We start from the raw sequence: 60,948 nt of genomic DNA on the forward strand, positions 1-60,948 counted from the left end.
GACTCAGCAACGCAATGTCATCAGCAAATCGCAGATTATTTAGGTATTCTCTATTTATTCTTATTCCCAACTGTTCCCAATTCAGGCCTCGAAATACCTCCTGTAAACATGCGGTGAACAGCATTGGCGAGATCGTGTCTTTTTGCCTGACGCCCTTCCTTATTGGAATTTTATTTCTGACTTTATGGAGGACTATAGTAGCTGTGTAGTTGCTATATATATATATATATATATATATATATATATATATATATATATATATATATATATATATATATATATATATATATATATATATATATATATATATATATATATATATATATATATATATATATATATCTTCCAGTATTTTGACATAAGGCTCTTCTACCCCCTGATTACGCAATGCCTGTATGACTGCTGAGGTTTCCACTGAGTCGAATGCTTTCTCGTAATCAATGAAAGCGATATATTGAGGTTGGTTATATTCTGCGCATTTCTCTATCACCTGATTGATAGTGTGAATATGATCTATTGTGGAATATCCTTTACGAAAGCCTGCCTGATCATTTGGTTGATTAAAGTCTAACGTTGCCCTGACTCTATTAGCGATTACCTTAGTAAATACTTTGTAGGCAACGGATAGTAAGCTGATCGGCCTGTAATTCTTCAAGTCCTTGGCGTCTCCCTTCTTATGAATTAAGATAATGTTTGCATTCTTCCAAGGTTCTGGTACAGTCGAGGTCATAAGGCATTGCGTATACAGGATGGCTAGTTTTTCTAGCACGATGTCCCCTCCATCCTTCAACAGATCTGCTGTTACCTGATCCTCCCCAGCTGTTTTTCCCCTTTTCATTGCTTCTAAGGCTTTCTTTACTTCATCTTTCGTTAGGGGCTCGTAACGGGCTAAAATCTGCACCGCTTGATTTTAAAGATAATGAAGACCCGAAGGACCACCTTTAGCTTCTATTATTACGCAGTTTCCACTTCGCGACCTGCCAATATGTAAAGAAGCTTAACGTAAACAGTAATTTCTTTTAGAATTTTTTGTTGTTTTTCATATTCGTTATTACGGATCACTCGCATTATGGACACTTTAGCTCGTGAATTAACGAGGCACGACTCTCTCTCTCTCTCTGTCTTTATAATATATATATATATATATATATATATATATATATATATATATATATATATATATATATATATATATATATATATATCAAAAGTGATTTCTGGCAGCTGATATGGTCAATATAATATAAAATCACCAAAAATTGAAGAAACATAACAGGATTTAATTCACGACGTTTCGGCTGGATATATATATATATATATATATATATATATATATATATATATATATATATATATATATATATATATATATATATATAATCACCAAAAATTGAAGAGGCTGGTCCTCCAGCCGAAACGTCGTGAATTAAATCCTGTTATGTTTCTTCAATTTTTGGTGATTATATATATATATATATATATATATATATATATATATATATATATATATATATATATATATATATATATATATATATATCCAGCCGAAACGTCGTGAATTAAATCCTGTTATGTTTCTTCAATTTTTGGTGATTTTATATTATATTGACCATATCAGCTGCCAGAAATCACTTTTTTGGTATATATATATATATATATATATATATATATATATATATATATATATATATATATATATATATATATATATATATATATATATATATATATATATATATAATTCGAAGTTGAAAACGCTTCATTTACCCATAGATTTATTGCCATTTCAGCCGCTTCTGAGCTGAAAAATATGCTGCAGCGCAATCATGTGTCCTTCGCCAATAATAATAATAATAATTGGTTTTTGGGGATCGAAATGGCGCAGTATCTGTCTCATATATCATTGGACACCTGAACCACGCCATAAGGGAAGGGGAAAGGAGGGAGTGAAAGAAGAAAAGAGAAATGCGTGCGCTGAAGAGGAAGTTGTTTCGGTCAGCGCGCTCCGTGCTCCAGCCAGCAGCAGACACGAGCGGCCATTCCAGTGAAGTCGGCATTCTTTTCTCCTGGCAAGCCAGGTACAAGGAAGATGCAGCTTCAGCAAAAGCAGCTGCGGCCTCTTGACCAGCCTATGCAGCAGTCTCGTCAGCCGGCGGCCTATGTGAGCTAAACCTCCGTTTCAGGCCTGCTCTGATGCAGTTGCGGGCGTCCAACGGCCGCGTGTGTCTCAGCTAAAAAGTAAAGCTTTAGCACATGTTTTAATCGACGGTCCTTGTGAAAGAGCCTTTTCTGTCGCAATTAAATGATGGCGCAACCAACATGTCGCCTTTTAAGTCGACTTCAGGTATGAAAGTTAAGTTGCCCGCCTGTGTGCTCTAAAGGGCGTTCTAGTGGTGGTGTACGATAAAGTGATAAATTTTCGCGTGGCCGCAATGGCTGATTTTTGGTCGACAGCTATCACAAGTGTTTGTGAGCTATTATTGGAGGAGATTTAAAATGTTGAACCAGCGCTACAAACGAAGACTCAAAGAAAACGCGTACCACAGGACTGTCGCCTATGGTACTGCGCCCATTCTGTGGTATGCGTTTTCCTTGTGCCTCGTAACGCTGGTTCAACATTTTAAAGTAATGAAACCACTAGCGGAGGCCAGAATCCTCCTTCAGCGTATTAGAGGAGATAGGCTGCTGTTTGCAAGAGCATGGACAGGTGATCTGACGTAGCGTGCGCTAACAACTCATTTTCTTCACAGAGAACGCGCTTGTTTAATACATTTTTTCATGATCTTGTTCGCTCATAAAAATACAATTGGAAATATCTACGTTTCTTCTGCTGCGAAAATCTTTCTGTGCTGCAAACGCATACATGTCGTCGATAGATCAATCTATTTTGTGTGCTAGTGCATTAGTGCACGTGAATTAGGAATGCCTCCTCTATCTTACATCCGACGTTACCATGTGTCCGGCCAAAAATTGTCAAAATAATAATAATAATAATAATAATAATAATAATAATAATAATAATAATAATAATAATAATAATAATAATAATAATTGGTTTTGGGGGAAAGGAAATAGCGCAGTATCTGCCTCATATATCGTTGGACACCTGAACCGCGCCGTAAGGGAAGGGATAAAGGATGGAGTGAAAGAAGAAAGGAAGAAAGAGGTGCCGTAGTGGAGGGCTCCGGAATAATTTCGACCACCTGGGTATCTTTAACATGCACTGACATTGCACAGCACACGGGCGCCTTAGCGTTTTTCCTCCATAAAAACGCAGCCGCCGCGGTCGGGTTCGAAGCCGGGAACTCCGGATCAGTAGTCGAGCGCCCTAACCACTGAGCCACCGCGGCGGGTAAATTGTCAAAATCCTGGACGTAGCTTTGCCAAGTTTCGCTGTAACGAGAAACACATTCGTCCCATTGTCTTTGGATGATAATATCAGCTAGGTAGTACGGCATTCGCTGTGTTGTCAGAAAGGTGGGAGGCACGTGTTTCGCAGTGGTGACTCGAGACTGTCGTGCTGTGCTGTGGTTTCGTGAGTGGAGCCGCTGGGATCCGGATGTTCTGCACTACAAACATTAATACGTCTAAATGGGAGTAATAAAAAAGACAAAGCTGTCGTGTTGAGCACTCTCCGTCTATCTCAATGAACTTCTTATCGAAATTATCATTTGAAGTGTAGCTGCTGCGGCCATTGACGCGCCGTTTTAATTAGCACGTGCGGAGCCGTGGATCACATCATATTTATTTGGGCAAATCGCGGATGACAGCCAAATTTCGCTCAGGCTGTCTGGAAATGCTAAATGTTTTCTCTACCTTCTTCACGTCAGTCTGTATTCGTTGCCCTTCAAAGGCAGCCAAGTAACTGCCGATGTATATACCACACTTCTTAACCCCTGCTTATTGAAATTAAAACAGTTATCCTCGTGATCGATGCCAGATAAAGATGCTACGTGGGACGAGAGCCATGCGGGAACGACGTATTAGTTATTCGTAAGAAAGCAAATCGATCCAACTGCGGCAGGCCTGTGTGTTTCGGTGTGCCTTTATTTTTTTGTTTGGTTGTGCGGGGAGCCTTCCTACACAACGTATGCGTAAATATTTTGCTTTCGTTCTTGTTTACGTGCGATGAGAGCAAAACCCGTGTATTAAATGGGGGCGGCCATTCCGAATGAAGTTTTTGAACGCAACACGTGCTCAAGTACGAGCTCTTGAGAAACGCTGGATCGTTTGTTTAAAGAAACGTAAACAGACTAGCCCAGAAACAAACATTGCTGTTTGATTCGTTTCTGTGTATCTACTTCATCGTTTGGAGTTGTGTCGCTCTGTAACTCCGGTTATGAAATGTTACGCCAACTGGCGGACCTCATCGCAAAACGGCACATTGAATTTTTCGCTGCGCGTGTTAATTCGGACATGCCTTGCAGGTTCACGTCCCCGAGCGAAGAGAGTCCAGGCGCGGGGGAGGCGTCAGTCCCATAACAGTCTGCCTTCTGCCGCTGCTCATACCGGTCTTGATCGCCGCCGCTCTGGGCATCAGATACGTCACGCGAGGGCCGCGTGTGGTGCATGTCACAGACACCGATTCCACGTCTGCAGCTTCCGGAGAGGCGACCGAACCGATTACGGCCGACTCGACTGCGTCCGAATCGACGGCGGCATCCGACACGACGGATGCGACCGACACGACGGATGTGACCGACACAACGGCGGCGACCGACACAACGGATGCGACCGACACGACGGCGGCGACCGACACGACGGCGGCGGCCGACACGACGGATGCGACCGACACGACGGCGGCGACCGACACGACGGCGGCGACCGACACGACGGCGGCAACCGACACGACGGCGGCGACCGACACGACGGCAGCGACCGACACAACGGCGGCAGCCGACACGACGGATGCGACCGACACAACGGCGACGACCGACACGACGGATGCGACCGACACAACGGCGGCGACCGACACGACGGCGGCGACCGACACGACGGCGGCGACCGACACGACGGCGGCGACCGACACAACGGCGGTGACCGACACGACGGCGGCGACCGACACGACGGATGCGACCGACACAACGGCGGCGACCGACACGACGGCGGCGACCGACACGACGGCGGCGACCGACACAACGGCGGCGACCGACACGACGACGGCGACCGACACGACGGATGCGACCGACACAACGGCGGCGACCGACACGACGGCGGCGACCGACACGACGACGGCGACCGACACAACGGCGGCGACCGACACGACAATGGCGACCGACACGACGGCGGCGACCGACACAACGGCGGCGACCGACACGACGGCGGCGACCGACACGACGGCGGCGACCGACACAACGGCAGCGACCGACACAACGGCGGCGACCGACACGACGGCGGCGACCGACACAACGGCGGCGACTGACACGACGGCGGCGACCGACACGACGGCAGCGACCGACACAACGGCGGCGACCGACACGACGGATGCGACCGACACAACGGCGGCGACCGACACGACGGCGGCGACGGACACAACGGTTGCGACCGACACGACGACCGACGCACAGACACCTATGCCAACATCCTTTGTCACGCCAATCAAGCAGGTAGCCGGCTCAGAGACACACACTGGACCCCTGCCATCTGAGGTTCAGCCCACGCGCTACGCGGTCACACTGAACATCACAGGTGAGCACATCTACTGTAGTAAAGTGTAGGAAAGACAAAAAGCTGTAGTGTTAAGATTGAACAGAGAGGGGAAAACATAGAGCTAATTTCCGATTTACAAGTGTAAAAGTATTTTTTTATTTAAAAACCGACTGGAGGCTTGTCTAAGGGAAACTGCGGAGATTTTTTGACAACACAATCATAAGCTTTGAACCAAACCTGAAACTCCTGCGGCTCAGAAGACTGCTTTGCGTGACGTCTGTAATCACGCCGATCATTGTAGGGGAGTCGCATTTGTGCGCTGCCGCGCTGCGCCAAAAGCGAATCGGCGCCAGAGCAGTGCGTATACGAAGAATGGCCTCAAAACCACGGACCTCAAAACTTTGCGTACTCCGACAGTGCAGATGATGGCTGCATATACAGCTTTGGTGTAAATGGTTTGCCGTTTACGATAACCTGTCGCCAAGAGAAAGGAGGCCTGTGCAGGGCAATGTGGGCGAGTGCGGTCGTGGCTCTTCCTACTCTGTGAACCGTGAGAGCTGCCTGGACGGTATACAAACGAAAGATAAAGCGAGTGTTTTTGAGCAGGAGAGAAGCAGAGAAGCAGAGAAGCTACAGTGCAGACCTGTAGCCTATGCGGAAAATTGGCCTATAAATGTCAGTGGAGGACACATGACATGGTATGAGAAAGGTAAATGCCTGGTGTTGTTGTGTCAATAAGATTACAACGGTAACGGAGTGAGCCAGCCTCAATTACCTCCTGTAATACAGATTCATGAGACTAAGCACTTCCTTTAAAAATACGTTGTATTCGTAGCACTCCCGCGCGAAATGGTCCGAGCAAATACATGCCGTTGAGGTCAGGGACCAGTCGAGGCGCAGGACTGCCTAACGAGAAGGCGGTCCCGTCGTCTTTCCCAGGGTATTCGCATGCATTCCACTACCTTCAACACAACGCTAGTCACAACATTAACTTCACGATTCCCCAAAACCTGTTCGCTACCTGAAGCCGGACCTACGTCTATCTGTTAGTCTGCTCTTTGCCAGAGCCTGCCGAATGTGACATGATCGTGCACAGGGTTGGGTGTCAAAATTCTTTTCCAAGAAAACTAAATGGTTTTCAGCCATATCGCTTGGCACACACAATTCAGACTTTGAGACGAATTTGCACTGCAAACATAATCGACGTCTGTGAATGTCGAAAAATCGCCGGAGTTGCCCTAAGATTGCAATCCTGTGTCGAGTCGAACGTATGATATAGCTCGCGATCATCAGCATATTGCCGTTTTTTAATCAATATGCTGCGCTCAGCAATTCTCAGCTCCTCAAAAACATACATTAAATTGGACATTCCAGGACAAATCAGTGTAGCATGGTCACAATGAGTGAGTGTAGCCGTGGACACAAGTTTTGCGGGATGAATATTCGTGGTAAACAATTGGTAAACAATTGATTTCTGCGCAGTGAGACAAAGCAAGTCAATGAAAAGCAGAGATGCATGAGCAGACATGCGTGTTCCATCCACTGTAGCAAATACAAGCTTACTGGCTATAGCGAGGCAAAGAAGAAATTTTTTTCCGGGAATCCGCATCCCGCAAAAATTTGTCCATGACTGTACTGTCTTTGCGCTTGTACTTCTTAAAGGACTGATGGTCAAGTCGTTGCCAGGAAAATGTTTCAATTTTAATGTAAAAAGAAGACCCTCCCAGAAATCTAAGAACATTGAAGCATTGCCATGTATGTCGAAGACAGCGTGCTAAATGCCATTCCTTCTGCTATTGCACAGCGTTGATACCACTTTGGCGAGGATAAGGTGGCCGCAGCTGGCACAGGACAGGGTTAATTTGAGAGGCATAGGAGAGGCCTTTGTCCTGCAGTGGACGTAGTCAGGCTGATGACGATGAGTAAGTTTACAGAACTCAGAAATTGGAGTGAAACTCCAAGCGGTTCTAACACAGGTAGCAGTACCACTAGTTTTTTTATTACCAGTTAGAAGCTTGCAAACTTATTATCGGATCGCCCGCTATTTTTCACACACCCCAGGACCAAGCCTCGGCCCAGCACTTAAGGTGAGGGGACGAGTGGAGACATCGCTCACGCCGACGCGCGAATCGAATAAGCTCGTGCTAAAGGCCACGCCAGGCACCGTCAAGGATATCACCATGGCTCTCCTGGATGCAACAGTGCCGCCCGGCCAGACTCCACAGGGCTTTAAAATAACTAGCGTCAGCAGCAGCGCAGAGTTTCTCATCATCCTGCCCGAGGAAGTGCTAGTTGCTGGCAAGCAGTACACCTTGGTAACGGAGCACGACTACGATCCCCCAGCTCAAGATGGACCCATCAAGCTTGACTCGGCGTGAGTGCGGGCACTGTCTGCTTCGTTTATACCGCCCTGTAAATCCGCATTTCCTCGAAGTAGAAAATCAGTATCGTAAGGGTTAACGTTGACCAAGAGATATTATGTTGTCGGTTGCTGACGTTACGCAGGCCTCCAAGAATAGATTTATTTTATTGCGCATATTTGCCTTCCATCAGAAATTAAACACAAAGGTACAAAATCGTGTCCTTAATGAATTCCAGCGGGCTTGATACTGAGGCTTTTGGATTTAAGTCATCGGCGGCGCGACGGCTTGGGTGGTAGCCCTGGTAGCGCAGGTGATGAGTGCGTTCTGCCCGAAGCCGTGGGCAAGTCCGCAAAAAGTGGTCTAGCATTGTCTACCTGGTGGGAGCTGGGCAGAGAGGACATGGGGTTGAGGAGGGGGGGGGGGGGGGGAGGGGTCTGTGATATATAGCAATAAGGAAACGATGCACGCGAATGCAAAGAGAGTGGGCAGCTCGTTGCAGTGCCATACTCTTATGACATCAGTGGGTCCCAAACTCGTCGAGTGAAACGCTACAGAACATTTAGACTTTGGAGCATCGATGTTATACCGAAAAGGCTTAATCTGGTGAAATTTCAGACACGTTATACGTGAACACTTCTTTAGAAGTGTCGCCTGTTGAACAGTATCTGTTTTTCAGCTTTAGCTCGAGCTCGCAGCCATCTCCACCTCTTAGGATGGAACTATATTTAATGTCAGCAAAGATAAAACAGGGCTAACTGGTGCCACATTTCGTTACGTGAATGCGCTGAGCGCACACATACCGAGGACGAACTGAAAAAGACACAGACTGGACGTTCATGTTTTTATCGTTTTTATGAGTGCACGCCATTATACGAAGAGCAACCGTTCCTCACCGTCTTACTCGATTCGAAGTGGGACATGTCCGAAAGGAGATGTTCCCATCGATTAAAACTAGAATGTCCCACATGGACAAGAACGTGCACTATTTATAACGGTGCACTGAACTCTCTTTTTGGGCACCACACGCAGGCTCAGCCGCATGAGCCTCAAGGCCGGAGAGGCCCACGCTGTCTTTCCCTGCTTCGAAGAGGATGGCTGGACCGCACCGGTGCAGCTGACGCTGCGAGTGCCCAAGAGCCTCACCGCACTCTCCAACGCGCCTCTCGACGGACAGCCTGCCTCGTGAGCGCTCCTGTGTGGAAATTAACCGAGATAGTTGCCGTCAAAGTCTGTGCTCTAATTTCTCTCCACCTATGACAGCCCTTATTAGCTTATTGCTGGAATTTAGTTACTGAGATCGAGCACCCTTACGATGGCGCCAATGCGGTCTCGACCTTTTAGTGCAGGTGTAGAATAGGTCGTTATTCTTGCTGGAAATTTTTCACCACGTGCACCGCAATGTCGTGTTCTTTCTGGTGAAATTTGTTCGCTTATTTTCTCCTGGAGTGAAAAAAATTTACCGCATAATTTGCGCATACTGGCGGTACACCTCGGCGTCTTTCCTCAGTTAAATTCAGAATTCTGCTAAAGTAGTTCAGACTGTATAAAAACGTTTTTGCGATCATATCATCACTGCTTGTCACATATATACGACTGCCGAATCTACGTTTGGTCACAAACACTAGCCGCGTCAAACATGAAAGTTAGTCTTTTCCAGCATTTCAAAGGATGGAGGAAACACTGCTAAGAAACTTGTGTGGAGCCGATTTTTTTTCTCTCTAGGCTTTTGTTTAAAACACCGCATGCTAATTGAGGCTCTATAAATTGCGCAATCACTTATTTATAACTACAAAGCATTCATGGCTCTAAAGCTCTTCAAGAAAATGCACAGAGTTCTCGTCATCTTGAGACAGTTGGAAACAGTTTTTGTTGCGTTCGCTAGATACAGCCCAAATCTCCCCAGTCGCAAGACGAAGACTAGCACGTTATCTGACGCGAATGGAGCACGTATAGGTAAACGCGTCGTGATGTAAAAAGCATTTAGTTACGTCGACGATTGAAACACGACAAGTCCAAATTTGGCAGAACGCGTATCTGGGTAAGCTGGCCAATGCTGTGCATTCTGAGCGGCGAGTAAGGACTAGGAACGACACAAGATCAGACAGAGTGCTGGTGTCGTCCCTTGCCGCGTCCTTGTCTTTGACTTCCACCTCGTTGGGTTTTAATGCTTCACTCTTAATCCAGTAACTCTGTGGAGTTAACCGCCTCCATCGCGGTTTCTATTTGCAGAGCTAGAACGGTTTCCTTTCATGTCAAATATCGTATCCGTCCTCTCATGATGTTCAAAACAGTGCTTTGTCGTCCCTTGTGGCATCCACGTGTTTCCGCGCTGTTCAGAACGGATATTGACTTTAGCGCTGTGCAGAACGAATCACAACTTTCGCGCTGTTGAACACATCCCTGCACTACAATACTCCGCAACAATCAGCTGTATTCGTTACAGCCCATCACGATAAGACCGAGTACGTAGCAGCCATGAATTTTGACGGGACTCCCGTCACGACGCCAGGCCGTACTTTGTTTCGGCACTGAAGTCCTAGTATTTATGGCGTAACGTATTTCTTCTGTTTGTATTCAAGCACCTCGCCGTCACGACACCAGGCCGTACTTTGTTTCGGCACTGAAGTCCTAGTATTTATGGCGTAACGTATTTCTCCTGTTTGTATTTAAACACCTCGGGTTCTCACGTGTTTTACATTTTATTTTTGTAAAAAATCGATTCTCCTCTGAATTTTCAAACTTTTTGCACTAAAAGGTGCTTCTTCGTATGTGCAGTGAAACGGATGCTGATGTGCACACTTTTAAAGACACCTTGAAGATGTTCCTCCACCACCTGACGTGGGTCCTGTTTCCTGGTACATTGAAAGCGTACCCTATCATTCCCAATGTGAGTACATAAAACACCTTCGTACACATCTCAAGCAGCGCTGTCACCGAATATCAACTTCCAGAAATTTCACCCCATTGAGTTGCATATTCGAGATACTGAGTAAAAACAAGTACCGTGTTCGGCAATATTCGGTAACCATCGATACGAGCGAGACATGCGGTTAGCCTCTCTTTCGTGGTGCTTGCGCTGTGGTTTACTTTGGCGGCACGATTCGGCAGGTGGGGGAGGCAGGAGCTTATCAGGAGAGGAGAGGTCATAGAACTGTCTCATTATGGCCGCGCCTCTAAGTGGAGAGAGGCAGGAGCTTATCAGGAGAGGAGAGGTCATAGAACTGTCTCATTATGGCCGCGCCTCTAAGTGGAGAGAGGCAGGAGCTTATCAGGAGAGGAGAGGTCATAGAACTGTCTCATTATGGCTGCGCCTCTAAGTGGAGAGAGGCAGGAGCTTATCAGGAGAGGAGAGGTCATAGAACTGTCTCATTATGGCCGCGCCTCTAAGTGGAGAGAGGCAGGAGCTTATCAGGAGAGGAGAGGTCATAGAACTGTCTCATTATGGCCGCGCCTCTAAGTGGAGAGAGGCAGGAGCTTATCAGGAGAGGAGAGGTCATAGAACTGTCTCATTATGGCCGCGCCTCTAAGTGGAGAGAGGCAGGAGCTTATCAGGAGAGGAGAGGTCATAGAACTGTCTCATTATGGCCGCGCCTCTAAGTGGAGAGAGGCAGGAGCTTATCAGGAGAGGAGAGGTCATAGAACTGTCTCATTATGGCCGCGCCTCTAAGTGGAGAGAGGCAGGAGCTTATCAGGAGAGGAGAGGTCATAGAACTGTCTCATTATGGCTGCGCCTCTAAGTGGAGAGAGGCAGGAGCTTATCAGGAGAGGAGAGGTCATAGAACTGTCTCATTATGGCCGCGCCTCTAAGTGGAGAGAGGCAGGAGCTTATCAGGAGAGGAGAGGTCATAGAACTGTCTCATTATGGCCGCGCCTCTAAGTGGAGAGAGGCAGGAGCTTATCAGGAGAGGAGAGGTCATAGAACTGTCTCATTATGGCTGCGCCTCTAAGTGGAGAGAGGCAGGAGCTTATCAGGAGAGGAGAGGTCATAGAACTGTCTCATTATGGCCGCGCCTCTAAGTGGAGAGAGGCAGGAGCTTATCAGGAGAGGAGAGGTCATAGAACTGTCTCATTATGGCCGCGCCTCTAAGTGGAGAGAGGCAGGAGCTTATCAGGAGAGGAGAGGTCATAGAACTGTCTCATTATGGCCGCGCCTCTAAGTGGAGAGAGGCAGGAGCTTATCAGGAGAGGAGAGGTCATAGAACTGTCTCATTATGGCTGCGCCTCTAAGTGGAGAGAGGCAGGAGCTTATCAGGAGAGGAGAGGTCATAGAACTGTCTCATTATGGCCGCGCCTCTAAGTGGAGAGAGGCAGGAGCTTATCAGGAGAGGAGAGGTCATAGAACTGTCTCATTATGGCCGCGCCTCTAAGTGGAGAGAGGCAGGAGCTTATCAGGAGAGGAGAGGTCATAGAACTGTCTCATTATGGCTGCGCCTCTAAGTGGAGAGAGGCAGGAGCTTATCAGGAGAGGAGAGGTCATAGAACTGTCTCATTATGGCCGCGCCTCTAAGTGGAGAGAGGCAGGAGCTTATCAGGAGAGGAGAGGTCATAGAACTGTCTCATTATGGCCGCGCCTCTAAGTGGAGAGAGGCAGGAGCTTATCAGGAGAGGAGAGGTCATAGAACTGTCCTCATTATGGCCGCGCCTCTAAGTGGAGAGAGGCAGGAGCTTATCAGGAGAGGAGAGGTCATAGAACTGTCTCATTATGGCCGCGCCTCTAAGTGGAGAGAGGCAGGAGCTTATCAGGAGAGGAGAGGTCATAGAACTGTCTCATTATGGCCGCGCCTCTAAGTGGAGAGAGGCAGGAGCTTATCAGGAGAGGAGAGGTCATAGAACTGTCTCATTATGGCCGCGCCTCTAAGTGGAGAGAGGCAGGAGCTTATCAGGAGAGGAGAGGTCATAGAACTGTCTCATTATGGCCGCGCCTCTAAGTGGAGAGAGGCAGGAGCTTATCAGGAGAGGAGAGGTCATAGAACTGTCTCATTATGGCCGCGCCTCTAAGTGGAGAGAGGCAGGAGCTTATCAGGAGAGGAGAGGTCATAGAACTGTCTCATTATGGCCGCGCCTCTAAGTGGAGAGAGGCAGGAGCTTATCAGGAGAGGAGAGGTCATAGAACTGTCTCATTATGGCCGCGCCTCTAAGTGGAGAGAGGCAGGAGCTTATCAGGAGAGGAGAGGTCATAGAACTGTCTCATTATGGCCGCGCCTCTAAGTGGAGAGAGGCAGGAGCTTATCAGGAGAGGAGAGGTCATAGAACTGTCTCATTATGGCCGCGCCTCTAAGTGGAGAGAGGCAGGAGCTTATCAGGAGAGGAGAGGTCATAGAACTGTCTCATTATGGCCGCGCCTCTAAGTGGAGAGAGGCAGGAGCTTATCAGGAGAGGAGAGGTCATAGAACTGTCTCATTATGGCTGCGCCTCTAAGTGGAGAGAGGCAGGAGCTTATCAGGAGAGGAGAGGTCATAGAACTGTCTCATTATGGCCGCGCCTCTAAGTGGAGAGAGGCAGGAGCTTATCAGGAGAGGAGAGGTCATAGAACTGTCTCATTATGGCCGCGCCTCTAAGTGGAGAGAGGCAGGAGCTTATCAGGAGAGGAGAGGTCATAGAACTGTCTCATTATGGCTGCGCCTCTAAGTGGAGAGAGGCAGGAGCTTATCAGGAGAGGAGAGGTCATAGAACTGTCTCATTATGGCCGCGCCTCTAAGTGGAGAGAGGCAGGAGCTTATCAGGAGAGGAGAGGTCATAGAACTGTCTCATTATGGCCGCGCCTCTAAGTGGAGAGAGGCAGGAGCTTATCAGGAGAGGAGAGGTCATAGAACTGTCTCATTATGGCCGCGCCTCTAAGTGGAGAGAGGCAGGAGCTTATCAGGAGAGGAGAGGTCATAGAACTGTCTCATTATGGCCGCGCCTCTAAGTGGAGAGAGGCAGGAGCTTATCAGGAGAGGAGAGGTCATAGAACTGTCTCATTATGGCCGCGCCTCTAAGTGGAGAGAGGCAGGAGCTTATCAGGAGAGGAGAGGTCATAGAACTGTCTCATTATGGCCGCGCCTCTAAGTGGAGAGAGGCAGGAGCTTATCAGGAGAGGAGAGGTCATAGAACTGTCTCATTATGGCCGCGCCTCTAAGTGGAGAGAGGCAGGAGCTTATCAGGAGAGGAGAGGTCATAGAACTGTCTCATTATGGCCGCGCCTCTAAGTGGAGAGAGGCAGGAGCTTATCAGGAGAGGAGAGGTCATAGAACTGTCTCATTATGGCCGCGCCTCTAAGTGGAGAGAGGCAGGAGCTTATCAGGAGAGGAGAGGTCATAGAACTGTCTCATTATGGCTGCGCCTCTAAGCCAAGCTATGAAAAATGAAAGCGCTTGAAAAGGGCGGGGGAATAAAAAAAACTGCGCGTATATACAACGAGTGCCTAAGACCGGTGGTGGTAGGCCATGTGGTTTTAATTACTGCTGTTCTAACCTCCCCCCCCCCCCCCTTGAAACTTGATCGACTTCATTCGCCATGTACCTTTTGTCAAAAGTTAGGGCACAAAGGGTTTACTTCCGAGGTGTGCTGTGTGGTTCCTTATTATTAATTGTCAGCTTTGCAAATCTCTTCAAGGTAAGATGGACTCTGTCACCTTTTTTTGAAATGTAGTCCTCCCACGAATGCTACAACAGTCTCACTACGCGGCTTAGAAGAGAAACAATAAGGCTCTTCACTTTAGACAAACGCACTGTGACTCAACAGCCAAAGTGAAGAAGACCCTTGGCCGTTTTTACGTACAAAGCTTACGTTTGGTTATCAGCTGTTCTAAACTATGCAAGTGTGTGCACATGCGCGATATCGCTGAGCGTGCGTTGCGCTTGCATAGAGAACTGCCAGCGTAGTCCGCTCATGCTGCGTGGTAATAACTTTCGCGCAGTAATAACGCATAACTGGCTCACATTCCCTGGGTAGACCTCAACTATACCGTGAGACGGAAACAATAACGCCGCCTAATCCAGTAACAGCGGCAGTACGCCATTCGGGGAGAAAAGTTTGCAAGCCGCCGTCAAAGCTCGCCTCCATGTGAGGCCTTAGGTTCACCTCAATTTCTGGATGATGTTCCGAGAAGGGGACCTAAAAGCATTTCATGCTTAAAAATTAGTGTAACAATCAGGCAAAGAAAACGAGCCGCAGCAACCTGACAATAATAATAATAATAATAATAATAATAATAATAATAATAATAATAATAATAATAATAATAATAATAATAATAATAATAATAATAATAATTGGTTTCTGGGGGGGAAAGGAAATAGCGCAGTATCTGTCTCATATATCGTTGGACACCTGAACCGCGCCGTAAGGGAAGGGATAAAGGAGGGAGTGAAAGAAGAAAGGAAGAGAGAGGTGCCGTAGTGGAGGGCTCCGGAATAATTTCGACCACCTGGGGATCTTTAATGTGCACTGACATCGCACAGCACACGGGCGCCTTACCGTTTTTCCTCCATAAAAACGCAGCCGCCGCGGTCGGGTTCGAACCCGGGAACTTCGGTTCAGTAGTCGAGCGCCCTAACCACCGAGCCACCGCGGCGGGGCATAAAGGTGATTTGTGGACAGCGCAGTTGAGGTAGGCAGGAGGAGGAGGAGTACTTGATCCGGTCGTGAAAAGCCGAGAAAATCCAACCAGTGGGCTCTAAGTCTGGCGGAACTCAAAGTAAGCAAAAGAAACTGGCCTCTTCGCGGGCCATCCACGTTTTCGGTCATGACATACTACGCTGCCCGTGGCGTCGGCTTCCCATGAGGAAAGGCTCTAATACATATGTCTCCGTAATTTCAAGGAACTCGTGTTAGCGAGCATGTACTCTTCATTTATATTTGTCTATTTCCGTGAGGGCCACCCCTCCTTTTTACTGTCGATGAGGGGGATGCCCCGCTTATTGGAAAGTCGGAGGCGAGATTAGGGTGGCGAGCTTGTTTGGCGCTGCAGTCGGAGGTCCGACCTCAACAGACGACCGAAGAGTCGACTCGGGAAGCCTCAGACATTTCTTGGAAAGCAAGCCGGTTCACGTGTGCTTGCTTTTTGTTTGTGCTTGCGTGTTTCTTCTGTGCATTAGGGAGTTTTCTGTGTTTCTAAGTGCATGGCTGCCAACGGCACTTAGAAGAACCAGGACGCTGTCAAAGTGGACTAGACAGCAACGAGCGAGGGGGAACGTGTGTGTGCCAAAAGATCTCGTGCGCGAATACGCGAGCTGAAAGTACGAACGTGTCAGCCAGTGCATTTTGGCTCTGTGCATGTTTACGTTGTAAATAACGCCTTTCGTGCCTTTGCACGCGTGCGTTTGATTATCCATTAATTTGTGAGTTTAATAGACGGAAGCCTCAGATGGCTTGAGAAAGAGTCAGTTGCTGACTATCTGAAACCTTCATGATTTGTAAGTTGTTGATAGTTCGCTCGCGAACTAATAGCGGATTGATATGCAGTAATGCTAGCAGTTCCTTTTTGTGCAGGTTATGGTCCAGTACGGTACTGCGGAAGACCAGGATTTGAAGAAGGAGGGCCAGAAGAGCTTCGAATTCCTGCGCTCATTCCTAGAGACTGCGCAGGACAATTTCGTCCAGAAATTGGGTACGAATCGGGCACGTTATTTAAAACTGGACATCTGTGTGGTGCTTTATTAGCCTATAACAGAAAGGCAGGGACTCTTGGGATAAAATGAGCAATACCTTTGGCCTTCATTGCTATCTTGGAACAGAAGCTTGCGATTGCTCATGGACAGGAGCGTAAATAAGGTTCGGTGGGGCTGATGGAATGCAAGATATTGAACGGTCTCACTGCAGCCGTGTCCTAGTTGTTTTGAGCACCCGTCTCAGCGGCGGGAGATTGTTGGATCATCGCGATCATTGGCAACCACGGCTGATGTGACTCAGCGTAATGCACCCCAATTTGCGACCTCTCCCAATCGAAAAAGCCCGAAATACGACAAAATATTTTTGTCGTTTTGTCGTGTAGACAGATTTGTCTGTGCTCTTGTAGTATTTTGGAACCGAAAAGCTTCACTACGCTAGGTAAAGCAGTCGTCGCGTATGCGGGAGAATGACCTTGAACGATCTTGAGCCCAACCACGTTAGCCGAAATTGACAATATGTGGTACAGTTGTGGTGTCGAACCCTTGACCCCTGACTTTGACCCATGACCTTTAGTTGACCGCTGACTTTTTTTGTAGCTCTGTCGCTAGCACAAAGGACAGCACAATACTACAAAAAAAAAGTTGTTGCTAGACAATTTTCTGTTGTCACTACAAGTTCTGACCAAAAGCATTGCAAAAAAAAATCTACAGGCTACAAAAATTCCAAAAGAAAATTTGCGGTTTGGGTTTTCAACAGGACTCCCTAAGCCGACAGGGGACGAAGCGCCGTAAGTTTCCCGTCGCAAAAGACAGGGCTACTGTTTGCCAAGCAACAGGAATAACATTTGCAGAGTGGAATCTTAAGCATGGGTGATATCGCTACGCAAGGGCTAGCTGAGAGTTACGAACGATAATGGGGCGTTTTTCCCACGGAAAAAGAACGCGGAGGTCATGGCGGCTTTTGAACAAGACACAATGTGTTTTGCATAACCTTCACAGATTTCGTGATCCACAACATCGACCAGGATAGCCTCGGGCTCGTCATTCTCAACGGTGTCCATAAGGAAAGCATCTGCAAGACTGTCGCAGGACAGGTGAGTGTTCCGGCTCTTGGAGTACTATTTCAGTATGATTTCTCTCCTGTGTGGCATGAACGGTGCGCCGAAAGTTCGGTTGTTCGGAGACATTTGCAACGAGTACGAAATTTAATAACAGTTTTGGGGCCTGTATTGTCGCTGAAAGTAGGTAATTACAGCGTGAAATGCATTGCAGTGGCAGCGTAGCTGCTGTTAGCCGTAATCACTGAATTCATTTGACTTAGGTTAACAACTTTGGGACTCATGAGAACATTTTTTTTTTCAACTTAGTGCCCATTGATCAACGCGCGTAACATCGCTAGCTGTGGTCCGCGCCAATTTCCCGCTTCTTGATATCCACAGTTTGCATCTTCATACCTGCGGTCTTTTATACTAGCAGTGCTTTGATGGCGTTTTCCCAAAACACTGTAGAATTTCATTAGTTTCCTGGAACGTCAAATATCTGCTTCTGTTTGTGATTAGGATATCAAGGAAACATGCATGCATGAAAAGAAATAGGCTCACTCGTACTGCTTCCGATACAGGGTCTGTTGTTTCCATCTAGCATTCCAGCCCTCATATTGACTCCGCTAGGCTTCAAACTCGGAACCATTTCTTTTTTTTTTTTTTGCCTAGTGAATATATTTATCATTGTTTTCGTACTTATTGCATCCCGTGTTCTACGCAGACCTGACAAAACAAGATATTTACTTTTTCGCGTGTAATGAGTGTTGGCAGCTTTCAAGCAGAGCGTTCGTGAACTGTAGTCCGGAATACGCAGCAGAGGTCACTCCACAATTTTTTTTGTTCGTTTGTTCTCACTGTGCTTGTATTTGCAAGTGCTATTCTGTATTCTGGTTATTGGGCTCTCAATAAACTATTAATCACACAAATTTGACGCCTCGATCGAAGGCCTATAGTGCGTGCTCTCCAGCGTTGGCTCCATGTGGCCCGCTTCGTTCTACCTGCGCCGCCGCAGTGGCTGCGCCACCTGGTGCCACAGCCGGCGACTCCCACGTGGTTTGCCAAGGCGGGCGCCGAGTACCTGTGCCTCTTGGCGAGGACCGAAGAGGCCGGAATGGTGAGTGGATAGGCAGCCGGCCTGAACGGACGCAGTGTGCTATCATGCACGGAGCATCAAGCCCGTGGGGCTCTGCCCAGGACGCTCACGGTCATTCAGATGAGTGACATTTGCATCACGTGGTAGGCGGTCCGATCGTCTGAAATCACCTCTACGTTTAAAACGGATCGCGTTTTTTGATGTCACATTCCTTAGCACGATGCTTTACTTCTCCTCCCCCCCACCCCCTTCCTAGTGCAGAGTCATACCGGCACATGAAGCAAATACCGCTGTCGACTATCCCCAGAAACAAGCGTTCGCACTAACGGCGGTGGATACGCAAGGTAGACTGATAGTCTCCGGCACTACCATAACGAAATCCTCGGAAACGGCAGAAGAGGCGACAATCGCCCTTGCTATCATTAACACAGAAGCTACTACCACACTCAGCGACTCTAAATTTGCCATACGCAATTATGCGAGGGGCAGAATTGCTCAGGCAGCAATGAGCATATTGGGTCAAACCAAAGGCTTAGACAGAATTATTGAATTGATATGGGTCCCGGCTCACTCGGGGAACCCTGGTAACGAAGCGGCACACATAACAGCTCGAGGATTCGTCAGCCGAGCAGGGGACGCTGTCGTTGCTGAGAGTTTTTCGAAGGATGGCCTATCATCTTTTCACGATATTACTAACCATTTTAAACTTGAAAGGAGGATATTCCCTCCTCCAGACAAAGCCTTTAATAAGTAGCAGGAGACCACTTGGAGGCGACTCCAGACGCGATCCTTCATGACGCCTTACTTGTTGTCGAAATTATACCACGGTGAATACGACCCTGCATGTACATTATGTGGTGATTTAGCCACTTATGATCACCTATTGTGGAATTGTAAAGAGGAGCCGCCCCCGAAATCTCTAATACAGGTTCCTACTCTCGAGCAGTGGGAGGCCGTGTTGCTCAGCTCAGACTTGGGAGTTCAAACCCGGGTCATTGAATGGGCTACCCAGGTCGCTGTCAGCCGTGGACTGATAGCCACCTAGCACGGATCGTCTGCATTCTGCCTTTTCTGACGAATTAAATGTTTTCCAATCCAATAGCAACACGCTCAGCCCTGAAATTCTTTCGGCATCAGCGTACAGCTGCGAGCGAAAAATATTAGCACTAGTGACGTGTCACCGGAGCGGCATATAACCACGCTTGGTGCTGCGGTTACGAACACGGCGATAACAAATGGGACAGGCGTGTTCACAAAGCGCGGCGCCGCGCCAGATGCGCGGTGCGAATTTCGCTGCTCGGATGACGTCATTGCGCTAACTTTTCTTACTCGCGACTGTGCACTATTCGTGTTCTTTGGATGACCATGCCTGCACTTAGACGATGCTTCCACGCAATTTCAATGCACGCCGCATGATTTTATTCTCTTAAGGCTGGTTCACATGCAAGCGACTGAGCGACTCAGTGGTGCGTCACAGTGAAAAGTTCCAACTCGTTGGAACCTCGTCGCTCACAGACACAGCGACCAAAGACAGGCTTTTTCCCCGCGGCGACAGGATTCGCTAGCGTTTTCGCTTGCATGTGAAACAGGCATTAAGCCCGGCCCGCACGAAAGTTCTCCGCACACGAGAACGAGCCACGTGTCGAACGCACACGGCCGCGCCGCCGAACTTGCACCATCACGGGTGCAAGAGCGGTCGAGAGAAGCACCCTTGATAGTGCAAGTTCGGGGGTACGGCCACGTGCGTTCGACACGTGGCTCGTTCTCGTGTACGGAGAACTTCCGTGTGGGCCGGGCTTTATTTTTTGCTTTGCTCCATTCATGAGCACAGCCACCGAGATATATTTCTCTTGCGCTGGTGTGGTCTAAGGGGTGGCAAATGTGAGATACATTTGTTTGACGTTAGCTGGTTTGATTAAGGAACTGCGGTCATTGTTTCAGCCATTCGGGTGCAGCAGAAAGCAAGCGGGCATTGTATTTAAATCACGTAGGTTCTCCCTCCACCTTCATTTTTCTCCACACAGAGCCTGTCGCATGTACTTCCAATACTGTTATAGGTCAAGTAATTTGATTCGTAACAGTCGCAAAATAAGTATCTAAACGTTATTGTTTGTTTTTTATAGTGGGCTTAACGTCCAAATGCGATTCAGGCTATGAGAAACGTCGTAGTGAAGGGCTCCGGAAATTTCGGCCACCTGGGGTTCTTTAACGTGCACTCTCATCGCACAGTACACGGGCCTCTGGAATTTCGCCTGCATCGAAATTCGACTCCGCGGCCGGGATCGAACCCACGTCTTTCGGGTCAGCAGCCGAGTGCCATAGCCACTGAGCCAACGCGGCGGCTCCGAAACGTTACAGCCGCAAATATTGAGTGTGGTCAGGAGCGTACATATATCTAAGAGGGGATTAAACTTTAGCACTGCTGCCCCTTTACGTGTTAAAATTAGCAATAGATAGAACCGCAAAAATTGGAGAGAAACAAATGTACACGAAAGACCCTTTTGCCTAACTTATTGCGCTGAAAGCAAACAGCTACGGTTTTCAAGGCGTTCATTTTTCCTAGTGCAAGCTACATAAACATGTTGCATTCTGCGCATCAGCGGCATGCTGATGCGCTGAATGCACCGTAGGAAAGCTAGACGTCACACTTATCTCAAGACTGACGCTTAACGACATACCATACATCTGCAATCCGCATAGTATTGATGCATATAAGCACCACGCACCCGAGCACCCATTTGTTGGAGCACCAGATCAAACACCAGCCCATGCCCTCCTTGCGTGTGTTTACACCCCCGTTTCTTTTGGATTAATAGCTGTTTTAGCGTACCATGTGCGAAGGAAAACTGCTCGTTTTCCTGCTGGCCAATGTCAGTGCGCTCTTTCGAGAATGTCGAGTTCCGTGACCAGTTGTCTTCGCTGAGCATGGCGAAGGGCCTGAGAATTTTCCTGTGCCCTTTTACTCCCTACCCTTGCGACTCATTTGATTTGAAGTACAACACTTACCACACATTCTACCGCCAAAGAATTTTTCACCTCTTAATATAGCATGGCGATGAGTACAACGGGCCGAATGGATTCGCAGAAATATTGATCTCGCGCAGTAAGCACAGTGAGGTATTTTTATAGCATAGATGAACGCTTTTTCAGTTTGTTTTCTGCGCGTATCTTTTAAGTGCGAAAGCACTACTTGACAAGGTCAAACCCAACCAAGAATCTTGTGGCGTCCCTGACCTTGAGGGTGCAGAAATAAAATAAATATTGCCGCGACTTGGTTTCGAACCAGGCTGCTGCACGTGAGCACTATGCTACCACCGCAACCGATCACGGTATGTGTTAAACTGCAACACACTCTCGCAATTTTCTTCATCCGCTTCCACCTGCGGCGCGAACAGATCAGATCAGCTTCACCTTAATCAGAGCTTAACCTTGTGTCTAATATTGTCCTCAGACGTGTCGAGGACCCAACAAAGCAAAACCACGAGCCAACCAGGATAAACACATGCTTTCGCACGTATACAAGGTTTAACTACGTTATAACCCGACCGATTTTGTCTTTTCAGCTCAAAGCCTTCAAGAAACATCTTGAGAAATGCGTATCTAGTCAAGCCGGCACCAGCCGAGGTGGAAGCGGTGGTAGAAGCGGTGGTGGAAGCGGTGGTGGAAGCGGTAGTGGAAGCGGAGGTGGAAGCGGAGGCTCCAGCGGACGTGCAAGGGGAGGTGCCAGCGGCGTCGCCAGACAAGGTGCCAGCGCCGACGCCGACACCATGGTATGACGTCACTTCTTATGTGGGTACACAGTAGAGGAAAAGCCAGTAAGAAATGTCCCCTTCAAACTTGTAATGAGTGGCAACGTTACTGTTTTACCGACTCATGTGCGGCATTTTCGTGAAATCGAGAAAGGTGTGTTGCATGCTTTCTCGCGTACATGTCGCACTTTCGGTCAAGTCTGGTCAGTTCAGGCGTGCTTAGTGATCGATGAGATGGTCAGTACACCTAGAAGCATATGCATGTAAGTTTTGTGCAGCTAGCTAACCTACTCTTTGGGTGCCTTTGCGAGCGTGCATACCAGCTACCAGCTGCAGGGAGAACATGGAAGAAGCTTCTAACATGGCAGCCACGTCTTCTTGAAATTCCGTGATTTCAGGTTCTACATCCATAGCCGGCATGCGGTAGTCGCACGCAGTCTATAGTCGCCTGGCGATAGTCGCATGAACCGAAACTGCTCGGGCTGCTTCGGCAGCGCCTAAAAATAGACTTTGTTGTACTCAACGCTCTTAAGACGGTGTGACAACAGTAGCCAACAAGAGCAAAGCGCCTTACAAAACATGGAGCAGAAGAAACAGCGATATATATTTTCAGAGAACAACACTTAGAGACCATCGTGGTGGGATGCAAAGGAGAAATTCAAGCGTTTACAGCTTTGTGTTCAGGACACTGATTTTGCGTCCTTACACCGAAACCACCTTTCTGACTTCCTCATGAAGGCTCATACGTGTCAGCTGTACATGAGCCAGCGTCGGTACTAGCTCCATGAAGCATGCTAATAGTGAACGCAGTTAACGGGGTGCAAGCAGTTTTGAACACTGAACACCCATTTGGAGTGCTTGCAACGCTTTTCGGATGCTTGCGAACCGTGATTGTCAAAGTGGGTGCTTGTTTCATCGATCTGGTGACAGTTACAGGCATCTCTTAAACTATCTTCGTGAGCTTTACTTCACGTTCGGAGCTAAAGCAGGCCACCGCACTCTTGGAGCAAAAGAATTGCAGGAATTATTTTTCAAAGGGTAAACCCTTGCCCTATATTTAACTCTTCTATAGTTTCCGCACTCCTGCTTAGCCAGAACCAATCGAACTGCTGCGCACTTTCTAATGAAGGAATCCACTACCTCAGTAAAGGGACTGAGAAAAAGAAAAAGAATGCTGGAAGCGGAGACTCCAACCACGACGCTCTTAGCCAGGAGCCGTGCTGTTACTACAGCCAGAACGACAGCTTTGCCGTTTTGTAGTTTGGCTCTCAGGGTTAAGTTTGGGCTTAATGCACGGATGGCTGCAGCATTAACGCTAGTACAGCTCGACAAATAGAGGCGACATTCAGAGAAGAACCGTGCACGGCGGCGGAAAACCCCGAAGCAAGTTTATGGATTGTGTTGGTTCGCCTGTGAGAGTGCGTGCTTTGGCACTAAGCATTGTCCGCTCGTATACCAACCACTGTTGCGCTGTTGAGAAGCCTGCATTTCTCAGATGTTGCAGACGCTCTGATTACGCAGGAGCTGCTTGCGTTCAGGATGGCACACTTCATTGTGGGCGACGCAAAGATGAAGACCACCCTCCAGGTAAGCCGTGCTATAGCTATACTCCATTAGGACGCCGACGAACGCTCTTTCGGCAAACTAACACTTCCGAAGCATAAACTCTAACAATTGGATAAGCATGATTAGCGATTAGGAAGGAATGTGCTTGGGCAGGGCATGTACTGCGAAGGCAAGATAACCGCTGGTCCTTAAGGGTAACGGAGTGGATTCCAAGAGAAGGCAAGCGTAGCAGGGGGCGGAAAAAGGTTAGGTGGGTGAATGAGATAAAGAAGTTGGCAGGCATAGGGTGGGCGCAGCTAGTAAAGGGCAGGATTAATTGGAGAGACATGGGAGAGGCTTTTGCCCTGCAGTGTATGTAGTCAGGCTGATGATGATGTTGCGCAACAACAGTAGGATAGCACTGAAGGTTGTTTGAAACCTGCTCTTATTTCATTTGATGAATTGTGTAAAGGTGTCCTCCCTTATATAGCTTTGTCAAAGATCAAGTCGTCCACTGAAGGACAGTCATCCGAAGATAAAGTCTAGATCTTTTTTTCTTTGCTTTTTCTTGACACAGCGGATCTACAACCGCGTCCCATGGCCGAGAGAGATTTAAATAGCTACTCTCCCTCATATTTCTTTCACCCACCCTATTTTATCCTCCCAATGTATAGCATAGCCGATCGAACAGTTAATACTGGTTAATTTCCCCGGCGTTCATCGCTCTTTTTCCCAACAAAACAAAGATAGAAGCGTGGAAGCAGACTTTGTTCAGATAACTGCTTTTAGACAGTCGTCTAATGGCATGAATTATGTGTAAATGTTAATAGTGTGCAAATGGTAGATCTTCGTCAATGATATGTTACATTTGAACACTGTCGCCGCTGTTGAAGTCGTAGTGTTGGACGAGATTTACCAGTTCGATACAATCCTGGCAGCTGACGCCTGTCTGGAGATGTCCCTCACAAAAGGCCGTTCCTAACCTTCCTAACTGTGCAAACGGAACCGAACAGTCTATTTTCCTTGCCATCTTCCTTGCCGAAAAGCTTGCACCACCCAACGGTGTCTATACTTCGTTGTCTTCCGAACGGGCCGCTTATACGGGCGGAAAACTCTCTGCCACCTCCGTATGGTGACAAAGAATGGCAAGACACTACAAGCATAGTTCAGCATGCTGTCTTCTTTAGAATGGAGTGTGCATTCTACTTTGAAGCGATGGGAGTGAAAAAGAGCTTTGTTAACCAATGTATTGATTCACTTGTACATCACCTGCATTTTTCGGAAGGGCCCAAATTGAATTGCTTGCTGTCTTTGGCTTCGCATTACAAACCTTTTGGGAAGGTCGGAAGATAAGTATTCTGCCAGTTATGCTTAACACCTACGAATTCTGTACCTTAATATGGTGTGGCATCGAGAAAATAATTCCCCTCCTAAGAACTTCACGTGTTCCGTTATTGCCTTTTTATAACTCTTGATGGTACACTGAGGACAGCTTCATCCAGTTTTTGTTCTCAGTAAAAATCAGTTCTACGTGCCTCTATCTGACTATGTTGATGTTTGTCTGGCAGCAAGAGACGCATTTATTGCTGGGAAAATTACGCTTTCAAATTTTCCCGCCATTGAATTCACACTCGTGACGTCTAGTCGAAAAGGACTCCGTGATCACCGTTTTGAAGTCAACAGTCACGTACCTCTGGGATCGGCGCAAAAAATACTTTGTCAACACACCGCTGTTAACTTGCAAAATAAGCCGATTATGACGACACCTGCATTCATTTTTTTTCTCTCTCTTTCTAGCTCATGAAACCTCCGTTTCAGTTAAAGTAGCGTGTTTGAGGTTAAATTGTGGTAATGTTTTGGTACAGGCCAGCTTCAACTTTCCTTAGTGAACCTTTAATGTTGAGGAACGCATTAAAAAAATCAGATAATCTCACTTGGTACACTTGCTAGCAAAAGAAAAAAAAATCCAGATGATGTCCGAGGGAGGACTTCAATTTTTCCCTGGCCGTGACATTCAACTTCGCATGAAATCGTAACGGAGCGCTGAGGCCATACAAATATTATTCCGCTCACGAGATCTGTAGCATATATTCGTCTCTGCAGAGGGGTCCAGGAGATGCGGGGATTTGATGTTATTGCTGAAGCAAAATTTTTTCAAACAAGCTTTTTATGGGACGTAGGGTGACGAATAGAAAGCATTGAAGGTATTGAAAGCATGAAAATACACAGTAACACTAACGTAAACAGAAAGTTAATGTCGTCGTTTTTCATGAAAAACAAGAACAAAACAGCAGCGCCACTGTGCCTTACTGTGCCAAACACTGAAAACTAAAGCCCTATTGCATTTGCAGCGCATGGTGTATTCCAAGTTATCTCTAAATAAATAGCTTTCAATTAAAAACTAGGCAATCATAGTTTTGCGAATATTCGAACCTCCCTTGTGCTAAGGTGTATTCACTCGTCTCGTGATTCCCTAGGACTGTTCGGTTGCTTTAAATAATCTCTACGAATTTCGAAGTTTGGGAACAGTAAGAGCGAGATCTTCGCTCTTGAAGAAAAAAAAAAGAAAAATCTGTGGTCATTTCTTTTCTACTGACGATGGATGACGGCTTCCCGTCTATTGTAGAAAAAATATCAAGACCTGATATTTTTACATCGAGATAATGCACACATTTTGGAAGTCTTCAGCGTCACTATTCCCGTGCCTTTGTTATAAAACGCTATTTGTATTTGGGTATTTGGCAGTGGCCTTCATATTCCTGATTAGTTCTGGGTCACCATCATCCCCTAGCGTAGGCATGTGCGCACAGAATGTCTTAACTTCTAAACTAGATCCCTGTGAGATCCCACCTCAGAAACCGATTGGTTAGTGCCATGTCAGCCATGCCATGCTCACCTCAAGCAAGTGCGCTCCTTCATCGCTACCGCGCCTGAGAGGCAAAAGATTCGCCAGTTCAGGATGCGCAACAACCCGCAAACACAGTTTAACACTTGGGCATCATTATTTTCATTTTTTTTCTGGTAACAATTACGAACTTTGCATTTCATATCTTCGAGTTTTAGCACTTGTAGTAAACGCAGGTAGCTCAGCGCTGCTTGTAGTGCCTCAATAAGCATGTGCCTCCACACTATATACACACGTCGAAAAGAGCTCCGCGTCGCAACTTCGCGCTCGTGGTTTCAGGACGGCAGTGATAAATAGCAACACAAGCGGAGTGACCGATGAGCACACTTTCTCTTTCGTTGATTACAAATGCAACTCATGTTTGTTTGTTTGTTTGTTTTGCAGGCGTACATCAAGAACCACCTTTTCAAGCCGGCGACCACGGAGGAGCAGCTGGCGGCCTTCGAGCCGGTATGGAAATACTTGATTTATTGCTTCACTTCTACAGGCAAGCCTTTCCCCGTTGCACCTTCCAACTATAGTCGGACGCAACTCGGGAGCGAAGTGGCGGATGCCCCTGAAAGGAAGCCGTCCCACCCAATGGCGTCGACCGACCGTCGTGATGCGGCGGTCAATCTGGTGAATCCTCTTGCCCCTGTCAGCCCCCTGCGATGCCACGATAGCAAATGCTAGGGGATTAAACCGAGATGTTACGCCAACCAGTATAGACGCCATTGGCTGGAAGGTCTTCCTTTTGGGGCCTCTGCCGTGGCCTTTTCTAATTGTATCCGACTATAGCGAGGTTCTCTAGGCTGCAACATCAGCACGCCCGGCGCTGTTCGAAATCTCCCGGTATTTTTTGTTCACATTCACACATTGAAAGTTTTGCATCAAGATTGCAATACATGTGTAACGGTCCTCGACTAAACCTACGGCCGACTCATTTATTTTTAACCTTGAAATCGGATATGCAATTTTTAAAAAACACGCTTCACTCAGTAAAGCTAACAGCTTAACAGCTTAACCGAACTTTACGCACTGGCGCGACAGTATCAGATTTACATCGAATTGGTTCACTTTTAACGATGGCAGAACGAATCAGCCACAATCACAGAGGTTCCAGTTCCTTTGTGCAGCCGTTTCGGGATTATACTGCGGATATCCCGCAGACTCACAACAAAGTAAATCTCGCAATATTCACCTTGTAGGTATCTTAGAGAGTAGATACCGTAATTTCCTGTTTACAATCCACACTACGTGCATAGTCCGCAAAGCTTTAAAGTGGATAAGAATTTTTTTTTCCCTGGACGGTCCGGAGCCGCTACCGCAACCGGTACACAGAATCGTATGGGCTTTTTATGCACTTTTGAGGATATTTAAAAAGATAATTCTGCTTAATCCCCACCCGTAGATAGTCCGCTGAACAAAAAACTTCGAAACATACAGAACCTATGGCCTGTATAAAGGAATTTACGGTACATTTCGAACCTTGAAAACTGCCGGTGTAAACGCATGACTTCTCGGTTACGTGCACGCCGTTGCCATGGCATGCTTAGCCGATGGTGCCACCCCTTATTGCGGAAAAAGTCCCACGTACTCTCACCGCACGATAAGATCCTCAATATTAAAATTCTTTCATGCTGTCCACATTGCGTCAGGAACGCTCTCTCACACCATCCTAGTCCCATGCACGTCCTATTTCTTTGCGCTCGAACTCAGGCGCAATCACTCAGCTCTGAAAGCTAGAGCCTACTGCGGAACCAAACTCACCTAATGCGCTAAGCCCCCATCAAGCGCCCAGGGCATTAAACCAAAGCGGAGTTTTTAAACGCATGCATAACGGTCACCTCGGTTAAACACTGTGCCTTAGCGACATTCCATTGTGCAGCAGCCAACTGGTAGAGAAACGCAGTGCTTGCGATGAGATGAGCATTGGCGTCTAAGTCGTCGCTTTTTGAGGTCCCTAGACGTGCCATGAATTTTGAGGGAAATCGTAGTGGATAGGCTCGGATTAAATTCGCACGCCTAGCGGTGGTTCATCGTGCACGCAATATATCCATGTGCAAATGTCGAGCCTTTCCGATTTACCTCCCATTTGAGTACGGATGCTATGACCGCGAAATAAACCCACGACCTGGAGGTCAACGAAAGTAACGTCCAAGCCACCATGGTATGCTGCTTGTACTGACATACACATAACGTGTGGTCACGCCTGAGCAGACCCTGAAGAAGGCCAACCTGAAGCCGTGGCTCGCGTACTGCTGCAAGACGCTGACCGTGGAGAGAAAGTCCACCCCTGCAAAAGTCCTCAAGGTCACCTGGGATACGGCGTAAGCTACTTCACTGTTATCAGACGCCTAAGGTGCACGACACACCGCGTGAAATATGCAAGGAAGAATAATCTGCGGATTCGCTTTCAGATTCGCTTGTGTTTTGCGTTTGCGGAGTCTGCAGCAGAATATTGTCATCAGCACCATCAGCCTGACTTCGCCCGCTGCTGGACAAAGGCCTCTCCCATATCTCTGCAATCAACCCTGTCTTATACCAGCTGCGGCCTCATTGCACCCGCATACTTATGATTTTATGTTTGCCTATGGCTAGTTTCCGCTTGACCGCGTTCAGGCTGCCTCTGTTTGTTAGAGAATGTTTGATTTTCTCTATATTAAACTTTCTTACTTCGGTTACCTTGCGCTTATTGATATCTCTTGATAGCTCTGCCAATTCTATTCCGTCTTTGGGGTTAGAGACCTTCATGCTTTGGCGTTCTTTGATCATATGTTTCGACTCCTGAGAAACCTTGCCGATATCCTGTGCAATCTTCCAACCGTCTACTTCAACTGCGCACTCTGTAAGCCACATCCTGCACGATGCAAGGATAAGCTCATAGTATGAAGTTATTTAATTTTTAGTCTCGCCATTGAGACTCTTCCACGTCCACTTCCTATTCTATTCTCCCATTAACGGAAAAAAAGTATTTATGATCCTTGAATTATTTATCTCTGCGAACTCTACTAATAGCTCCCCTGCTATCCCTAGAGCCTATTCCTAGTCGCCCACTGCCTGCTGGTCTCCTTCTTTCTACCTTGGCATGGAAGTCGCCCATCAGTACAGTGTTTTTACTTCGCTCACTGCCGATTCCACGTCTTCGTAGAAGCTTTCGACGATCTGCTCATCATGGCTGGATGCAGGCGCGTAGGCCTGTACCATCTTCAGTTCTGTACCACCTGTACCACCAGTTACAATACCAGAATGTCCAAATACTGCTCTCGTGAGGAAGTGCGCTCTTTGCACTGGTAACCGAGATCAGGCCGCACCTCAGGCCTGGTTATGCAATTTCATCGACACGCGAACATTTATTTTTTATCTGGTGGAGAGTTGCGCGGCACCGGGATTCGAACTACTGTCCTTTTGCACGCTAGGCGTATGCCCTACCTCTAAGACATCGCTGCAGAACATTGTTAGAGACGCTAAATTTGTTTCCGAGCACAACTTCGACGACTCCTTTCCGGCACTTCGGCTTCCTTTTCATGAAAGCAGAATTGGTGATTCAGAGCTGCGACAGGCGAAACTAAGCTTCCATTTAGCTACGGATGATTTAAAGTCACCTGCGCTTTCTATGTAACCAGCCTCCAAACTTGGACTACGCTATTGTGTTTATGATATTTGTTGTAGCAAAGCAAAAATAACGAGATTCTACATTGATCATAGTCTTGTACCGCAGAACCAGAATCAACGGTCGTCTCCATAACCATGCACTTCGATGTACGCCTCTATCAGCGAGCCACACATATCCGGCGCAGGTGCTTCATGACCTGCTCCTAAATTCACTCCGGGACAATTAACTCAACCAATTTCGGCTAACTCACTAGGAGTAAGGATTCAAACGTCTTATTAGTGAAATCGCATAAGCCGAAGCTAAGCTCAGCACTTGCAGCACGTGGCCTTCAGTGTAGACTTGAAGCTATTGGTAGTGCCATAAGTCTTCAATGTTTATTGAAGGACTATGGTAGTGCGGGTGCAAACGATGCTACAACATGCCTGCGTTCACCACTTAAGCGAGAAGCCTTATGAGGCTGGACACTGCTCGCACTCCCTGCATCTGTGTAGCAGTGATACCGGGTATATGTTGCCGTCGCTTGCGCAGGCACGCGAGCAGCGCGAAGGGGACGCCGTTCGCCACTGGCGGTGCAGGCGTGGGCGCCAGTCTCAGGACTCCCAATGCCATCGTGGTCGAGTGGCTGAACGCCACACATGGTAAGTTTCACTGCTCCTTCTGGGTAATAAAAAATTTTGTAGCTAGAAGTTTCATGTAGGGCACGAAGAGTCTTTCCGGCAGTAGTAATGACATACATGGCGGACGTATATCTTAAAGCAACCTCTCGTGACCCCATCACTAATGAGGTCACATGGTTAGCCTTCGCTAGTGTGTGGATCCCGTGTCGGCCCCTCCTTCGTCCAAATCGCTAATCCCTTCGTCCGGATCGCTCGCTAGCAATAGCGAAGGGTGGATTGATGTTAATCACTTCATTCGTAGGGACCGGGACCGTTCTTTACCGAAAATTTGTCGCTCATGGGTGTACGGTGCCTTGTGCCACCCATGCAACGCCGTTTCAGAGCATCTGTGTCAATAATAATGCGATAGCGTTAGAAGCCTTGTGAGGTAGAAAATGTGTCGTCGGAGGCTAAATTAGCTGATTGGTTGTAAAATGGCATCAGCAAGCCAGAAGTGACATCATATCCGGTAAAGGCATCAACAGGTGTTAGCGCTATCACTTTCCCAACACCTAAACTGACATAAAAGAGAGTTTCTTAATATTGCCTAGAGGGAAAGCAGGTTGCACTGCACTTCATTCACTGTGGAGAGGTGATGCATGCCGGGAAGATGAGGTTTCGTATTTGGCTTGGCTATTGCTAGGCATGAAACGTGGATTCTGTCTTAACAATACGACTCTTCTCGCAGCAAACCTCGAGAAATGCTGTGAACGTTTCTATACCGGCTTAACACTTGTGCTAGATTTATTGAAGAAGTGATAAACTGGCCATTAAAATAATCTAATCTGCGCGCAGAGGAGAGCATTGAGGAGCAGCTGCTAATTCAAGGACAGAATCCACGTTTTAGGCCCAACACTAGCCAAGCCAGACAAGAAACCTTGTCTTCCCGCGGTGTGTGAAGTGCGCTTTTCTGTTATACGCTATCTAGAGAATACAGTGTGCATCGGTGAAAAAATTTGTCCACATCATTGCCGACAGTATATTGCAACATAAAACGTTTTATAGGACACGCATATCATATTTCAGAGGGAGTCACAGACTGTGCTGACCGCACGCCTTGAACTCAGATCATTTACGCAATTAGGCGGCTTTCGTCCGCTTTTCTTGCGTGGCGTTAAATAATGCGTTCCGCAGCTTTGTCGGCTTCGCCTAAGGCCGCATAAAAGTGGCGTTGCCGATCGTCCCTGGCCGTTATATGCTCCGGCGTAGTCGTCTGACAACGCTCCAGACCTTGACTGAGACACCTCTTGGCACTACAATAATCCAGCCCGATCACGCGTTTGCAGCAAACTGCCGCCGAGCACTTAGACGGAAGAGCAAGCATGCCATACCTCAAGAATGGCAGTGATGATACCGATCTATGACTTCTCTCTTCGTGTGATGGTGGTAGGTGGCGCTACCTACGCAGCCCTCAATGCGGCGCCATCTGATGGGGCAGAGTGCCAGTTTAGTATACTAGGTGGCGCCACCTATCCTGATAATACGAATCAATAACTACACACACATTTGCGGTGGAGGCAAAGTGGAGAAAGCTGCTCGCTATTCCTGGGAACTGTTTGAACCCAGCTCGGAGCGCTGGGCAAACTTATTCTTTCCGTGTATGAAATGTTTCTGACGGAAGTTTCGGCATTGATTTTTATGTCATATTTGACGGTAGTTCGGCACGATGTTCGACTGAGATTGCTAAGAACTGGAGAAGAAATCACTTGATGCTTCAGCGAAGCTTCCGCTGAAAGCATCTCGTACTCTTCCACATGCAGCCGAGGTCGCCTTGACCATCGCTGACCAGGACCCGCTGCTGGTGAACCCTGCTGTGATGGCCTGTTACGGCATCAAACAGAACGTCACGGCGTGGGCGCTCATTGGCCACAGCCTGACAGCGGTGAGTGGCGCCAACAGTCTGCCTTTGAAGTGGACTCTTAATGCGTAGATGTCGATCTGTGTTGACAACATAATTTGTTGACATGTTTCTCTAACCGTCTCACGTTCGGCGATGCCATCTCTTTCGTTATAAATCCCAATCACCTTGTAGAAGCAACATGTGTGTTCATTATAATTATTTTCCTCGTTTAATATGCAGGCGCCCTCCGACAGCATCACGGCCTGGTACCTACTGCACCAGTCGCACAAGCAGTACGGTGATAAGTAAGTGTGTCTTGTATCTATGTAATAATAATAATAATAATAATAATAATAATAATAATAATAATAATAATAATAATAATAATAATAATAATAATAATAATAATTTGTTTTTTGGGGAAAGGAAATGGCTCAGTATCTGTCTCATATATCGTTGGACACCTGAACCGCGCCGTAAGGGAAGGGATAAGGGAGGGAGTGAAAGAGTAAAGGAAGAAGGAGGTGCCGTAGTGGAGGGCTCCGGAATAATTTCGACCACCTGGGGATCTTTAACGTGCTCTGACATCGCACAGCACACGGGCGCCTTAGCGTTTTTCCTCCATAAAAACGCAGCCGCCGCGGTCGGGTTCGAACCCGGGAACTCCGGATCAGTAGTCGAGCGCCCTAACCACTGAGCCACCGCGGCGGGTTGCATCTATGCGCAGCTGACATTTCGGCGAGCTTATTAGTGTATATCGGATGAGATCAAAAATTTTATGGGAATATGGTGGCCGCAGCTGGCAAGGGACAGAGCTAATTGGAGAGACATGGGAGAGGGCTTTGCCCTGCAGTGGGAGACAGGAACTTCCAGGAATCTGGCCGTGCGCTTTCCATATAAGTTGGTTCGGGGCTGTTTTACCGTTTCACGTGGCTTTCCTAGCTAGACAAGGTTCGGGGCCGTTCACTCAGGGGCTATGGTCACCTTGCAAGTGTTCACATGCACTTAGCCGCAGATTTCAGAAAACAACATGCGCATTAAGCAAAAATGTGTGCACCCTGTGTCGGATGCAGCCGTTCTCTCTAAGACAATCAATTCTGTCAGGAGGTCGTGGTTAATGATTTGATTCACGATGGACAGCTTTCAAAATTCCTTAAGTTGCGCCCGAGAAAATGCCCGCTGAAACTGGCATCAGTTTTCTACTGAAAGCTGCAAGCGATATTTATTACTCCAAAGTGTAGAAAGCTTCACGATTGGGTAGATGAAACAACTTAAAATTACGAGCACAGAAAATAAGTGTTCCCTGACCAAGTGGTGCAGTAAATTAATTTTAGGGAAAGGGCGGATATGGTTGACATGCGCCCATGTTCTGGTTGGGAGGGGGGGGGGGGGGAAGGGGGGAGCAGAAAACTGCCGTTTTCTTGTGTCGACGTACTAAACAAAGGTCAAGGTGGTAGCTAGCCACTTCTTGGTATTATCGTGCTCTCCGTGTTGCAGGAAGCACTCCGGTGACGTGGCAGCCGCATTGTGGACGTGGGAGGCCCTCAAACCCGGCAATGTGGACCTGTGGGACATTTTTGCCGTACAGGTGCTTGCCACGGAGCACGAGGCGTTCTCCTTGCTACTGAGCGACGCCGACGAGACCGCATACAAGGTACACAATGTAGAGAGAGAGTAAGAAAAAGTCGTGCGCCTGCCCGTGCAAGCATTGAACCTTTGGCTATACCCTTACGCCTGCCATAACGCTTTGAAGGAGTTTCACTGTTTAGCTCACCTTAAGATATTTTACAATCATTGTGGTTGGAAGCCTAGCCAGGGGTGGAAAACTCCGCTTAGTTTCGGTTTCAGCTACTTCAGCGCACCTCGTGACTAGAGGAAAATTGAAATGATTCCTGCGCACGCACATAACGCGATAAGCGGTGACGGAACAATAAAGAAAAAAAAGTGGCGGTGACGGAATTGTCAGGGACACCGAGATACGAAGCTACTCAATTTTAGGAGGCGGTGGTTTGAATCCCTCGGGGAATGGCTTTTTTTTTTCTGCTGGATACCGTTGTCATGACGACGACACGACGCTTCGATTTTCTTCCCTTTTGCTGTTATGCGAGTAATTAGTGCTGACTTTTGTATTGGCTGGACAGGGGTTCATACGGAAATTTTCTACCCGTGGCCTAGCCTTACAAACGCAATTCTCCTGATGGGATTTGAATATGACCTGGATGTGGATTCGATTTTTGCTGAAGGAACTAGAAGTGTTGCGTCGGTCCCAGTAAGGAGAGAACAGTGTTCGCCTTCGCTTAGATAATAAGCGGCGCAGTGTAGCACGCAGGGAGCATACTTTAAGTGCGCGATGCTTTTAGTGGTCCGTTGCAGATTTTGGCCCGAAACAACATGACAATCACGGAAAAAGGTTTGCCACCACCAGTATCCACAAGTTTCTTCTGACTTTCTTGCTCCGTAACACGAAAAGTTAGCATTAATAGCATTTCTTATTGGGCTAAGGATTTTCCTCAGGTGACTGCAGTCTTTCACTTCTTCAACAAGTATGGCAAGGACAGCAGTAAAAATAAAAACATGGGGGCCTTCTTAATCTCATTATTTAAGAAGAAAATGCGATAGCATTTATGTTGCCTGCTATGGTGTCTACAATGAGCGACTAATGCTCTTCTTGCGATTTTCCCGCCAAAACTTGGATTGGAACCGGTTCCATTATTCTTATATGGTATGCATGAGTCATCTCCTTTTAGACTGTTCGAATAACTTTTATTCGATTATCATATGCAATATAACTAACCCGATCAACTAATCCACCTACTAATCCGCCCACTAATCCACTGTAATCTATTTTGGGGTGGGCCTGCATGCTTTCAAATTTTTGGGCGTCCTTTGGAATTTTGGGGGTAGTTTGCGGTGCCCTATGAATAGTCCACTGGTGATCACGTGGTGTTGATGACGTCACGGCCTCAATCGCATTCGTAGATCGCGGGGAGTCCTCATACTACCGGCGCAGTAGTGCAGCTGTCAAGCGAGGCGCCACTGCCTCGGCAGGTGGCTGTTTGAAACCCAGCCACCGGTGGGGTGGGTGGGTCTTGTGAGACCCAGGTTTCCCTTTCTGAGCTCCCGCTAGGCTCATTTGTGGCGCCACGGGGAGCAGGTGGCGTTCCCATTGAATTTGGCAGCATTGGAGAGTTTGCTCACAGTCCTGTGGGTAGCTTTCCACCTGCCACGGTGGGCAGGTTGCGATTACGTCACAAAGGCACGTGACCTCTCTCAACCAATCAGGGAATTTCTTTCAGAGAAGCCAGCAATGTTGTTTTTTTTGAGACGGTCTAACTAAATGCTGCCGCATTAATACAGATTGGCTTTGCGCGACAGTGTTGTCTACCGCTTTTCACTTACGGCTTTGTATTGTTGTATAAAAAGGAGCATAAATAATGACAATAAACTTCTTGGAGAGAGAGGGCAGGCAGATGGTTCTTTGACGCACACAAAGCGAACAAGGGAGGGGGAAGGCTGAGTGTGCTTTTAAGCGTTTCGACAAGAAAGCTTATTTTTTGCTCGTTAAGGAGAGGATGACGGACCTGTCTTGACAGCTCACGGTTTTTCATCTCTTCTCTCTAGTCCAGGCAGATTATGCAGAAACCTGGCTGGAAGGTAGTGCAGTATGAGAGTATTGCATTGAAATTACGAACATTGTTACTGTACATCACTAAACTTTGCGTCTGCTGCCAATGTCACTAAGACTGAACACCAGCTGACATTTTTGAGGCGCTACGTACGCTAGCGACGGGTTGGGAATAGGCAGTGTAATATGCATTGAAGACGAGCCTGCCTGTCGTACGCTGTTGAAACGGTCTCCTGCTTCCGAAACGAAACGAACATTTCATCTCCATGCAGGCACGCATCAACTCCATAATCCAGGAACGGGCCAAGGGAATCAATCCAGCCACTGATCTCGGACCACAGGCTCCGAAGTGAGTGCTTGGTCTTGGGGCGCAGTTCGAATAGTTTGCGTCTTACATTAGGCTGACGATTACGGTGTACCCCAGAACATGTGTAAATGTATACCGGGTGTTTCAGCGAACACTTTCAAAAATTCCAGAAAATATTGGGTTCAATATAGCAAAAAATAGGTGTATGATGACACTCTCTGCCCCGGCGGCACAATATGCTGCAAAACCACTCTAATTATACAGGAACAACAAAAACCGACTAATTAAGTTTTTAATTATTGTATCTGAGGGGTTAGTCCCAATTGGGAATTTGATGCCGTGAACAAGACGATGTCATATCAGTTTTTGAAACGAACAAAAACTCAATTTCTAGAGCCCCGCAGCGCGAAGAAATCCGACGCTTTTTCGCGCACGCGACCGAAACTGAGCGCACGAGGAGCACCGGAAGTATGACGTAAGCGAAGCGTCCGAACAGAGCGCCCAATTCGAAACGCGTGCGCCAACTTTCCTCGCTAGAGAACCTCGGCGCTCGGCTTAGACCGCGGCCGGCTTCATCGACTGCTTCGTCGCTCGGAGTAAGGAAAATTATAGTCATCGTCTGCTCCGCGGCCGTCGCTTTTGGGAACGCTGATAAGCACACTTGCCGCTCTGTCTGTCTGGTTAAGTCCAGAAGGAGTTCTTTTAATTCTTTTTTATTTTCGTTACTAGCTTCGTGAAAGGGATAAAGGTACTCTTCTCTTACAGTGCGCATTACTGTTTAACGTTAAATAGTGCCGGTATATCGACATGCATGGTATTATTTCTCTCAAGCGTCTATTTATTTTATGCGGTATCGGCTTGACTGCTACCATAAATGAGAATTACTTCGTAGAGGAAAAGTTTCTAACTGAAAACATAACAATTTTAGCACTAAGGTGCTCCGTACCGGCTGGCTCAATACGGTTGCCGTGTGCTGAATCAGACACGTCCCGTGCTGTAAGAAGTGCTATTACTTCCTTTTCCGCAGATGTCTAGCACTTTCCAGTTGTCTAACAAACAGGAATGAATGAAATTTGTACCTTTTATGGATTTAGTTGGTTGCAGTCCTACTTGGACACTCCAGGAAAGAACTAGTTGAAAAGAAGCCGTTTTCACATACCGTGTTCAAAATGCTTGCCGTCCATTGCGATGCACAGTAGAATGCGGTCTTTGATGGAATTCACAGCAGAAATGAGCATCTCTCTGGGAATCTTTTCAATTGATATCTTGACACTCATCTTCAAGTATTCGAGGTTCGCTGGCTCCGTATTGAAAACTCCGTTCTTAACGTGTCCCCAGAGGAAGGTATTCAGTCGTGACCGATAGGGCGACATTGGAGGCCACGCTGTTGTTACCCCCCGCCCAATCCATTGGTTGGGAAAGATTCTCTCCAGGAATTGCACCGCGGAACGAAAAAAAATGTGGCGGGGCTCCGTCATGCTGAAACCACATTTTTTTCAACCCGGCCAGTGGTAGCTCTGAGACAAATTCAGAGACGGCCCCTTTTAAAACGCAGACTGTACTTTTTCCCACTGAGCTTTCAGTCGGCGAAGTAAGGACCGACAATACGGCCGTCATAAATGCCACACCAAAAATTCGCTGCCCATCTTACTTGGGGCTTGCGCTGGCGTGGCCAATTTGGGTTCTTGTCGCACCAATAATGCGCATTGTGCAAGTTGACATTGCAGTCCCTACAACATTGGTCCTCGTCTGTCCAAAGCAATTTGTGCAGGAATTCCGTGTCTTCATCACGTTTAATTAGGCGCCAGTCATTCGGTGTCAGTTCCTGGTGAAGACACACATCATAGCTATAAGCCGTCTTAAAGATGCACCAACTAGCTCAGTTGTCGGTTCTTCTACACACATCATAGCGGTGGTAGCTGTCTTGATAGTGGCCTCCAAACTTATGCCGGGTTGGCTCCGTACGTGTTGGCGACTTCCCAGACACTTGCTTATAACCTGACAGATACGTTCGCGAAGAGATCAATGTCAAAACCGTCGGTGGCGCTCCTTGGTCTCTTCCTTTTCTGAACATGAACTGATCAAGTAGGCTTAAATCGATTAAATATCGATACGAACGTGTGACGAGTCGGCACACGGCGACCAGGATGTTTGGCAGCATACAGTCTGGATGCCGGCTCCGCGTCCATTTGAGCGCTCACACAAGCGATCAAAATGCCCACCTTCACGGCAGTGGAGTAACGGAGTTGCGCTGGCGCGGCCAATCCCACAGTTCACACAATGCGGCGTGACGTTTTAATCCTAGGCGGCACTTCCGCACAGTCAAGTGATTTGAAACACTGGCACTGCAATGGCCTTGTCACACGCGCACCTCCAAGACAAGCACCTGAAATGCAAACGAATGCGCTCTATCGGGAAACTGAAGCTAACACAGGCTAACACAGCCGCAAGAACAGCTGCCCGATAGCACACAGCCACTGCCGCGCAAGCTCTCCTTGCCACCCTGACAAAGCTTTTCTTTTTCGGGCGTCGTTCCTGATGCGCAGCGATAATAAGAAAACAGAACCTAGTGAGTAAATGAATTCATGATGACGCACAAAACGAGCCCGTCGGGCAGCCATACCAGAAATGACGCACACACGCACATAAAAAAAACGCCTGCAGATGCGCCCATCTAGGCTCTCAAAATCGACGTTCCCGTCACTGACGATGACTATAATTTTTCTTACTCCGAGCGAAGAAGCAGTCGATGAAACCGGCCGCGGTCTAAGCTGAGCGCCGAGGTGGTCTAGCGAGGAAAGTTAGCACACGCGTTTCAAACTGGGCGCTGTGTTCGGACGCTTCGCTTACGCCATACTTCCGGCGCTCCTCGTGTGCTCAGTTTCGGTCGCGTGCAGGAAAAAGTGTCGGATTTCTTCGCGCTGCGGGGCTGTGGAAATGGAGTTTTTCTCCGCTTCAAAAACTGATATGACATCGTGTTGTTCACAGCATCAAACTCCCATTTGGGACTAACCACCCAGCTACAATAATTAAAAGTTAATTAGTGGTTTTTGTTAACTACCTAGATGATTAGAGGGGTTTTGCAGCATATTGTGTCCGCTGGGGCCGATAGTTTGATCCTACACCTATTGTTTGCTATATTGAGCACAATATTTTCAGGAATTTTTGAAAGTGTTCGCTGAAACACCCGGTATACTTGCTATGGAAGAATAAGGTGATATAAATCCAAGACAAAGGGCACTCGACACAGGCATTATGCGCCACGTGTGCACGTTTCTTCTGCCGTTGTTGACGGTCATTTTACGCGATTATGTTAAATGCGTGAACAGGTAAATGGAGCAAGTTCACAGAACCGCCCCTGGCCTATCTTGTTTCAACCGCATTAATGCAGGAAGCTAACTGGGGAAAAGAGGCACTAGTGCAGGGCAGACTTTCCGCGCACGTGCTTTTGCGAGAACAGCTAGGTAAGCGTCCCACTTTAGCACTGGGGAAGGTAGTTCCATCGTTGAATTCCGAGTTCCACAGTGTCTACGACTTCTTGATCGAGGAGAAAAGCTTCCACTAATCTTGAAGATGGTATATAAAAAAAAATCATGACCTCGACTAAAGTCAGCACCATGATGCGGCTCGATGCATGGCTTTGGTTCGAACAATCGCCAAATTAAGTGAAATTTTCTCTCGTGATCAAGCCGCGGTGGACGCGGTAGACGCTGCTTTTTACTGAAAACTCATGGTGGTAAACTCTGACTCAGTGTGAATTAAACGATGCTGGACCTATATTGAAGAGTTCAATACGCGCTCCCAATTTGGTTATATCCTGGGACGCGCTCAATACGCTTAGTGCGCTTCAAAAAAGTGTGATATTAAGGTATATACAATAATTGACCTCATATACGTGATCATATCCGCAATAAAGATATGGTTTCTTGGTGCTAGAAAGCGGACTCCGCCTCAAATTTAGTATTAGACAGAATCTTGCTTCAGAGTTAGGCTCGTTTTGCGTAAGTGCACTCAATGCATTAGGCATAACTAAAAGAAATGTCTTGATTATAATGTATGTCCCAGCGTTTAAAGCCAATATGCAAATAAATAACGTGCATGGCCTAGAGCGGGTCTAAAGGGTCCAACACAGAAAATTTTTTTGAGTACGGGCACAATATTTTTTTCGCAGCCATTGAACATTTCACGAACAATTTCGAGGATTCGGGATTTCGAATCCTTCTACTGCAGTTCAACGAATTATCAGCGACCGCTGACACTCATGCGATTATAGAAATACCTGATCGTTGTTCCATCAGTGTTTCGGTGACTGTTCATTGTAAGGGCCGTTTCGAAGCAGTCTCATAGGGTGCGCACTCGCACTTGGTGTACTGGATATTATCTTTGGCCCTGCGTGCAATAAACAGCAATTTCTCTGCTAGCATCATCTCGCTCTTCATACTGGCTAAATTCGTATAAGAAAGGGTCCTCTTACTTTGCATGGAGCCTTGTCTTTTCACGCGTTCTTAATTTTTGATCTGTGCAGAACCAGCGCGGCCGTTCATTTGGCACGCCTAGCCTGTCTGGTGGGATCGACCGAATGCTCCAGGGCCCTGGCCTCCAGCGTGGCCAACCTGATCATCGACAATGATTTCTTAACGTAAGCGACAGTTCGCGCCATGCCCGTAAGCTGTCGTTTATGTGTTGGGGAGACGGGAACCCTAGATGATCCGGACGGGGCCCTGCTGTTCATTAATACGAACATTTTCTTACGTTCAGCCTCTTCTTACGTTCATCATCCGTTGTCATCACGATGCCACCACTGCTGACCACGGTGACGGCACTGTTTGTCAAAGGCCGCCTGGCTCCGGGACGTGTGTCCCTTGCACAGAAGACCTGCCAGCTGTCAACAGACTTACCGTGGCGTCGTACGGACGCTGAATTGAAAGAAAACCAGCGTGACTGGAATCATTTCCTTTACCGAATCACTGTCCCCTCTCATGCAATTCCCTTCAAATCCATCTTTATTTTCTGGCCACAGATGTCAGTCTACGTCGGTGCATGGTGTTTGTTGCTTACGTCGTGAAGTTTGCCGCACTGAAATTTACGAACTTACCGGAATTGTTTCTTCTTGCGCAGGACAGTAGCAGCGGTCACCAGCGTTGCTCCGGACGCAGTGGCGTGCTATATGGGCTCCCAGGTGGCCGACCCAGCGACCTTCGATGCCAAGACGCAGGGCGCCCCGCTGAAGATGCTCTTGGCTTTCTCATCGTGCGTGCCCAAGGGCATCGCTGACGACAAAATAGAAAAGTAAGTTGCGGTGCAGGAAGGAGAAACCAGTGACCAGTGATTACAGTCGAGCTCACTTGTAACGGCCGCCGCTATAACGAACGCTCGCTTACTACGAACAAGGGTAAAGCTACCGTCAAGATAATTATTAAGGCTATGGCCCACCGCTCGGTTAGAGCGAACAAGCAGACACCGCAAACTCGGCCCTGGAACCGAAAAACTGACGCTTGCTGCCAACGCGGAGACGAAAGAGCTTTACCGGACCCCCGTAACCATCACGTCCCGAAAAAGAACGACGGAATTAAAATTGCAGTGAATCGCCGGCCAGGCGAGAAACGAGGATCTACAACATCAATTAGGCTTGCGTGTGGACCGGTTGGGCAAGGTGTCTTAACTGAAACAGAAGCGTCGTGGACGTGAGATAGGGACAGTGTTTAAAGCGAAATTCCCACGCACGATCGCTGACCGACCACTGGAAACGATCTGAGGAGTTTAAAAATCTGTAACGTGCATTGCTGATACAGCCGGTCACGTGGTGTTAGTCACCTACACGATCAGCTCTCCGCCTACTGCACTGATGCTGCACGCAGACAGACAGTATACAGTACATGCATTATGCAAGCTCGTGTGCTGCGCTAGCTTCGTAGCTGCATCCTTACAACTTTGTCAGCCTGTCAACGCTTCGACCAAGAATTCTTATGTCAGTTCCCTAAAGTAGCTCGCCGGTAACAAGGGTATCGGCTAGCAGTACATGAGGCCGTGCTGAAGAGCTTGGAAAGCGCCGCGAAGAGGTCGGTTTTGAAGAAACAAACTCTTGCAGTGGACTTCTTAAAGTAATTGACGCCTCTTTTGTGTGACTTCGTATTTTTGGCCCTACTATGAGAGGTCCACTTACTACAAACTTCTGATACAGTAAACAAAATCCGCGCAGCCGCCAGGTTCGTTTTTAAGTGGTCTCGACTATTATATGACACCGTTGTTAGGCCGCTAATGGACGTCACAGTGAAATGGGCCTCCAGTGGTATGTTTACGTAAGAGCTGCAAGGGGCGAGGACTTACGGTTGCAGTTCAAAGCACCAAATTGTGCACCCAAGTGGGCGTACGACCCAGCGCTCTTGCGCGTGGGATCTTCAACAGCCAACCAAGCGCCGCACCTGCAAGCACAGGCCACTGTCGCGAAGTCATCATTGGCAAGTTCCGTATTATCCGCGACTTGCGAAACGCGATGCGCCGTACGCAAGCGAAATCAGTCACCCTGTGTGTGGTGCGAATCCTCTTCCACCAAAGCGCTCTCTCCTCTCGATGAATTTATGGACTGACTAGGAATAATTACACACGAATGTACTAATTATCATCAACTTGTTCCGGTGATCGGTGTAAAAATCTTCCATTTGAATAAAACATTCACGAATTGAAAGTTACGCGTTAGTGCCGCACCATATAGCTATTAACGTTGCGAGACCGCCTTGTGACGATGGGGTCCACCAGAAGTCTTCCATCAATTTTCGCTTCCCTCTGGTTCCTCCTTAAGAAATCAGTCTGAGTTTCTTATAACAGTGTCTACTGTACCGCAGTGAGTGAATCAATACCTTGATCTCTCACTTGTTCTAAAAACCAACCCACCTTGCCCTACTACCGTTTTATGCAGGGCTGCTGAAACGGCACTGCAGGCTGATCTTACCGGGTTCCAAGTCCGTGTATCAGAAGTTCTCCGCCAGGCGGTGCTGAAGGAACTGGCAAAGATCACGGAGTAAGATACAAATACGTTTTAGATGCAGACAAAGCGCAGTGGAGAACGCGGCACGTGTTCCTAGATTGAAATAAGGCGCATCCACTGCTAAGTGGAGGCGCACTCCATGGGGCCAAGCGGTAAAGGCTATCTCGTACGTGAGCGGAGAGTGCAGTGCACATCTCGTGAGGCTTTGAAGGTGAACGTTTCATGAACGTCGTAGGTTTTGTAACTGGCACAAGGTGCGAGTGTTGCAAACGGACTTCGGGGAGTCGTGTTTTTGCCCACATTTGACGGGAATTTTGCGGCGCAGGCTGCCCTTCCCACGCGTGTTCGCTTCCTTTTAATGTCATTTTAGTCATTGAATTAAATACGCATATGTCTTGCAACGAGGCAAGACAGAGAAAGTTTGCTCGCCTCTTGACTCAGGCCAGGGTCTGGCTCGAGGGGAAAATCAACCGTTCAAGTTACTTATAAAGCCACAAACTGGCCGGTGAGCTCGCTCTTTCAACTCGCGCATTGCACAACCGGAATAGAACATGTTGCCGTTGCTCAAGGAGAATTCCAACAAGTAAACGCTGTAATATCAATGCTTTTTGTCCAGATTCTGTCTTGAACTTTTCCTTGTTACATCAGCCAGAGGCGTTCTTTTTACCGTGTTTCGGTGTGGTATCATCACCAGTCGTCTTACTTTCATGTGTTGCTCGCACCTTTTAAAGGAAAACGATGTTATTTATGTTACAAACCTGCTGTCACACTGCTGGCATGTCACATAATACGAAATGGGTCAGGATAGTAGTCTGGGCTGGTTGGTTCATTTTTCTTGACGGGAACAGCAGCGCGACATGTAAGGAGAGTAAAAAGACTATTCAGTCCTGCGTCCGCTGCAACGTACTGCTGCAGGCTACTGTCGACATTAGCAGCGTCTGCGAGACTATACAGTGCGTTTCACCGCACCACCACTGCTTCCCCGAAATTCCAGATTCAAAAGTGCGGCCGCACTGGTGCAAGTCGTTAAGACTGTGTACCCTGTGGCTCGGCAGCTCATCGCCATAATACAAGACGTAACGTGTGTCATTTGCAACATTGCGATGAACATGCTGTCCCTTTACCGCGTAGCGTTTCTTTTCACCTATTTTGTTCGTGAAAGCTCTAAAAAGCATTCATGTGCAGCTTTTTAGGCTCTATGCACTAGACACGATTGTGGCTAGGTACAGCGGCACAACCCGAAACGGAGGTGTGCCATGCCGCATGACCTTTAGATGAGGCTTTTATCAAAGGAAATCGCCACTCATCCTATCCAACAAATGTGTCGCTCTCTTTTCAGGGAGGCCAAATTCAAGACCGCTGTAAAGAACGCAGCCATTTTGCGCGCAGTTCGGACGCAGGCCGAACTCGACGCCGTAAGTACGCCTCACAGCACGACTCAATCCAATTAACTGATGTCATAAATGTCAGAGAACGTGAGATGTCGAAATTAATCTGACTACGCCCACTGAAGGCAAAGGTCTCTCCCATGTCTCTCCAATTAACCATGTCCTTTGCCAGCTGCGACCACCGTATGCCCGCAAACTTCTTAATCTCATCCGCCCACCTAACCTTCAGCCGCCCCCTGCTACACTTGCCTTCTTTTGGAATCCACTCGCCACCCTTAAGGATCGTCGGTTATCTTGCCTTCGCATTGCATGCCCTGCCCAAACCCATTTCTAAAGAACTGCACTATATAATAATAATGTTGATGTGGCGCTGGGGCACACCAACGGTTTTTGTACCGTAGCATTTAAGCAATAGTCTTTAAAGTTCTGCAGCCTGCCTGTCACCTGCCCTCCGGAGACTGCTACGACAGCCTCCGTACGACCTCCGCAAGCACATTCCTTCTTATACATAGACCGTTGCTGTAAAAAGGAATGTGTAACTACAAGTGTACAACAGCTGCATCTTACCGGTACTCACCTATTGCTTCTTTTTCTATGGCTCTTGCTCTTAGTATTCTTCTGTTAAAGTCCCTCTCCGGGTGCATGTTTCTCGGAATGTTGGACACGGTGATTTTGTCCGTTACCTTAATAGGGATTTGAGCCGTTTTTTTTCAGAGGCTCGTTCCTCTTCTTCGATTCCTGCCATTTATAATATTGCTCTGCCTGCTGCAGTCCTGGCGAGTCTTGTCTTCTGCGCTTGCTTCGTTGCTTCCATGTATTCTTCCAGCTTATTTAGCATGCTCATTTCTTCCAACACTGTGTCCGCTGTTGTAATCGGCGGTCCCATCGCTCTTCTGGCACACCTTCGCACCATGACACTGTGTACACTGATGCCGCGGTGGGAATCTACCCCTTCATAGCGTCGGTGGCTGTAGATGCGGCTGGGAAATGCAAATGTGACATTATAGCCAAAGGCCTATCAATCCCAGAGGCAGAGGAGCTAGCGATCGCGTTAGCCCTCACCGCTACCAAAGCCAAAGTCATCTTTAGCGACAGCAGAAACGTGGTGATGAACTACTCAAGGGGAAGAATCGTCAAGAAAGCGGTCGAAGTAAAAGAAGGCGCAGTTATAGATATGTAAGAATAACATGGATCCCAGCACATACTGGGGATCCAGGCAATGAAGCCGCAGATAGAACTGCGCGTCTAGTATTATCAAGACGAGGGCTCTACTGCGCTGGAGAAATCAAGGTAGTGGAAGCGGAACACTACACTCCAAGGGGGAAGATGGCCATGCAAGGGGAGGACAGAAGAAGGCTGCCCATTCCAGACAGGAAGGAGCTAAGCTACAGAGAGTGCAAGATATTAAGAAGACTTCAAGCGGGAAACTACCCCTCCCCAATATGGAGGGCATGGATCAAACCTAAAAAGAAAGAAGAAAAGGCCCTAAATCTAAAAAAGAAATGCATATTTTGCGGAAGAGTTGCCGACATGAACCACATCATCAGAAAATGCGAAGAAGCTCCAGGAAAAAGTAAATATTAAGACGATGAAATCTGGACTGAAGTATTAAGAAGCCCAGACTCTAGGGTGCAAAAGGAAGTGACCCAACTGGCAGCTGCAGCATCACTTAAATTTAAGTGCAAGTCTTGTAGCGAATAAACCCCCTACCCCTATCCCGGAGGCCTGCGTGCCGTGCCGGAGAGGGTAGGTAGGGGGACAGGTTCAAACATTAAAAGTTTTTCTGAATCTGAATCTTAAGACTATTGCTTAAATGCTACGGTACAAAAGCCGTTCGTGTGCCCCAGCGCCACATCAACATTCTTTATATATAGTGCAGTTCCTTGAGCGGGCCGCTGACCTAGGCACCTCCAACTTACTTAGAGCAGTGACCTGGACCTGGGTCCCGAATTAAGATTTCTCTCTCCTTCAAGGAGAACACTCTGACGGCCGGCAGTCGTCATCGGGTGCGCCAGCAAGCGCGCCCAACAATACTTTCCTTTTTTTGTTACCTTTTATATCCGTTAACTTCTGATGTCAGTACTTTTACCATTTTGCATGTCCCCTATTTCTGCGATCATCTTATTCAGCCGGCACCGAGGTGAGAGATTTTGTGCGGCCCGGTGTACGGCTTCTTGCAGTCACTTTCAAGTGCTATTGAAGGCGAGAAAAACTTACACGCTTACTTGATGCCTGTAATTGACGCCTGTAAGGCAGTCTAGATAAGGAGAATTTCGTCCTCTCGAACTGTCGACACCACACACGCGCTCTCTCTCACACACACACACACAATATTGCGACAAGAACTATTCTCATTTCCAGTACTTCTAAACTGAAGTATGCCCGTTGCAGCACATATGTGCGCCTTCAAAAGCTGAAAACTGCGGCACAAAGCTATAGTCTGTTGACAGAAGCTGAGTAACGGCAATCCGCCCTCCAGGTGAAGGCGTACGGTCAGACGACGTTCCAGATTCCGGCCACTGACACGGTGTTCCAGGATGTCGCAGCTGCACTCGTCGCCAACGCTCCTCTCCTGCAGGCCTGGATCAGGGGCACGCCCTGATGTCGGAGACGGGGCGTAGTTTTTGATTACCTCATCTATCGAGAAGGCTACCTCGAAGCGTTGCGAAGGGATTTAATGTACTTCGAGAGTTATGCGACGTGTTTTCCACTCGGCGGATTTATAGCTGGCTGTGCAGATTGGTACTCTCGAGGAAGACGCAAATAAAGCAAAGCTTCATAAACTGTGCCTCACACCCGCACGCTGTGAATAAAGGCGTTTCTGTACTCCGCCTTTCAGGGACTGGCTCCGCATGCACGGTACTTCAGCCACGAAGACTACAGTAGAGTGGACAGCTGGGCGAGTTGGTACATATTTGCAAGAATACCAGAGGAAACGACGCTCACACATTAAAGACCCACATGACGACGCTACAGAAGCACAGTGGCGCTGAGGCTGTTCTAGACGGCGGTGTAAAGTACTGACGGAATTCTAGATGCCAATGATCTGTGTGTCTATACTCTGTTTGCGTCGCTTCCGCTGGTTTTGCTCGTCCAAAGTGAACACTTCAGTTCCTCTTATGCGCTACAAAAACACACTCGCTTTGAGGCTGCATCAAATCGAGATTGTACACCAATGATCTTCTTTAGGTCTGATAGTGAACACCGACGCAACTTCTCCAATCATGGGAAGCAAGTAGGTCTGCTTTCGAGTCCTACGCCAAATAACTACATCTCGAGGAAGTGAGGTGGAGAAGAACCTGATCTTTCTGTGCGGTCCACTACCACACCTGGCAGCGTGGATGTTATTAACAAAGGCACCACATAATGAGGCATCCGCAGGCTATATCAAAAATATCCAGGCCACCACAGACCGTAGCGGGTGAATTAACAGAAGCGCAATAACACCATTCCGCCTTTGAGGCGAAGGCATACTCCCAAACGACGTTCCAAATTGCAGACACAGGTCAGATTCTCCAAGATATTGAAGATGCAACCGTCGACAAGAGCTCTTCCCTGCAGGCGTGCATCCAGGGCACGCTCTGAACAACGCTTACGGCGCAAGATTCAGAGTTCTCTTGTTTACAGTGTTGCGAACAGAATCGATGTTCTTACAAGATGAGACCTGATCTCGACTTAGTGATCTTTAGTGCTGACTTCGCCTCAGAAACCGGGCGTGCGCGGTATTGCAGCAGCGGAGGCTTCGTTTCACCTGGTAACAGAAGTACTATCTGATCACCTCAGGCTTCCTACTCGATGAAACTGCTTCAAAGCAGTTAATTACTGAAAGAACGCTTCAACGAATTCAAGAGCTGAGCTTAGCCGAAATATTCCTCTATATTGCAATCTCATATTTGTTGCAGAGTAAGTGATCGTCGCGCCAGGTGACATTTCTTGGTTTGTTTCAGCTCGAATGAACGTGATGACCTTGAAATCGCGCTGGACTGTACACTGGCATTGAGAGGATTTTGGAAGCCGAGAAAGTCATCACTGACATCGCACAGTACACGGGCCTCCAGAATTTTGCCTCCATCTAAATGCGCCCGCCGCGGCCGGGATCAAACCCGCGTCAGAGACTGTGAGGCGGATATCCCCCACCTGTTGTGGGACTGCCCGGCGCTGAAGCCGACAAGAATTCGGCACCTGGCGGCAGTGGGTCTCTCACCGGACAATCCGGATTCCTATATTGCCTGGATATAAGCTCCATATCATCGTTCACTTCTTGATTTCATCAGATCAGCCCACATTTTTTCATTTATTTAAGCACCTTACTCATCTCTCATTTCATAGTTTTTATGACCTGATGCAATAAACATCGCTTAAAAAAACCGCGTCTTTCGGGTCAGCAGCCGAACACCTAACCACGAATCTACTGCAGCGGGTCACCACGTGCTCGGAATATCGCAGGGCGCAAGCATTTGCACTCTGCCATATATGAGCTCTGGGAGAGTCGGGCGGGTGTAATTGCGGTGTTTGCTTCAGTCCGTAGCGTTAAGCAAGCACTCGTTCTTGAATCAAAACAAATGATTCTGCTGGTATTTGGAACCCGCCGCAGTGGCTAAGTGGTTAGCGCGCTCGGCTACTGATCCGGAGTTCTCGGGTCCGAACCCAACCGCGGCGACTGCGTTTTCATGGAGGCAAAACGCTAAGGCGCCCGTGTGCTGTGCGATGTCAGTGCACGTTAAAGATCCCCAGGTGGTCGAAAATATTCCGGAGCCCTCCAATACGGCACCTCTTTCTTCCTTTCTTCTTTCACTCCCTCCTTTATCCCTTCTCTTACGGCGCTGTTCAGGTGTCCGCCGTTATATGAGACATACTGCGCCATTTCCTTTCCCCGGAAACCAATTATTATTATTATTATTATTATTATTATTATTATTATTATTATTATTATTATTATTATTATTATTATTGTTGTTGTTGTTGTTGTTGTTGTTGTTGTTGTTGTTGTTGTTGTTGTTGTTGTTGTTGTTGTTGTTGCTGTTGTTGTTGTTGTTGTTGTTGTTTGAACAGGTATTGACAAACGTGCGCGCTCATGCCTTCCAGCGGGTTACTGAAAAATGTGCAGAATGTAACGATTCATAATAAGCAGCCCTCTTATATAAAAGATAAGCGTTTGATTTAAGGTTTAAAATATGATTTTGAGGGAAGGAAATGGCGCAGTAATTTCCTCACATCTCGATGAACACCCGAACCACGCTATAAGGGAAGGGAGGAAGGTGAGAGTGAAAGAAGAGATAAAGAAGTGCCGCAGTGGAGGGCTCCGGTATTTCGACCACATAGAGATCTACGTTCACTGACTTCGCACAGCACGCGGGCGCCTTTGCGGTTCGCCTGCATCGAAACGCGGCCGCCGCGGCCGGGTTCGAACCCGGGAACTCCGGCTCAGTAGACGAGCGCTCTAACTACTGAGTCACCGCGGCAGGTGCTTTTTTTTTCAGCTAAAATAATTCCTTGAGAGGCAACAACATCTGCAGCCATGCTGTGTAATGGCTCAGGAGGAAGTATTAAGGCTCCATCAAAACGCGGCCGTCACAGCCGGGTTCGAACACGGGAACTCCGGCTCAGCAACCGAGCGCTCTGACCACTTAACCGTCGGGGCGGGGGCATTCGGATTAGCTGCAGTGATTCCTTGAGAGGCAACATCTGCAGCTATGCTGTGTAATGACTCAGGAGGAGGAATTAAGGCTCCGATTTCGCCCTACGTAAGATAGAGGAGAAAGAAGATGTCGATGAAAGGCGATAAGTTCCGCTCGTAGGAGCGTCGAAGAGGAGGAAGATGAATGAGGTTATAAGAGCAGCGTGACGTTTCGAACAGTGTTCGAGGCGAAGGCGGCGTAGCGCGGCCACCGCCTGCTTCGCTCTGGGAGCAGCCGTGCTCGGGCCAGAGACGTCGACAAGTCCGAAGAAGGAGACCACAAGCTGCGCTCCAGCTTGAAGCTGTCGGAGTCAAGCACACGCCTACGCATCGAGCGCTACAGTGACGGCATCCTACTGACCTGCGAAGTGGCGCCAAACCTCCAGCCAGGACCCGCCCAAGCCTCGCCCAATGTAAGACTTCACCCAGAAGTCCGGTCAGAACTTTACATCATTAGCGCGACTGGCCAAGGGCTGTCCGTAACAGTGTGTCGCGCCGTACAGTGATAATATCAATGCGTAGAATTTGTAGGACGAGTCTACTGTGCCCGCAGCTGGCAAAATAGCCCGCAGGGAGCTTTTCCGGCAGTTTGACCCCATTGGCTGATTGCGGTCGCATCACGGCGCACATTCAATGAAACGACACTGCCGGCATTCTCCTCCAGCTATTTTGCCGGCAGAATACCCTGCACGAAAAGCTTGCGGCAGCCGGCAGTCAATCCTAACCCAAATAATCTCAGAATGCTTAATTGCCTGAAGGCGACACACTCCCAGGCGAAACAAATACGGATTTGTCCTGTTTTTTTTTTTCCTTTTATAAAAAATTGTTGTTGTGGTGCTTTATTAAAATAATAATAAAAAGGAAGGATAAGATATTTGCTAGCCCCGGCATCTGCCATCGATACTGAAGCACCTGAGCTGAGGGCGCCGCGGGTTGCAGAGTGGTTACGGCGCTCGGCTGCTGGCTCAAAAGACGCGGGTTTGATCTCGGCCGCGGTGGTCGAATTTCGATGGAGGCGAAATTCTAGAGGTCTGTGCACTGTGCGATGTCAGTGCACGTTAAAGAACCCCAGGTGGTCGAAATTTCCGGAGCCCTTCACTACGGCGTCTCTCATAGCCTGAGTCGCTTTGGGACGTTAAACCCTCATAAACCAAACCAAACCAAGCACCTGAGCTGATGCAGCGGAAATAAAGGATAGCAGGCAGAATGGAGAAATGAAATGAAAGGGGTGAGGGGACAGGAAGAGGGGATTGGGCGAGAGGTAATACATACAAACTATTTACACAATTTTTTGAAAATTGGTTTTTGGGGAAAGGAAATGGCTCGGTATCTGTCGCACATATCTCGGTGGACACCCGAACCGTTCCGTAAGGGAAGGGATAAAGGAGGGACTGAATGAAGAAAGGAAGAAAGAGGTGGCGTAGTGTAGGGCTCCGGAATAATTTCGACCACCTGGGGTTCTTCAACGTGCACTGACATCGCACAGCACACGGGCGCCTTTGCATTTCGCCTCCATCGAAACGCGGCCGCCAAGGTTTGGTTCGAACCCAAGTATCCCGGATCAGTAGCCGAGCGGCTTAACCACTGAGCCAACGAGGCGGGTCCTTTTATAAAAACAAAACAAAAAAAAAACTTCTCGAGGGGGGTGCTATGCCCGCCATGTGACTACAGCGAGCCAATAAAACTATACTGCCGGCATTCTTTTTTGGGGGCTATTCGGCCGGCTGCCGGCAATTTAGTCACTTACTGATTTGTAGCTAATAGTTTAGTCACATATCTCACGAATTCAACATTGCTCACGGCTTGCAAGTGACTTTACATGCGTCATGACGGATCACAAGGCATAGCTTCAGCAATATAGAGGTCAGAACAGGTGGCATTAAGCGCAGCAGAGAAACACGCAGGTTTCCGTCGTGCTTTTCTGGTCAGTCATGGCGGCTGCTATGACGTCGGTGCAACCCATGTTACGCACGTGCGTGTCTACGTTGATTGCTCTTCGCGAGGTGTGTGGTATTCGTAACCAAGAGCTTCTGTACGATTAATATCGTATATCTTCTTTTGGTCACATGGGGAGTGGCCTCGAAGCTTCAAATTATCCCCTAACTGTAGTGGCGTCGTCGGCATTTAGAGTACAGCCGCAGTTAGTGAGGGACTGCTCACGTGGCGGTCAAGAGCGCACCTATAGCGACGGTTGTGCCCAGCCATATAGGAGGCTACGGTCGAGCCCAGGCAACGGCGAGGGCTCTCCTGCGCGCTGGCGCGTGTTGACCACCGACTCGTTCCCTTCGGCGTGTGGTACTCGCACATCATAAGGCTGACCTCTAGGGTACTTTCATGATTTACAGTTTGTTGCACTGCACGTTTCTCTAGCGACTTCGCCCTTAGCCTCCATCTTCTTCCTCCCATCGTTCGCCTTCCTTCCATTGGCTGCAGATGGCGCGACGCTCCTTCGAGCATATCCGAGCTTCATGCCATTGGCTGCAGCTGCAACGGGATGACCAGAATGACAATAACTTGATAAGCCGGTTGAGATTCACTTGGATTAGACATTCCCTGTTTGGACCTGCACCAAACCCTGGCCAATCCCCCACCGCGGGTATGTGCCATCATCTTTTCAGGCAACAACAACAACAACAAACTGCTTTTTCCGTGAGGGTGGGCTCGAGCACTAGCCCACCAAAAAAAGCGCCGTAGAGGATGATGCTGCCATATAGGCAGTACTGCGAAAATGAGAAAAAACAATAAAAATAAGAAACCGCTCTTCCAAGGGAGAGACGAGGTGCGGCGATTGGCGCTATACTTACGTTTTTTTTTTTTCAGGGGTTTCACATTACGCAGTAGCATAAGTTTCCCAGAATATTATCGCTCTTTCGAAACGAGGTTCGAAAGAGAAACCAAAACCGCCGACATTTCTTGGCCGTTCTTCGCGAATAGACGAGACTCGTTATAAGACGGCTGCTGCGGTGACATCTCATCTAGAGCAAGTTTACCTGAGGGCGTTTAGTTACCGACCGCTCAAGAGCAACGCAGGAAACTAAACTTAAAATTTTTATATGGAAATCTAAACAAACGTTGCATATTTATCTTGACTTGCAGAGAGAACACGGCATGCACGGACAGCCGAAAGCGACCGACTCTGTACCCTTTAAAATATTTTCCTATTTCTTTCCAGCTGAAATGGCGGACTCTGCAGAGCTTGCCCTGGACACACGGTCACCTTGTCGAGAGAAGCTGCCGCCCTTGACTGACATCTCCCTGGCAGACTTAAGCAGCGCCAGAGGCTCGTTCTCTGGTGCGGCCGTGGACTACGGGTCACCGTGCACGGCTGCGGAGGACCGGACATGCCATATAGTGCCGCACATCTCCGCGTGGAATGAGTTCCTTTTCCACGTTCGCCTGGAGCTCCGTGAAGTGGCCGGAACACGGAGCGGTCAGCTCTGTCTGACGAGTGTGGAGTGCCACGAATACCCTGATGCCGGCGAGGAACAGCTGCACCAAAGCGCGACGCTATTGTTCTGGCTCCTGAGCACACACAGCTGTGTAACGTGCGTCAGCGTCAGCTTCTGGAGGTTGAAGACCTACAGGGGTCTTCTCGCGGACGCCCTCGCCCACTCAGCCGTCAAGACTGTTAAGCTCCAGCTGCCGAGGTGCCTCGTGTCCCTGGACATTAGTAAAATTTTGTCGTCAGTAGGCCAGCTGGAGGAACTTGAACTGACGACAGGCGGCCAGTGTTCGTTCGAAGTTTTGTCTGCACTTTCAATGCTCCTTGAAGTGAAGGCTTCACTGACTGTCCTGAAGGTCCCAGACGTGACCATGGAAAGGTCTTATGCGGATAGGTTTCTGACAGCACTCAAGAGGACCACGACTCTGAAAGAGCTCTCTTTGCATGAATCAATCCTCAGCGAAGCTTCACTTCCTCGCCGTGCTAGCTTTGCGGAGTTCCTCGCGAATAGCACCACTTTGACTACGTTAAGCGTTGGGACGGACTGCGAACTATGGCACCTATACTCGTTTGTCCCAACTTCTCTTTCCTTAAAATGGATATTGAAGGGTCTCCTAGTGAACAGGGTTGTCTCCTCCGTCGTGCTCAGAAATATGACGGTCGATGACGAGAGCGCCGAACTTTTGCAGGCGGTTTTTGCAGAAAACCGAGTTCTTCGCAAGTTCAGCTTGACGTCACAGAAAGGAAATTCGCAGTTTCGACCCACGCTTCTATTTGGTAGCTGGATTGCGGCCCTTGCCCAAAACGACACGCTTGAAGAACTAACTCTTCCCTTCCACATATGGCGGCCGGACAGTTGGAAGGCTTTCCTCGGCACTCTGTCAACAAGAAAGAACCTCCGCATGGTTACCGTCGGGGTTGATATCAGCGATTACGTCGAGTTGCTTCCAATCTGTAGGCACCTCGGTGCAAGCGGTGCTGATGAGAAGGTTTCTTTTGGCACCTATTACGTTGAGAAAAATTTCGAATTACTCGAGTGGAAGGTATTTTCCGAGGTATGCGTATTGTGCTTTGGTAATTTCAAAAGCAGTGTCCTTCACCTGTTGCACAAGTTACCTTTGTTCAGTCACGTCACATGTGCGAGGCTGGACATTTGGGCAGGCGACAGGCCACTGTCTTTGGCTGTCGCTAAGTGCCTGGAAGCGGTGTCAACTTTGCAGAAACTGCATCTTTGGCTAGGGTCAGCCGACGGCTCAAGCGATGATACGGATGGTTGGCAGTCAGTGATTCTGGAATCACTGTCGCGAAACACTAGTGTCACTGAACTTTACGTCACAGCAATGCACATGGAGCAGCAAGACCTTCAACTACTGGCCAACGCCGTCAAGAATAGCCGGAAGATACAAAAAGTGCAGTTTGGAACTGTGTCGCTCAACGAATCCAGCGTCTTGATTCGCCTGCTGTCCGTTGGAATCACGGACAACTATACCCTCCTCAGCGTCACCCTCGACGGGCCGGTAGCGCACGACGCGGTGGGACAGTTGTTCACGGTGTGCGACACGGCACGGCGCAACTCTGGCCTGGTGGCACGCGCTGCTCTGTTCGTCAGAGGGGCTCGACAGGAAAGGCAAGTGAAATAACGACGACGCAACTACTAAGTCCCCTGGGCAACAAGAAGGAGAAACCATTTTATCGGGGCCACATACTAAGCCTTCAGAACACCGATAGCTTGGCGCACCAAAACGAGTTGGTCCCGCCTCGTTGGAGCGGCGTCATCTATAGACGCGCCAGGGTAGAGAAAGTGGGATGAGAGTTTTGATGTAATGTGAGGGTTGGCATGCAAGAAGAGGAAGCATGGGTAAGAAGAGCTGGAGTGGAATCGGCATAGTTATAGCTTTCCGGGGGTGTGGGCAGTGTCCGTCTGAGGTTTTCGAAATATGTGTGGTTGCGTGATAGGGGTGACTGAGTCTTCATCTCATGTCGTTACTGTGCATTGCTCAGTTTTGGTGCGCTATCACAGCCGTGATTCGACGCTCGGTGCGAAAGGGATAATTCAGAACGCGCACTCATAGGAGAAGCATAGTAAACGCTGTTCCCGCCAGTCTCAAGACAAATGCATAGAGCAGCCTATACTCAGCTTGCTGACGTACTTACATAGGGTGCCGTAATAACTGTGATGCATTTGCATTAAAATCTGTCTTCCGTTGCCTCTTTGGCGGTCAGGTACGACCAGCCTTACACTGCAGGGTTTCCCATAATCATCCATTTGTGGTGTATGAACTTCGTAACCAAAGCAATGTAAGAAAGAAACTGCGAGCAGAAGAATGCTTAGTTAGCGGAGAGGAGACAACCGAGATTTTGGCCCCGTATTGTTTTCCGCGGCGCGAGCTAAATAATTACCGCCATAATTATTAACGACATATATGATTAGCGACACTACCAGGAGTGCTTGAACCTTGAGTCCTTTTCCTTCCCTACTTTCCTTAAAGTCCACACTTAGTCCGCATACGTGCTCTCTTCGTGAGAACAGAAACAGATCATGCACAGTTAGCTTTCAAAGCAGTGATCTTACAAACTACAGCCTCGCGTTAAAAAAAGTCCCTATTTTCTGCAGTTGCTTCGCTCGAGCACTGGAGCACGTATCTGACCACCCTGTGCTGCTGGAGGAGCTTTGTGAACGGGAATCCCTTAGCGCGTCGGCGGCAGCTGCAATGATTCGAAGTCGCCTGAAGACAATCGAAGGCATGAACGAGTTTATGCGACTCGCCGGCGTTGTGAAGGAACGCGTCACTTGCCACACGAGCCCCGAAGGGCGAACGCAACTGATGAACCTCGACGAGTACTGCTGGAGACATGTGAGGCAGTACCTCAAGATCGACGACGTGCTAAACAGCGGGTCACCGTCGTCTCATTTTCATGTGCGACTCAACTAGAAATACATGCACTGACTGGAGGGTTTGCATATTTTGAGGCGGCTTTTATCATTTCTTTTTCACTTCAAATACCTAACTTAAGAGAAATGACTGCAATAAATTCACTGTTTAAGATTGAAGAAAATATGGTCGCTTTAGTACTCGCCTTTCTTTATTCCAAACGCTTTCGCACAGATACTTCATTTCATACATTAGATGCAACGCTGCCAAAGCTATAGCGCTCTTGTCCGCGTTGCCTACATCAGCGATCAAAAAGTAGTGCTTCGCTTGTGGTGAGCGAAAAATAATATTTTGCCTGCATGCTTACTACATGATATTTATCATGAACTTGCTTGAATGCGCTCTTATTGTTGACGACATGCTGCCGCATTCTCCTGCTTTAGAACACTCAGCGACAATACAAGCGCTGACTAACAAGCCTTCCTTTTTTTTTTCATGCGGACCACTTCCGCACCTTTCCCAGCGTTGCACCTGATGCATAAAACTGTGTATAAGGCTCCTGTGAGTAATACTTGTTAACTACCAGAATTCATGCTGCAGGCTCTTCTAAGATGGATTCACAAGCGAATGGCATCAAAAGTGAACGGTGCTGGCTTTCAGGCACCAGTAAAATTTTTCTTCCTCATTAATAAGCAAATGATTGCTACAATCACTTCTTACTAATGCTATAGCATTAGGAGGGCCATGAAGGCGAAAACTGTCCGGCAGCGTCAGTGTCTGTGAAGCCTCACCTACAAGGCGACGTTTAGGGCAACTTGCCTCTCTCCACCTGCCGCCTGTCTGCCGTGTCCTCTCCCCTGCCCCTCTCCCTCTATCAACTTGTAGGGCAGAGGAGGAAGACACTGGACGAAGAATGAGTCAGCAAAAATGAAAAGGGCTAAGAAGAGAATCAGACAACAGCAGCCCTAGGCACAAAATATACAGCCTCTCGAAGAACTAGCTATATGAGCAAAGATTAGGCATGCGGGAGGAACTGCCTCTCACATTGCCGGTGAAGTTGCGGCAACCTGGATCTCAATAGCCCTGCCGGTGGCTGTGCTTGTAGCAGTCACCTGCCAATGAAGTGGCTCATCGCTTAACCGCTGCACCACTGCACCGGTAGTGGCATGAGGACTCGCCGCGATCTATGAATGTGACATATTTTGTTTGGTTGTGTAGATGGAATTGGAATAGAAGTAGGATAAGAACTTGAATCGATTGGGCGCTTCAAGACAATGGACTCATAATTGGAACAGATTCATAATTGGGATAGAATTATAACTGGAATAGACTGGTGACTGAAAGAAAAATTCTATCGCATTTCCTCCACATCAATCCAATTTATCGCCCCTAATTTCCTTTGTTTTTGTTCCAGAGTAATTGAAAATGTAAAAAACTTTCATCTATAGCGTTTTCCGACATAGCGCTGTGAGCCGTATCGATAGACCAAATGCACAAAAAAAGAAAGGCTCAGGAAATGAAAATTGGCTTTTGGGGAAAGGAAATGGCGCAGTATCTGTCTCATATATCGGCGGACATGTGAACCGCGCCGTAAGGGAATGGGTAAAGGAGAGAGTGAAAGAAGAAAGGAAGAAAGAGGTGCCGTAGTGGTGGGCTCCGGAGTAGTTTCAACCACCTGGCTATCTTTAACGTGTACATACATCGCACAGCACACGGGCGCCTTAGCGTTTCGCTCAGGAAATCAAATTCACATTTTGTTAGAACTATGGAGGGAGTGCTGACACAGTCTTCTTCTAGTCTAAAATGTGGGCGGCTTCAATGATTGCACGAGGGATTGGTGTATACTTCTCGCTAGAACAGTACATTAATGAAAAAAGGGCTGCAGGAACTAGAGGGACACTTCAAGCAGTGCACGGCCACGCCCCCCTTCACAGTTCGTCCGTAAACGCTGTCAGAATGCTCCATTAGTTCTTCATTGAGACACTGCCCAGTTTACCCGACATAGGTTTTGCCACAGCCCAAGGGAATATTCTACACCACGCCAACTTTGCATGCGACAAATGGTAACCGGTGCTTGACTGTGCAGGCTGGCTTCGCGCTGCAGGGGCGCTCAAGAGGACAGCGCAACGGGCTAACGTCATCATTGTGTTATCGGTGCCTGACAAGCTGTGTCACAGGTTAAACAACGAAAGCAAAAACTTGTGCCCATGTAACCGCGCTTTCTCTGCTTCTAGATACACCTGGCGCCAGTGTTTCAGGAAGATGGCTTCGGAAAAAAATATATATATTTTCGAGCATCAGCCTTAAGGCCTTAAATTAAAAAAGACACTTTATACGACGATCACCACATTGGAAAATCTGAGTGAAAAACTTGACGCTTCTCCCATCTGATTCTTCGCAGTGAGCAATAGAGAGCTCCTACTGGTAAGGGGCTGAGGCCAGTTCCCACTCTCTCGTAAATAATCGCAAGTAAATGTTTTTCACCACCACCACCACCTCCTGAAGCCAACGAAGAAGACAAAGAAGAAGAGTAAATGCGGTGAGCTGATTGTCATGTCATCGGCGTCGAAATCGCCCGGCTGCAGCAAGAGCGCAAGGCCCGAAGAAGGTATTGTGACCTCGGCCTCAAAACGTTTTGCTTCGGCCAAATCTCCTGAATGGCATCTTGCACCAAGCACGTCTTTGGATCGCCGTCGCTCAAGTGCGCCTTCCGGTTATCTCAAGCCTTCATTGCCTTCTACAGGCGAGGTGGTATCTGGGCAGAATTTGCCTGCCACTGCCACTTCCGGTTCTGCGAGCCGTGCTCGCCTAAGCTCAGATACCGCCAAGCAATGCGCTAGTTCTACTTCGCTCACCCTACCGGACCTAAATGTGAAGCATGTTCCTATTTCTACACTACATGCTGCTGACTCTAGTTCAGCAACCGTTCAACGCGAAAGAAACTCGGTTGACCAGGATAACGCCATTATACCACACAATGCTAGAAAACCTGGCAGCTGTGATCCCGTTTCATCTAGGACCTCGATGCACAGAAGGGTGCCTGAAATTGGATCAAAAGAATCAAGCAGAGGATCAAGTCCGAATGCGGAAGAGACCATCGGCATTCAGGGCGACAAAAGATCGGACGCCTTACCATCAGCCAATGATGGCGTTGACACAGCCGCCGTCCCTGCATTGCCAACACCAGCAGATAAGGCTGCTTCTACATTATCAATGTCGTGTGAACGTCAGCGGTCCAGTTCTATCGCGCACGCCAACGAAAAGCGTCGGCCTAGCTCAGCTTCGCCGTCATCGGCGAATCTTCGACGCTCCAGCGCAGCCACCGCTCCTCGTCCTAATCGTTACAATTCAACTGCAATACGTCGTAAAGCTAGCTTGACGCCAAGCGTGGCTAGCAAAGGCTCCAAGGCGTCACAGAGGCGTGCATCAAGAACATCTCTTCGAAGATCAAGCGTACCCACCGTTGAGTCCAGCAGTTCTGTGAGTGCGGAGACGCCGACGTCCAGCGACAGTTCCAGTACCAGCGTCGCGCTCCGAAGGCTGTCTGTATCTAAAGGCCTTCCAAAGCAGATGAGTTCTGCATCTCTGGTCTTTGCAGGCCCATCGGGCTCGAAGCCAGCAC

The 60,948-nt window shown here is 48.1% G+C and overlaps 3 protein-coding genes across 3 annotated transcripts; all 3 read left to right on the forward strand.

Annotated features, from left to right (window-relative positions):
- Positions 1–4,569: 4,569 nt before the first annotated feature.
- On the forward strand, positions 4,570–16,165 carry LOC144124367 (uncharacterized). Its single transcript, XM_077656997.1, has 6 exons — positions 4,570–4,591; positions 4,876–5,688; positions 7,711–8,023; positions 9,042–9,194; positions 10,788–10,899; positions 16,136–16,165. The coding sequence occupies exons 1-6, from the start codon at positions 4,570–4,572 to the stop codon at positions 16,163–16,165; spliced, it is 1,443 nt and encodes a 480-aa protein (XP_077513123.1).
- A 21,266-nt stretch (positions 16,166–37,431) lies between these two features.
- On the forward strand, positions 37,432–48,046 carry LOC144124368 (uncharacterized). Its single transcript, XM_077656998.1, has 6 exons — positions 37,432–37,436; positions 41,487–41,600; positions 42,080–42,250; positions 43,878–43,979; positions 45,286–45,361; positions 47,814–48,046. The coding sequence occupies exons 1-6, from the start codon at positions 37,432–37,434 to the stop codon at positions 47,934–47,936; spliced, it is 591 nt and encodes a 196-aa protein (XP_077513124.1). The 3' UTR covers positions 47,937–48,046.
- A 6,142-nt stretch (positions 48,047–54,188) lies between these two features.
- On the forward strand, positions 54,189–57,464 carry LOC144123613 (uncharacterized). The gene is made up of 2 exons (XM_077656418.1): positions 54,189–56,080; positions 57,068–57,464. Exons 1-2 carry the CDS (start codon positions 54,189–54,191, stop codon positions 57,384–57,386), a joined length of 2,211 nt encoding a protein of 736 aa, XP_077512544.1. The 3' UTR covers positions 57,387–57,464.
- The last annotated feature ends 3,484 nt before the right edge of the window (positions 57,465–60,948 follow it).

Source organism: Amblyomma americanum, chromosome 3 (assembly GCF_052857255.1).
Source record: "Amblyomma americanum isolate KBUSLIRL-KWMA chromosome 3, ASM5285725v1, whole genome shotgun sequence".
In the NCBI taxonomy this organism is placed as follows: Eukaryota; Metazoa; Arthropoda; class Arachnida; order Ixodida; family Ixodidae; genus Amblyomma; species Amblyomma americanum.

Excerpts from the sequence above, each read along its gene's own strand:
- LOC144124367 (XM_077656997.1), top strand. The coding sequence starts at position 4,570 with ATGTCACAGACACCGATTCCAC. Across the intron at positions 5,689-7,710 it reads GGTCACACTGAACATCACAG|GACCAAGCCTCGGCCCAGCA; the intron begins GTGAGCACATCT and ends CACACACCCCAG. Across the intron at positions 8,024-9,041 it reads CCCATCAAGCTTGACTCGGC|GCTCAGCCGCATGAGCCTCA; the intron begins GTGAGTGCGGGC and ends CACCACACGCAG.
- LOC144123613 (XM_077656418.1), top strand. The coding sequence starts at position 54,189 with ATGGCGGACTCTGCAGAGCTTGCCCTGGACACACGGTCACCTTGTCGA. Across the intron at positions 56,081-57,067 it reads AGAGGGGCTCGACAGGAAAG|TTGCTTCGCTCGAGCACTGG; the intron begins GCAAGTGAAATA and ends TATTTTCTGCAG.
- LOC144124368 (XM_077656998.1), top strand. Across the intron at positions 41,601-42,079 it reads ATCGACAATGATTTCTTAAC|GACAGTAGCAGCGGTCACCA; the intron begins GTAAGCGACAGT and ends CTTCTTGCGCAG. Across the intron at positions 43,980-45,285 it reads GAACTGGCAAAGATCACGGA|GGAGGCCAAATTCAAGACCG; the intron begins GTAAGATACAAA and ends CTCTCTTTTCAG.